At 37.9% G+C, this 72,089-nt stretch overlaps 1 protein-coding gene and 1 long non-coding RNA gene across 3 annotated transcripts; one reads left to right on the top strand and one right to left on the bottom strand.

The window, feature by feature from the left end:
- Positions 1-14,764: 14,764 nt before the first annotated feature.
- Positions 14,765-17,829, top strand: LOC120007943 (protein ASYMMETRIC LEAVES 2-like). 2 transcript variants are annotated; one of them, XM_038858436.1, is made up of 3 exons: positions 14,765-15,179; positions 16,251-16,921; positions 17,625-17,829. In XM_038858436.1, the coding sequence occupies exon 2, from the start codon at positions 16,259-16,261 to the stop codon at positions 16,910-16,912; it is 654 nt and encodes a 217-aa protein (XP_038714364.1). In that variant the 5' UTR covers positions 14,765-15,179; positions 16,251-16,258; the 3' UTR covers positions 16,913-16,921; positions 17,625-17,829. The 2 variants fall into 2 exon arrangements, with proteins under 2 accessions (XP_038714364.1, XP_038714363.1); XM_038858435.1 differs by having other exon boundaries at positions 16,248-16,921.
- A 14,686-nt stretch (positions 17,830-32,515) lies between these two features.
- LOC120008116 lies at positions 32,516-34,029 on the bottom strand. Its single transcript, XR_005470295.1, has 3 exons — positions 33,849-34,029; positions 33,746-33,771; positions 32,516-33,594 (listed from the first exon to the last, which is right to left on the bottom strand). It is a non-coding gene; the product is annotated as an uncharacterized LOC120008116 (long non-coding RNA).
- Positions 34,030-72,089: the final 38,060 nt, after the last annotated feature.

Raw genomic sequence — 72,089 nt, 5'->3', positions numbered from 1 at the left:
ATTTTGAAAGTTCTCATCACATATGCTTTCTTTTCAAAGTCATTCAACCCTTTAGGCACCCAAACCTTTTTCACATAAACTTTTCTCTTCCTAGGTGTAGTTCCCTTAGGAACATTAGCCTTACCCTTGGGGTAGGTATCATTTTTGTTCACATTGACCGTGGCGTCCTTAGCCTCTAGGGTGTCCTTAAGTTTCATAGGATCATATCCTAATCCACTCTTGTCAAGATAATGTCTTTGAGATGCAAGAAGTTCATCCAATTTAGAAGAACTCATAGAAAATTTTGAAAATTGTTTTTCAAGCATATTGTATTTCTCGTTGGCCATATCAAGCTCTTTTTGTAGAGAAGAAGAGTTAGGCATAATAATGCACTCATGATCATCCCATGTATCCAACTCACCTTCTAGCTCATGAATCCTAGCATGCAAAGCATCTAAGTCATGTGAATTGCTAGATGATGCAATGTCACTAGAATTAACACATGTTTTCAATTGATCTTTTAAATCCTCATTTTCTTGAACTAATGCATCAAGTGAAAAACATACATCATCATATTTAGATTTCAAATCACAACACTCATTTAGATGCATTTTTTCTACTTTAGAAAGTCTACTAACTTCTTTCTTAGTATGCTTGTGTTTATGCATTAATTTCTCATAAGCAATATAAAGTTCATCATAAACACAAGAGAGCTCATCATAAGAAGGTTTAGAAGATGTTACCATCTCATCCGAATTTGATGAGGACACTTCCTCTTCCTCATTTGCCATGAGACACAAGTTGGCTTGGAGTTCCTCTTCACTATCACTTGAAGATGATGATGAAGAATCATCCCAAGTGACCTTGAATGCCTTTTTCTCCTTCTTCCCTTTGTCCTTCTTCTTCTCTTTGTCTCTATATTCCTTATGCTTCTTCTTTTGAAGCTTAGGGCAATCGGCCATAAAGTGACCTACTTTGCCACACTTAAAGCAAGTACTCTTTTTCTTTCTCTTTCTCCTCTCTCTTTTCTTTAAAAGCCTTTCTATTCTTGAATCCTCCACGTTTGTTCATCTTCAAGAACTTCTTGAAATGCTTAGCTAATAGGGCTGCCCCTATTTCACTATCATCATCACTAGAATCCGAACTAGTGTCACTATTGATCCTAAGAGCTAAGCCATTTTTCTTAGGTGGTGCATCTTCCTCATCTAATCTTGACATCTCCAACTCATGTGTCATTAGACTTCCTATTAATTCCTCTATCTTAAGCTTCCTAAGGTCTTTAGCCTCTTTAATGGCTACTACCTTATCTTTCCAAATCCTAGGTAAACTCCTAAGGATCTTTTGGACCTTATCAACTTCCTCATATGGTTTGTTCAAAGCTTCTAATTCATTACATATGCAAGTAAGTCTAGAAAACATCTCCCTAATGCTCTCACCCTTCTTCATTCTAAAGGTCTCAAACTCGGTGACTAGCATGTTTATCTTAGAGTCCTTCACTTGACTTGTTCCTTCATGCTTCAACTCTAACATATCCCAAATCTCCTTTGCACTCTTACATTGAGCTATGTAATCAAATTCACTCCTAATAAGTGCAATGTGCAAAGTGTTGATTGCCTTATTATTTAGGCTAAGTAATCTCTTATCTTCCTTAGTAAACTCACTCTTTTCCTTATCTACCATCTCATCACCCAAAAGTTTCCTAGGAACATAAGGACCATTCTCTACAACTTCCCACAAATCATAATCAATGGAATTTATAAAAATTTTCATCCTATTTTTCCAAAAACCGTATTGCAAGCCATTGAAAAATGGTGGTCTATTCATGGATACGCCTTCGGCCTCACCATAAGAATTTATATTTGCCATAAATATGCCAAATAGGATATAACTCCTAGTTTTAGCTAACCTGCTCCGATACCAATTGACGGATCGAGTTTAACACAAGAGGGGGGGTGAATTGTGTCCCCAAATTCCAATTGGAATCCCTTTTTCAATTTAAACAAATTAATGGCAATTAACAAGTAGCACACAAATTTGGACTCTAATGATTTTCCTAATCAATATTCAATCCAATGCAAGATGTGATACAATAAAGTGAATGACCAAATATCAAATAATCAAGAATTGCACAAAACAGTTTTTCAAGCAACACACTGCACACAGATTTTTCAACTCAGATTTTACCTATCAAATGATGTCAAAATGCAACGAAATTTTATATGCAATGTCACAACACCTTAATAAACACTATATCAAAATTTCAGATCAAAATTCAAAGTTTAAGGCAGTCTGCTAATCTCGGACAGATTAGGGTTTTGAAAATCCTGCAGTTTGAAACAAGTAGTAAATATAAACAAGTAAACAAAGAAATCAACACAGCGATTTATAGTAGTTCGGAGACCCTTCTCCTACGTCTACTACCTAGATTCACCAACCTAGGATTTTCCCAACTCCACTAAGGTGTGGTTTTAAGAGACCCACAAAACTCCTTACACCAAGGGTTTCTAAGAACTCCCTCAAACTTCAATGTTTACAATTTCCCCTAACAAAGGGAATTTCTCAATGGGATTTTCAGCCAAGGTTCTCACAGGTTACCTCAAAGGTATTTGGTATGGAACTCTCAAGATTACAGCAACACTCTCAAAGATAGGATTTTAAGAACAAGAGAGGTTTAGATTGTAAGTAAACAAAGCCTAAAGGATATAGGAACTTCCCTTTTGCAAAAGCAAGAGTAGTGAGAAGTCCTTGATTGTAGAGGCTTGTATTGGAGAAGATTGTTGTAGCAAATAGCAAGAAGGCTTGATGATTGATGAACTTGATAGCAAGAGGTTTCTCTCAAGGATAATTTTTCAATTTGCTTCTCCAAGTTGTATGAAAGGGAAGATCTTCTTTTAAAGGCAATTCTCTCCTATGCTTGCAGCCATTGGATCAAATTTCAAGAGTTGATCTCTACCATCCATTGCAGCTCCTAATCTTGATCATTGATGATTTGAGCAAACAGATCTCCACCATAGAGCATATAGACGTTGCACATGCTCCCTTTTTTAAGTCAAAAATTGCAAGCAAGAAAGTTGTCTTATGCACAACCATTTGATCAATGTATGTCTTCAAATCTTGACCATTCAAACTCTCTTTAATTCTCAGCCATGGATGTAGATTGTACTATGCCATCTTGTCCCTTCATTTTGAATCAAAGACTTCAAAAGTGATCCCTTAGTCAAGGATCTTGTTTGATTGCACCAACATAACTTTCTTGATAGCACATGTCTTGAGTGAAAATGTCAAGGATCTTGTTTGATTGCACCAACCTAACTTTCTTGGTAGCACATGTCTTGAGTGAAAATGTCAAACAAGAATATATCACTAATGATAGAGAGGACAAGGTTTGTCTCATATGATTGAAAAGAGTTGTATCTCCATGAAGACCACAACCAATAGCCTCAATGTTTGATTCATTCAACTTGATTAAGTGCCTTAGTGGAAAGTTGGCAAATATAGGATTTTTCATAGTTTCCTAGAGCTCCAAGCTCATTCTTAGAAACTGGACTTCGATTACTCTTGAACATACTGAATTCTGAGCCATATGAGACCACAATGATGATTAACCTACAAGGAAATATGAGGTAGAACTCCCCAATTGCATGTAAGCTCAAAGAGCTTCATATAGAGCGCATAGGTTAATTATATTAGAAAAACAACCCAGAAAATTCATATTACTGCATGATAAATCATTTTATATGTATTAGAATGTCCATGTAAAATTTCATAACAATCGGAAATCGTTTGGTCACTCAACCAAGCAATTTGATCACTAATAGTGAAACCGATAAATTCTAAGTGTAAATTCAAAGTCATTTTGCTAACTCAGTGTAAATGACCTTTTCTCTTGAACTTTAATAAATCATTTTATATGTATTAGAATGTCCATGTAAAATTTCATAACAATCGGAAATCGTTTGGTCACTCAACCAAGCAATTTGATCACTAATAGTGAAACCGATAAATTCTAAGTGTAAATTCAAAGTCATTTTGATAACTCAGTGTAAATGACCTTTTCTCTTGAACTTTAATAAATCAAATATGTTCATAGTGATGAAACTAAGATGCACACGAAATTTCATTTAAATCGGAGTTCATTTGGTTCACCACGTTCACAAAGAACACATATGCACAAAATTAGGTAAAACCTAGTTTTGGCGGAATTTAAGCATATGACCAAATATATATGTGATGCACCTAATTTCTCATGATTATAGTCCTAGAACATATATTAAACCTTCATGTATATGTGATTCAAGTTTCAAGTCATTTGGATCTAAGTTGGTTAAGATATGATAATTGGAAAATTGATGCTCTAACTTAGTCCATGTATGTTTGTTTTCAAAACTTAATTTCCAGCACTATCTAAAAAATATATAGTCATTTAAATTCAATTCATATAAATCAAATATTGCTTTAATGTTTCATTATGATTTATAAATGATTTAATATCATCAAAATTAGACATATAGGACCATAGGTCCAACAATCTCCCCCTTTTTGATGATTACAAAACATGCATGATATAAATATCTATTTGATTGTAATTGAATTTAATATCAATTCAAAGTGCATTAAAAAGTTTAATGATATCAATTTAAAACAATTTTGAAACTCATATACAACTTTAGTTAAGTAAGCTTAGCTCCCCCTTACTTTAACATCTATTCTCTCCCAATCATGGCATATACACTCCCCCTTAAGTTATGCCTATATATGCATTTTGGCAAATGATTTTAATGCAATTTATCATCATGTCTCTCCCCCTTTTTGTAATAAATCAAAAAGTGGAGAACTAAGGGGTTGATGCAAGTTTTGTAAAAGATTTATAAGCATTTTTGAGATTTTATCACAAAAGTGATTTAAGATCATAAACATTCTTCAAATAATATCAAAACTTGTTCTGATCAACAAATAATCATGACTACACACCAATTGAACTAATAGAACCTAAGTGACCTAATTTGGAGCCTATCACACTAAGTGACCCATGGCCTCCTAATGACACTAGGTTACTCCCCCTTCAATCATGCATACCAATTTATACATTTAGCTTATAAGCACATATCACCAAGAAAATATAATAAGCATTCAAGTTCAATCTTGGGATATCAATCAAACAAGGATATGCATTCAAGTAATATGCTCTCAAGGTGCTTCACACAAACCCAATGCATTTCTTAGTTTTATGAATCTATCCTTAACTAAAGGTTTAGTGAACAAATCGGCAATATTATGTTCCTCTTCTACATGTTCAAGCACAATGTTCTTTTTAGCAACATGATCTCTAATGAAATGATGTCTAATGTCTATATGCTTAGCTTTACCATGATATCTAGGATTCTTAGACAAATGTATGGCACTTATGTTATCACAAAGAATTGGAATGTTTGAAAATTCCATATTAAAATCAAGCATTTGTTGTTTAATCCAAAGCAATTGGCAAGTACAACTACCAATAGCCATATATTCGGCTTCGGTAGTGCTCAAAGCAACACATGTTTGCTTCTTGGAGAACCAAGATATGAGCATATTTCCTAGGTATTGACAAGTACCACTAGTACTTTTCCTATTTATTTTACAACCCGCAAAGTCGGCATCTACAAATGAATGCAAGTCAAATGAAGATTTCTTATCATACCACAACCCTAGGGAAGGTGTGTCTTTTAAGTACCTAAGAATCTTCTTTATGGCCATGAGATGTGTTTGCTTAGGATTAGATTGAAATCTTGCACACATGCAAACACTAAACATAATATCGGGCCTAGATGCGGTCAAGTAAAGTAAACTACCAATCATTGACCTATATCTCTTTTGATCAACATCATTACCATCTAGGTCGGGTTCTAATTTGGTTCCCACTCCCATAGGTGTGGATGAACCTTTAGAAATATCCATGCCAAACCTTTTTAATATCTCATTTGTATACTTAGTTTGACTAATGTGAGTGCCAAGTGGGGTTTGTTTAATTTGTAAACCTAGAAAGTAAGTCAACTCACCCATCATACTCATTTCAAATTCATTCTTCATGCATAATGCAAAATCTTCACACATAGATTCTAATGTAGCACCAAACACAATATCATCAACATATATTTGCACAATTAGCATATCAAGACCTTTGTATTTAATAAACAAAGTATCATCAATACTACCACATTGAAAACCATTTTCAAGCAAGAACATAGACAATCTTTCATACCAACCTCTAGGAGCTTGTTTTAAACCATATAAAGTCTTGTCTAGTTTGTAAACATGGTTTGGAAATTTCTTACTTTCAAATCCGGGAGGTTGTTTAACATAAACTTCCTCATTTATCACACCATTTAAAAATGCACTTTTCACATCCATTTGAAAAAGTTTGATACTTTTGTAACATGCAAACGCAAGCAATAATCTAATAGCCTCTAACCTTGCAACCGGTGCAAAGGTTTCATCAAAGTCAATGCCCTCTTCTTGGCAATATCCTTGGGCCACTAATCTAGCTTTGTTCCTAGTTACATTACCATTTTCATCCATCTTATTCCTATAGACCCATTTTGTTCCTATAATGGTGTGGTCTTTAGGTTTAGGACAAAGAGTCCAAACCTTACTTCTCTCAAATTGTTCTAACTCCTCTTGCATGGCATACACCCAATCATCATCATGCAAAGCATCACGTACATTTTTAGGCTCTACTAAAGAAAGCATGGCAAAAGAGTTTAAAGGATTAGAATTGACCGTAGAGTCCCTTTTGGCTCTTAGTTGTCTTCCTTGATGCAAGTCTCCAATAATTAGTTCTTTTGGATGAGACTTCATCACCTTGTATTTGTGAACACCCGGTTGTTCCATAGCATTTTCAGCTTCTTTTGGTTCTTCATTTCCATTGGGTTCACCTTCACTTTCTTCATTTGGTGGTGTTTCTTCATTTGAGATATTCATCTCCCTTAAGTTCTCCACCAAAGGGACATCATCTTCATCTTCTTCTAGCAATTGTACTCCATGTGTACCTTCATTTTTGTGCTTCAAAGGATGTTCCAAATCTGAAAATTTATTTTCTACACGCACATTTGGAGCAAGTGTGGTCATATCATCGAATTTAACATTTACACTTTCTTCCACAATTTTAGTTCTAGAGTTAAATACTCTATATGCTTTAGATGATGATGAATATCCTAAAAATATTCCAATGTCACTCTTTGCATCAAATTTATCCAAATTGTCTTTGGTATTTAAAATAAAACATTTAGCACCAAAAACCTTAAAGTAATCTACTTTAGGTTTCTTGCCATACAAGAGTTCATAAGGAGTTTTCTTTAATCCTTTTCTAATGCTAAGTCTATTACTCACATAACATGCATTACTAGTAGCTTCGGCCCAAAAATATTTAGGAAGATTATATTCTAGAAGCATGGTTCTTCCTAGTTCTTGTAAAGTTCTATTCTTCCTTTCTACAACCCCATTTTGTTGAGGTGTCCTAGGAGCACTAAACTCATGTTTAATACCAAAAGAAGCACACAAAGAATCAAAATTAGCATTTTCAAATTCACCTCCATGGTCACTTCTAATTTTTGAAACTTTTAAGTTATGCTCATTTTGCAATCTCCTAAGTAAGTTTTCAAAAGCATGCAATGCATCACTTTTATGCACAAGAAACAAACACCATGTAAATCTAGTATAATCATCCACAATAACAAATGCATAGTATTTTCCACCTAGACTCCTAACTCTACTAGGACCAAATAAATCCATATGTAACAATTCTAGAGGCCTAGAAGTACTAATATCAAGTTTAGGCTTAAAAGACTCTTTAGTTTGTTTACCCCTAACACAAACATCACAAACATGTTCAACATTGAAATTTAACTTAGGCAATCCTCTAATAAGTTCATTGGCACACAACTTTTTCAATGTAGACATTCCGATGTGACCTAATCTTCTATGCCAATGCAAAGCATCATCATTCGTAGCAAGCAAGCAAGATATTTTAGAATTTTTCATAGCATCAAAATGCATTACATACATATCACCACTTCTACTTCCTAATTTCACAACATTACCATAAACATCAAACACATAACATTTATCATTTTTGAAAAGAATATCAAAGCCTTTATCGGCTAAATGACTAATACTCAATAAATTAAAAGATAAATTTTCAACCAATCTTACTTCACTAAGGGAGAAAGAAGAGTTACCTATGGATCCCAAGCCTAGGATCTTACCTTTGACCTTGTCTCCAAAGGTCACAAATCCTCCATTCTTCTTTGCTTCAAAGGATGTGAATAATGAAGCATCTCCCGTCATGTGTCTAGAACAACCACTATCCAAATACCATTTGCATGATTCGGATTTGGATTTTAAGCACACCTAGATAAACACATGTTTAATATACCTTAGGTATCCAAACTTTGGATCCTTTGGGGTTAGTAGCAATAAAGGCATATGCATCAATTTTGAAAGTTCTCATCACATATGCTTTCTTTTCAAAGTCATTCAACCCTTTAGGCACCCAAACCTTTTTCACATAAACTTTTCTCTTCCTAGGTGTAGTTCCCTTAGGAACATTAGCCTTACCCTTGGGGTAGGTACCATTTTTGTTCACATTGACCGTGGCGTCCTTAGCCTCTATGGTGTCCTTAAGTTTCATAGGATCATATCCTAATCCACTCTTGTCAAGATAATGTCTTTGAGATGCAAGAAGTTCATCCAATTTAGAAGAACTCATAGAAAATTTTGAAAATTGTTTTTCAAGCATATTGTATTTCTCGTTGGCCATATCAAGCTCTTTTTGTAGAGAAGAAGAGTTAGGCATAATAATGCACTCATGATCATCCCATGTATCCAACTCACCTTCTAGCTCATGAATTCTAGCATGCAAAGCATCTAAGTCATGTGAATTGCTAGATGATGCAATGTCACTAGAATTAACACATGTTTTCAATTGATCTTTTAAATCCTCATTTTCTTGAACTAATGCATCAAGTGAAAAACATACATCATCATATTTAGATTTCAAATCACAACACTCATTTAGATGCATTTTTTCTACTTTAGAAAGTCTACTAACTTCTTTCTTAGTATGCTTGTGTTTATGCATTAATTTCACATAAGCAATATAAAGTTCATCATAAACACAAGAGAGCTCATCATAAGAAGGTTTAGAAGATGTTACCATCTCATCCGAATTTGATGAGGACACTTCCTCTTCCTCATTTGCCATGAGACACAAGTTGGCTTGGAGTTCCTCTTCACTATCACTTGAAGATGATGATGAAGAATCATCCCAAGTGGCCTTGAATGCCTTTTTCTCCTTCTTCCCTTTGTCCTTCTTCTTCTCTTTGTCTCTATATTCCTTATGCTTCTTCTTTTGAAGCTTAGGGCAATCGGCCATAAAGTGACCTACTTTCCCACACTTAAAGCAAGTACTATTTTTCTTTCTCTTTCTCCTCTCTCTTTTCTTTAAAAGTCTTTCTATTCTTGAATCCTCCACGTTTGTTCATCTTCAAGAACTTCTTGAAATGCTTAGCTAATAGGGCTGCCCCTATTTCACTATCATCATCACTAGAATCCGAACTAGTGTCACTATTGATCCTAAGAGCTAAGCCATTTTTCTTAGGTGGTGCATCTTCCTCATCTAATCTTGACATCTCCAACTCATGTGTCATTAGACTTCCTATTAATTCCTCTATCTTAAGCTTCCTAAGGTCTTTAGCCTCTTTAATGGCTACTACCTTATCTTTCCAAATCCTAGGTAAACTCCTAAGGATCTTTTGGACCTTATCAACTTCCTCATATGGTTTGTTCAAAGCTTCTAATTCATTACATATGCAAGTAAGTCTAGAAAACATCTCCCTAATGCTCTCACCCTTCTTCATTCTAAAGGTCTCAAACTCGGTGACTAGCATGTTTATCTTAGAGTCCTTCACTTGACTTGTTCCTTCATGCTTCAACTCTAACATATCCCAAATCTCCTTTGCACTCTTACATTGAGCTATGTAATCAAATTCACTCCTAATAAGTGCAATGTGCAAAGTGTTGATTGCCTTATTATTTAGGCTAAGTAATATCTTATCTTCCTTAGTAAACTCACTCTTTTCCTTATCTACCATCTCATCACCCAAAAGTTTCCTAGGAACATAAGGACCATTCTCTACAACTTCCCACAAATCATAATCAATGGAATTTATAAAAATTTTCATCCTATTTTTCCAAAAACCGTATTGCAAGCCATTGAAAAATGGTGGTCTATTCATGAATAGGCCTTCGGCCTCACCATAAGAATTTATATTTGCCATAAATATGCCAAATAGGATATAACTCCTAGTTTTAGCTAACCTGCTCCGATACCAATTGACGGATCGAGTTTAACACAAGAGGGGGGGTGAATTGTGTCCCCAAATTCCAATTGGAATCCCTTTTTCAATTTAAACAAATTAATGGCAATTAACAAGTAGCACACAAATTTGGACTCTAATGATTTTCCTAATCAATATTCAATCCAATGCAAGATGTGATACAATAAAGTGAATGACCAAATATCAAATAATCAAGAATTGCACAAAACAGTTTTTCAAGCAACACACTGCACACAGATTTTTCAACTCAGATTTTACCTATCAAATGATGTCAAAATGCAACGAAATTTTATATGCAATGTCACAACACCTTAATAAACACTATATCAAAATTTCAGATCAAAATTCAAAGTTTAAGGCAGTCTGCTAATCTCGGACAGATTAGGGTTTTGAAAATCCTGCAGTTTGAAACAAGTAGTAAATATAAACAAGTAAACAAAGAAATCAACACAGCGATTTATAGTAGTTCGGAGACCCTTCTCCTACGTCTACTACCTAGATTCACCAACCTAGGATTTTCCCAACTCCACTAAGGTGTGGTTTTAAGAGACCCCACAAAACTCCTTACACCAAGGGTTTCTAAGAACTCCCTCAAACTTCAATGTTTACAATTTCCCCTAACAAAGGGAATTTCTCAATGGGATTTTCAGCCAAGGTTCTCACAGGTTACCTCAAAGGTATTTGGTATGGAACTCTCAAGATTACAGCAACACTCTCAAAGATAGGATTTTAAGAACAAGAGAGGTTTAGATTGTAAGTAAACAAAGCCTAAAGGATATAGGAACTTCCCTTTTGCAAAAGCAAGAGTAGTGAGAAGTCCTTGATTGTAGAGGCTTGTATTGGAGAAGATTGTTGTAGCAAATAGCAAGAAGGCTTGATGATTGATGAACTTGATAGCAAGAGGTTTCTCTCAAGGATAATTTTTCAATTTGCTTCTCCAAGTTGTATGAAAGGGAAGATCTTCTTTTAAAGGCAATTCTCTCCTATGCTTGCAGCCATTGGATCAAATTTCAAGAGTTGATCTCTACCATCCATTGCAGCTCCTAATCTTGATCATTGATGATTTGAGCAAACAGATCTCCACCATAGAGCATATAGACGTTGCACATGCTCCCTTTTTTAAGTCAAAAATTGCAAGCAAGAAAGTTGTCTTATGCACAACCATTTGATCAATGTATGTCTTCAAATCTTGACCATTCAAACTCTCTTTAATTCTCAGCCATGGATGTAGATTGTACTATGCCATCTTGTCCATTCATTTTGAATCAAAGACTTCAAAAGTGATCCCTTAGTCAAGGATCTTGTTTGATTGCACCAACATAACTTTCTTGATAGCACATGTCTTGAGTGAAAATGTCAAGGATCTTGTTTGATTGCACCAACCTAACTTTCTTGGTAGCACATGTCTTGAGTGAAAATGTCAAACAAGAATATATCACTAATGATAGAGAGGACAAGGTTTGTCTCATATGATTGAAAAGAGTTGTATCTCCATGAAGACCACAACCAATAGCCTCAATGTTTGATTCATTCAACTTGATTAAGTGCCTTAGTGGAAAGTTGGCAAATATAGGATTTTTCATAGTTTCCTAGAGCTCCAAGCTCATTCTTAGAAACTGGACTTCGACTACTCTTGAACATACTGAATTCTGAGCCATATGAGACCACAATGATGATTAACCTACAAGGAAATATGAGGTAGAACTCCCCAATTGCATGTAAGCTCAAAGAGCTTCATATAGAGCGCATAGGTTAATTATATTAGAAAAACAACCCAGAAAATTCATATTACTGCATGATAAATCATTTTATATGTATTAGAATGTCCATGTAAAATTTCATAACAATCGGAAATCGTTTGGTCACTCAACCAAGCAATTTGATCACTAATAGTGAAACCGATAAATTCTAAGTGTAAATTCAAAGTCATTTTGCTAACTCAGTGTAAATGACCTTTTCTCTTGAACTTTAATAAATCATTTTATATGTATTAGAATGTCCATGTAAAATTTCATAACAATCGGAAATCGTTTGGTCACTCAACCAAGCAATTTGATCACTAATAGTGAAACCGATAAATTCTAAGTGTAAATTCAAAGTCATTTTGCTAACTCAGTGTAAATGACCTTTTCTCTTGAACTTTAATAAATCAAATATGTTCATAGTGATGAAACTAAGATGCACACGAAATTTCATTTAAATCGGAGTTCATTTGGTTCACCACGTTCACAAAGAACACATATGCACAAAATTAGGTAAAACCTAGTTTTGGCGGAATTTAAGCATATGACCAAATATATATGTGATGCACCTAATTTCTCATGATTATAGTCCTAGAACATATATTAAACCTTCATGTATATGTGATTCAAGTTTCAAGTCATTTGGATCTAAGTTGGTTAAGATATGATAATTGGAAAATTGATGCTCTAACTTAGTCCATGTATGTTTGTTTTCAAAACTTAATTTCCAGCACTATCTAAAAAATATATAGTCATTTAAATTCAATTCATATAAATCAAATATTGCTTTAATGTTTCATTATGATTTATAAATGATTTAATATCATCAAAATTAGACATATAGGACCATAGGTCCAACACAAGCATTTGAAAGCAATAAGTATATCCATAGAAAATCAACAACATAAATGGAGATTCAAGAACAGTAAATCGATTTTATTCAATCCTTAAAGAAGGGTTCCATTAGAGAACAATAAATCGATTTCATTCAATCCTTAAAGAAGGGTTCCATTAGGACCCCTAGTTAGAGGATTAGTTCCTCATAACTAAGGAATATAGCACAAAATACAAAATAGCAAACATTAAATACAAGATCAAAGAAGAAAAGAAGGAAAACCCCTTAACCCCCTTGCGCTTGAGCCAATGGTTGCTGTAGAGAAGTTCCCAAAACCCTTCGTTTTGCTCCCAAAAGTGAAAAATCCTTAAAACCCACCCTAAAAATCTAAGCTTATATACTCCTAAACCCTAAAAATCTAAGCTTATATACTCCTAACAACCCTTCCGTCGTTCTTTCTAATAAGTCTGTGTCGTTTTGAATGAGACCCTTTTGGTTTAGGGGCAAGCTCGGGCGTTTTACAAATCTTCAGATTCGTCTCACGACTCTGACCGATCGATCGGATTATGGTCCGATTGATCGGGCTTTCTTCTCTGGATGGTCTGTTTTATGGATGTCTGATCGTCGGGCATTAAGCCGATCGATCGGATTTCCTTTCTGGATGCACTTTTGGTTCTTTCTTTCCAATTCGCTTCTTTTCCTCCATATTGGCATTTACACCTGAAATACACAATGAAACGCCCCTTAGGCAGAATTAATTCCAAAATAACTCTAAACAATGCAAGATTTCATGCAAATGGATGCACAATTATATGAATATAATTGGCATATCAGTATTGCAGCGAAGGAAAACCTTGCGAGGCATCATCCACCAATATATTCTTTCCGGCCACTATAGAAACCCTTTGTCAGTGTCCACATGGTTCTTACTTGCCACAACAGCGTTGCCTTATTCACATTCAGTATCGCAATTGCTTCGTAGGGCTCAATACCAAATTGTTTGTAAAGAGCTAGATGCTCCTCCGTTAGGGTAATTTCCACGGTTTTGTTCTTACTTGCCAAGAACGAGTTCATTTCCTTAATTCCCTAGCCTTCCTGCACTAGTTTCACAACCCATATGGTATGTCACACTCCCTCTGACAAATTAGAAAATAGAGAGAAGAGCTTGAGCTTAGTTTGAAGTAGAAAGATTTCAAACAACTAAGGTAAAATCGAGACTTTGTGTGCACAATTGGATGGAGGACAGGAAGGCAACTGTCATTGTCATCGAATTGTTGGCTGAGGACCTGTCACACGCTCCCATGCGCTTGTCATGCGAGTGCTAGATATTCTAGAGTGAGAAGTCTGAATTCAAAAAAATCCCCATAAACCCTAAACCCTTTGATATATAGAAGTATTTGTAATTAAAATATTTTAGCTAGGACTATATATATATATAATTACAATATCGCTCTTATATTTACCCCAGTCCATGTGTCATAAGTTTCACAGTATCTAATATTTCATGCCTTGGGAACAAAAATTTAAGTTCATAAACGGGGGCAAATTAATACCGTAATGAATGCATTCACTATTAAAAAAAATTTCTTAAAAGAAAAACAAAAAGACAAAAAGAAAGGGAGAGTGAGAGATTGTATTATATACCGGTGGGGTTGGGTGGGGTGTGGCAGAGGAAAAGATGAATGAAAGGTCATGTCAAAGTAACACAACATGCTCCAAATCTCTGAAAGGGTCTGAGCAGATAGTAAATAAGAATGAGAACAAACACAGCTACTACTCCTAGCTTTGGCCTTTTAGCTATGACAATAAAACAAAACTCTGTCTCTCTCTCTCTCTCTCTCGTACACACTCACACACACACCATACAAATTAAACAGAGAAAGAGTTTGCATCTCCTCCGCGTCTCCTTCGCCTCTTCTTGTGGGGGTCTTAGCCTCTCTCTCTGTGTGTCTGTGATCTCCCCCTACACCTTAGCCGCGCCTATTCATCACCATCTTTATATGCACGTTGCATGCCATTTGTTTTCCGGCGAAGAAATAGAGAGAGAGAGAATAAACTTTGCACACACTTTTGTTAGATCTCTTTGACATTCCCAACGACATAAAAGGGATCAGAAAAGTTATAGCAGTCAAGGCAGAAAGAGCGAGTTTGAGGTGGTCAAAAGGAAGCTTTTGCTCACTAGCTACCTCTTTTCAACGGGGGAGAGGCTTGATTTCCACTGCAGAAAAATCTCACCAGCTCCTGCAGGTCACACCAAACTTGTATCTAATCTCTCTTCTATTTTTCAAAATTTTATTCAACTGATCTAGTGTCACACCAAACTCTTGTATCTGATCTCTCTTTCATTTTTCAAAATCTTATGCAAGTTATCTTTAAGTTCTTACATGACAGAAAAAAAATTATTTCAATTAACTTCCAAAGGCAAAAGGAAGGGATCAGCTATATACAATAACCATTCATTCTTCTCAGCATATCTTCTCCTCGCAGTTTGAACTGAGTATACGTACATACATACATATATATATATATATATATATATATATATGCCGTCTCTCTTTCCTTAAAAATTAAATTCCACCATTGCCTATATTGATATCTTTCAACCAGCTAGTTGCTCCTTTTCAAGCATATAAATATTATAAAATAACAAGTTTATTCATCCCAAGATCTTTCGTACTTCATCTCCAAAGTTAGTTTCAACCTATAATCTACTATGATAAAATATAATATTTTTGTGAATTTCAAGCAAGATCTGCTCTGTGAAACCTTTCAAAGCATTGAAAACTAAGAAGAGAGAGAGAGAGAGAGAGAGAGAGAGAGAGACGTCTTCACGAGATCCAATCCACTCCCAAAAATAAACCTTTCATTCCGTTTGCTTTCATTTTCAGCTAATTAAGCTGTCTCATCATCATATATGATTTCTGGGTTTAGTTAGTTTATGCACATATATATACATACATACATATATATATATATATATCTATATATATACACACACACACACATGTATAGGATTTCTAAAACCTCCATTCAAGATTAATCCATCAATTCCATGCTAGGAATTTCGATCATTTCAGAGAATATATCCCAAGATTCTTCTGTGCACAAGTCTTCTTTTGAATTTATTATTAATTTCATATAAATTAATTATCGATTTGCAATTCATACATCATACTCCACTGACTAATTTCTTAGATCTCATAAGTCGAAAATACTTCCTTTTATGTGAAACCCTAAATATGAGATTGTAAATTATTTTGTTTCTCTCTATTCTTCTTCTCACTAAAATTAATACATGTAATATTTGATGATCAGTAGTTAATTTGATGGCATCTTCATCCAACTCTCCGTGCGCTGCTTGCAAGTTCCTCAGACGGAAGTGCCAACCGGAGTGCGTGTTCGCTCCATACTTCCCTCCGGATCAGCCCCAAAAGTTTGCCAACGTCCACAAAGTCTTCGGGGCAAGCAACGTCACCAAGCTGCTAAACGAGTTGCACCCTTGCCAGCGTGAAGATGCTGTCAACTCCCTGGCCTACGAGGCAGACATGCGCCTCCGCGACCCTGTCTATGGCTGTGTGGGGGTCATTTCTCTGCTCCAGCACCAGCTCCGCCAACTCCAGATGGATCTCACCTGCGCCAAGTCCGAACTCTCCAAGTATCAGAGTTTAGGCATCACAGGCCAGGCTGGCCTCATCGCCGCAGCTGCAGCAGCCGCATCTAATCACAACCACAACCACCAGATCAGCAACCTCATTGGTGGTGGAGGCGGTGGTGGAGGGGGCCATCACTATCACCACCAGTTCTTCCCAAGGGAACACGCGCATCAACATAATCAGCAGCAACACCAGATAATGGGCAACAATAACGGCGCCTACGATGCAAGCCTTCTAGCTATGAATGTCTCCGCAAACATCGGCCCATTTCACCAACCCAGAGCTGCTGCAGGAGATGATCGCTGCAGCACCATTAATCCTTCCTAGCACCAGCAGGTTTTTTTTCCCTGTCCTTTTAATTTCCTCCCTTTTAATTGTTTCCGTTTCGTTAATTGTCATCTATTTAATTAATTTATACAATTAGATAAATAAATGAAGAGAAAGATTTTAAAAAAAACAAACAAACAAGAGGATGGATGACGTCCAAGCAAATATTGCCGATAAATAGTTAATTAAAATTTGAAAATCTTGTGATCTTTTTCTTCCTTTTGAGGGAATGTAATTACTCAAGTTTAGAAGCACCATCGACTATTAACAAAATTATATATATATATATATATATATATCACTAATTATGATGTATTAGTATTGTTTAAAGAGAGAATTTTTTTTTAAAAATACCAAAAAGTAAAAAATTTCGACAATTGGGATCTCAAATATCGTAACTGTTGAGTTAAATGTTGTTAAGTTGGATGCAGAGGATTCAAGTGAATTCATGGACGTCACATGTCTCATACGATTAACATAAATTCAAAACTAGAAAGGACACAAATTCCCAGTAGTACTGTTGAGTGTTGACTCTGTTGTGTCTTTATATACCAATTCTACGCTTTAGTCTGGTCATGATGACCGCCAGCTTCTGAATTTGCCTTATAGCTGTTTTTTTTTATCCCAGTTAGTGTTGGTTTGTCTACACGCTCAGTACTCATTATTTTCTGAAGCCTTTATCATCTTGATGTAATGTTTGATCGATCTGCAGGGTTATGAACTTCGAAGGGAAGGGATTCCCCGTTAAGAAAAGAAAGGAAGAGAGATATGTACTTGAAGAAATTTTTATTTAAAGAGTCCGGATCATATATATGCATGGATATATATATATAGCTTTTGTTTTCTTACGGACCATTTTTGTTATATCCACCTCCATGTCTCTTTCCATTAGTTTTTACCATTTATGTCCATCTTAACATCTAGTGATTGGGTCTTGAGAAATAAAACGTGTTTCTAGTCATAGACACTCACAACAATGCCGTTAGCTGGTGTGGTTTTGCGTCTTCAAATTTTCCAAACCTTTTGGTTTAACCAGTAATAAAAAAAAAATTATTACTCCGTGATGCAGTTTGTATTGGTTAAATAATTAATACCAGTATGATGATCACTGACGAACGTCCTAGTTGACCATATATAATATGGAATCTTCTCCTAGGATCCATGATTTTATTTTAGGGCACAAAGGCATACCCAAACAAATTTTTGGGTACCAACGAAAGATGACTCGATTGATAATCGATTGGATTAGACATATGTGTGTTCAATATTCAATTGCAACGAGAAACATATTTCTTAGCGGTATTTGTTAAAAAAAATTAAAGAGAGACAACCATATCTCTCTCTCGCCTCTGTGTGTATGAAAGGCCGTTCGAAGAGGAAAATGCTTTTTAAATTTGGGTTGTGCCGCAATTACAGTGATACTATTTAAATGATCATGATATAGCTCTTTCTCGTGCATTAAAAATCTTAGTTACTCGCAAGAAATACAAGAAAAAATTGACAGAGAGAAAAAAAATTGCAGTATTTTTTTTGCATGACAATGATGACGTACTTTGCAATGATGACTTCGGCTTTGAATGCATAGTCCCAGTATTCCTGTCCCCCTCTCTCTCTCATATTCAACACATGACGCATGGATACGTGAATACATATACACAGCGGTATCATCCATGCCATGCATACGTATAAGATAATAATCCAAAAGCACCTACTGCTCACATTAAACCAAATTGGGGGGGGGGGGGGGGGGGGGGGGGGGGGGGGGGTCTGCAGTAGATTTTCTACCTCCTGCATTAGGCTCATTTGAGCCATCAATTTTTTTTAAAGAAAATGCCTAAAAATAATAAATGTAATATTTTTATTGTTTAGATCATCATCACATGGTTTTTTTGGGGACAAAAAATTGAATTTGTTGACAAAAGATTGATATAAATGTGAAGCACTTTCTACCATTGATTCAGACACCTATTTAATTTTTTATCATTTCTCACTGAATTTAGTTTTTTCGCCTTGAAAAAAATATATGACGTTAATCTATACACTAAATACTTTACATTTACAATTTTTTGATAATTTATTAAAAATTATTAGAGTCACTAATGGCTCTAATGCAGGCCCTGCAGTAGATGACCTACTGGAGGGCCTCGGAACTCACATTAAACACACCAGACTCTACTGGCAATGATCTAATTATAATTTTTATTTCACATTATATTTTGGTTGATTCTACATTATTAAGGGTCTTTGGACAATTTTCACAGTAGCATTTACGCTAGATTAAGGCTAGTAGTTTAAATGTTGGAGTTTAAATGGTGCCTAATTGCTAATAGTGTTTGGTTGTATTTTTACTTGTAGCATATATCCTATTAAAATTATTGTGACAAATTACGTGCAGAATATTATCTATTTTTATTTAAAATAGTTTAACATATTTTATAAAAAAATTCTCATGTATATTTTAACATTTGGCATAAATCACAACAAATAAATAAAAATTAAATATTTTTAAAAGAAAACAAAACAAAAACAATACAAGTCAATTACTTGTATTATTAAAGGAGAAAGGGAGAATGATATAGAGAAGTTGTGGTTATTATGGCCATTTTAATGAAAAGCGGAGAATATAAATGCTATCTAAACCAAAATGGTCCCAAAATTATCCATTGTACAACAATTCTGAAACGGTAATAAAATTGTTCAAAAATTATCTTAGAATTCTAATAAAAAAAATGTTGTTTGGTGCACCAACAACACTTTTGCTACTATGTTGTTGGTGCAAAATGGTGCACCAAAAACGCAAAAGGGTGCAAGTATTATTCTTCGTAGAATCCAAGTATTTTCTCTGTCTGGAATTTAATTTATCGGGTTGGAAGTGCACTGATACTATAGAGAAATAGAGAAAGAAGGAGGAGAAATAGAGGGAGAGAGAGAGAGAGAGAGAGAGAGAGAATAGAACTAGTATTGCATAGCATGGTATTGGGATGGGTGAGGTGACATGAGATGAAAGGGAACGGTTTTAAAGGTAGGGAGATATCCCGACAGTTGCACGCATTACGACAAACCAAAGAAGAGAAGAAACAAGGCTTGGCATTTATTTCGGGTTGTCCCTCCCTCCTCCTCCAGTCCTTCTATTACTATTACTATCACTGTAGATCCCAATAAATATACATATATATACACCACACCGGTTCTTGTATAATATCCTGTCCTTGAATGCATTGATTGCATAATATGAGGGATTTAGCCTACTCGATGTCATGGCATTTATGGGACACTGCCAACACCATGAGCATGACTTGACGCATCACTACACTACTACTTGACTATTCTTTCTTTCTTTCTTTCTCTCTTCTATAATTCCTTCCTCCTCTCCTTGGAGTTTGTCACCACACGCTTTCCGACCTCTCATATATAAATAAAACATATGAAAGAGAAGGGGGAGAAGGAGATGGAGAGAGAGCATGAAGGAGAAGGAGAGAGACCAAAAGAACATTTCAGCGTTTTTTTAGATATACATGTGATACATTTCTTTCGCCTCCTTTAATTACGTGCCTTTTGTCTCCCCCTCCCTTCCCTCCCTCCCCCATCTTTCCTTCAACCAATGATTCACTGTAAAGAAATGACTCACTGTATTAATTAATATTTATTTCCTGCACAGCACAAAGCCACATACCCAGCGTCCCTCTCAGTCAGTTTATTATCAAGATGCTAGTCTCTTCCTTACTTTGACCATACAAAACCCGCATCTACCAAGGCCATACTTTTGAATAATGAGTTCACTAACCCCCTTAATTCTCCTTCTCGATCAACTTGGGTTTATAAGGGATTATGTCCTTATTGATAATTGCCCCTAAAAATTAAGAATCATATTAAATTTAATAAAATAAAATTAACAAGTCAGGAAGAACCGAAGAGTTCAACTGATCTTTTTTTCTAAAGATATGTCTGAGATTTTATTAAGATTAAGGCTTTGTTGGGATTGCAAAATAAAGAATATAGTAGAGTTAATAAAAGGAGAGTTAAGTGAGAGGGAGTTATGGGAGGGTGATTACCTTGACTCACCCTTACTTAGATATATAGGAGGTAGAGTTAAAGAGAGTTAAGTTGAAATGAATGAAAAAACTTTATGCATGATTATGGAAATTATAAACAAAATTTTTTCTCACCTCACAAACCCTCCAAATTGAGGGGTTACAAAATATAGAGTGTGAGAGTTAAATGAGAGGGAAAGTTCCTCTACTTAACGCTCTTTCTTACAATCCAAATAAGGTAGAGTTACTCCACCATTCTTAACCCTCCTTACTTAACTCTCTAAAACATCAATCCAAACAAACCCTAAAGCAAACATACAAGAAAAAAGACAGCCTTCTAGCCGAACACCGATACATGAAAAAAAGGAGCAAGAAGACAAGGCCCAGCCTACTACAAAGTCCAAGAACTAGACCAACACTAAAGAGAATGAAGCAGAGAACCCTTGAAAATTAACATGAAAACAAAGCAAAATTCCTCCACAAGACAACCCACCATAAGAATCATAGAGAGTTGAAAGGACCCAAACTCCAAATCAAGTTTGGGCCCTTGGAACCTTTAATAATAAAGGTCCATTGATTAATAGGCCCACACCTTCAAAAATATTAGGTTTTCATTATAAACAAAAAAAAAAAAAGAGAAGCAAGAGAGGAGCGCTAGAGAAGGGGAAAATAAGAGTGCTATTTTGAGAGAAAATTGATCTTATGCTCTTTTTCATCTTCATTCAAGCAAAGGTAAGTGCATGGATCCTATTGTGTTTAAAAATAAGAGATAAAATAAAGTCTGGTGAAGAATTGCAAAGAATTTTTGGAAGGTTTAGGTGAATGATTTCAAGGATTTTTGTTTTGTTTTATGATTTCAAATAATATTTTGTTGAATCAGATGTGAATAGGTGTTGCCCAACAAGGTAACTAACAGTACACACAAATGGAACCAAGACTGATTCTAGCAGAAGACTTGTAAATAGATTACCGAATATAAACGATCCATAGTTACAATAGCAGAATCCAGGATAACAACTATGGAAATAACAAATAAGGATTGCCTATTCGAGAGAGGTGGCTCTCCAAGTTCAACATAACAATCCAAATATTCAACGACTCCCCTAAGGACAAAACACTATATAAATAGTAGGACAAACAACCATCAATTTCCCTTCATCATCCAACGGTTCTCCCTACGACAATAAAAGTACGACCAAAATAGATTATTAGTTGATGCATGTGACAATTGTTGGACCAAGACTTAGTGTCTAGGTCAAATTGTGTTTTTCATGATTGTGTGTCAAAATATGTGTGAATATGCTTGACTTGAATATGTCTTAGAATGTGAAAAAGCATGTTTTGATGGTTGTTTTTCAAAATACATGTTTAATGTTTCGACTATGATTACATCTTGATTCAACAATTCATTTGCTAAATGTTTATGCTTATAATGCTCTATGTACAAAGATAGATTATTTGAATTATATTAACATATGTTTCAAGCATAAAGTTCAAACGAGTTTATAAGCATTTTTGAGATTATTTCAAGTTTAGATTTTAATAAATCTTTCCGGCAATTCAGGAACTGTCTTGGAAGACCTAGGACGTGCTAAGAAATATCTAAGCACCTTGCTAAATCCACTAGAAAAGGTTGTTCTAAAATTAGAAAGTTCAACCTATTTATGGAAAGTGCCAAGTTAGCTAAGTAGAAGTAGAGTTGCATTCATTGAAGTGGAGTTCAACAAAGTTCAACTAATAATCAAGCATTGCAAAGATAAAAGCTACAAGTTTATTCCTTATCAAGCTAGGCGTGAGATTATATTACAAGGAGAAGATTCAATTCCCAAATGGATACTAGTTGACCTGGAAATATTATGAGAATAAAGGAGGAGGTACGCTTTCCAAAATGTGCAGCCAAAATTTAAGGGATTGAATTAGTGCTAGGCGTGTGAATTTAAAAGGAGGAAAGAAGACTTTTTGGAGCTGAATTGAAGGAGCTGGATTTGTACATTAAGGGAAACAAATTAAGTCTTGAACAGAGGAGATTTTGCGGCTGATTCTTCTATAAATAAAGAAGGTCCGAATTCAAGGAGGTTTCCAAATTTGGAGAGAAGACTTTGTCCATTTGAAGTTGATTGTGTTATCATAATTACAAGTGCAAAATTCAAAGCTGAATTCCTACTTTAAAGTGTCAAATTTGTGTCTAATTGAGAGAAGATTGCGGAGCTTTCTTTCCATACAAGTCAAGAGAAGCTGATTTTGTCACATGTTCCAAAGATATTTGCAAGGAAAAAGTTCAGAATTTGAAGAGATGAATCAAGACATTATTGCCGACTTGATTTGGAGTTATTTTGAATTCAAATGGAAGATCCTCTCAAGAGCTAAATATGGGACATATTGCAAATTTCTTGGAAGTGAAATATATGCTCATTATGGAGCTATCAAAGTCAAAATTGGAGATGCTTAGTTCCTATTTTGGACAGTCAAAAAACGTGTGAGAATCAAAGAGGAGCAAATTCTGGAAATCAAGAAGAGAAGATTAAGGGTTCAAAATCCTAGCTGCCATATCAAGCTTGACCTATAGAGCAACCCGTGGAGACCTTGAGAGGACTTGGAAGAGCTAGCTAAATTTCTTACACTTACAATACTCTAAACTAAAACATCAAGCTTTCTTTCTCTCTTCCCGTGAAGCCTTACACTATATACTATTCTGAGAGTTCCCAAACACTTTGAGTGGAAACTTGTGCTTCATTGTAAACTCTTTGTGGGTGTTCATGTGAGAAAGTTTTGTGGTTTACCTTTAAAACCACGTGTGTAAAAGTTAAGAGGGTTAACTTATGAAAACCTCTAAGTTTCGGTGGTGAACTCCGGAAAATCACCGTTTCAATAGTAGATTGAACTCATAAGAAATGGGGCTTAGGGAGTAAATGTAGGAGGATTTGATGAAGTTTTCGAACCACTATAAATCGTTGTTTGCTTTTCTCTATGTAGTACCCGGTTTTCGTCCGGCCCAAAAAAAATAGAAAAATAGAAAAACTAAAAAATATAATAATAATAATAATTTAAAAGCCCGTTCTTGAGCCCGTAAACTTACAAAAAAAAATCAAAACCTATTTCTTGGACCCACAAACATGCAAAAATCCTAAAGCCCATTTCTTGGGTCATAAGCTCATAAAAATTCAAATCCAAACCCAATACAACAAAACCCTAGAAAATATCTAAAAAATAGGAGAATTAAATAAAATAATAAATAAAACCTTTTAAAAAGGAAAGGTGACACCTTTAAGGTTTTTGCAAAAACATTGGAAAATACCAAAATATTAGTTTCTTAGGAAAAAATAAATAGGGTTTGGGGGGACATTTTGGTAAAAGGATGAAATAGGGTTTTATAGGGATATGGTATAAAAGAAAGAGAGATTGTGGGAGAGAGGGGGCAGCCACATAACTAAGAAAAGGGGGCCAACAATAGGGAGAGCGGTACAACACAATTGAAGGGGAAAAAGAGAGCTGGGAGAAAGGGAGACACCACGCAGAGAAGAAAAGAAAAAAGAAGAAGGTTTCGGGAGGATTGAGATAAAAAAAGTTGGAGAGAGCAAAAGGAGAGGGAAGCAGCCTCACAAGCACACTCACCGGACAGAGAACAAGAAAAGAGAAACAGAGGTGATTGATTCTGTTTTGCTTAGGATTCTGCCTTGATCTATGTGGTTCACTGATTAGTTTAGTTGATCTATGTGGTTATTCTACGCTTTGATGAAATCGGATCTGCTCCCTATTTTTGTTTAGGATTCTGCCTCGATCTATGTGGTTCGTGCTGTTTGATCGATTAGAATAAAACATGAACCTATGCTCGCTGATTTTGAAATCTGGTTTTTATGTCCATGTTTATTCGATGTCCATGTTCACGATTGTTTACTCTGGTTTCATTACCGGTTTGCCTCTAACGTTGTTCTCCCCAAATGCAATGATGTAAATGCTTGGTTTGCTCCCAGTATTAGCTAAATGTTTTGGTACAGGTTTCTAGTTTTACATTTGGTTTGCTCTCGGTTTAGGTTGATAAAAGGTTTTGGTCTCCATGTATATATGTATATATGGCCCGAGTATATATATATATATATATATATATATATATGTATAAGGGTATGCATGTATATGAGTTTATATGTTTATGTGTGTATATAAGAATATTGCTTGGGTGTTTATTGGCAAGTGTATATGGCACGGTTTGGGTTTACATGTGGTTATGTGTATATATGAGTTTATGTGTGTATGTGAATATGTAAATTTAATTTGAACTTGATATCATGTTTGGACACCCATGTGACCCATTTTTGTGTTTGCTTGTTGGGTTTGGATCGGGCTCGACTTTATATGGGCCGGACTTGATTGGACTTGGGTCGGAGAGTTCATTTGGAGATTGGACCGGGCTTGAGCAGTTAATGGGCTCCATAGGCCATATTTATATGTGTATTTTTACCTTTATATTTTATTATTTGTATATTTTCTTGTCTTATTTATGTTTGGCATGTATATCCTTGTAAATGTAAGCCATGTAATAGGATAGTAAAAAATAATGAAAGTAGTTTAGAGTAGTGTAATTTATATTTATGCATATTTAAATTGATTAGTATGCATGTTAGGGATTATTAGTTTAGGATGCATGTTTAGAATGGATATTAGAATTGTATGCATAGATCATTTTCCACAAATCCGTCAATTCAACAACCGCGTCTTTACCAAATTTTCACATAAACAAATTAATGGATACTACATTAAAGTCAATTAGGAGGAGCACTTGATGACATTCAGCTCCTGCCTAGACTTTAATTGTGCTATCCTTATTTAAACAAAATGTAAATGGTAATTTAATTTACTAGATACTTAAATTAAAGTTCATTAGGAGGAGGACTTGATGACATTCAGCTCCTGCCTAGGCTTTAATTATGTTATCTCTTCAAATTAAGGTATCATTTGTACTCGTAAAAATAATAGATACCTAAATTAAAGTTAATTAGGAGGAGGACTTGATGACATTTAGCTCCTACCTATTCTTTAATTAATGTTATCTTTTCAAATCAAAACACCATATATATTGGACAAACAACTTTTCAAGAAAAAGTACATAGATCAATCTAGGTAATCTTTTAGGGAGTTGTGGGGTGCCTAACACCTTCCCCACACTCAATAGACCCCCTTACCCATTTTCTGGTTCGTAGACCATTTTTTAGTGTCCAATTGCACTTAAATCAATTGGTGGCGACTCTAAATCATTTTTCATCCTTTCATCGCCGGTCCGCGTCGTGATCCCGGTTGCGACACTCTAACCCTACTCCTTTATTGTTTTTGTTATTTGTCTATTGCATTGATTTTGACTTGTTTGGTGCAATCCGTGCATAAAATAAGTTGTACTCAAATCTGTAAAGTTTAACTATAGTTTACAATTGATTTACCAAGTTGCATTGGTTCCACATTATATGATCTACATCATCTAGGTGATTTATAAGACTTAATTCATGTTTAGACAACTCTGATTATTTGACAAAATCTGTCCATATATATAAATGTATATCATTGTTTATAAACTTGTAAAATAGAGTTGAGTCCGTGTGCTTCATATTGGCTTTTGTTCATGTATATAACTTGTGTCCGTTTAAACCGATTTACCTGTTTTATATACTAATCATTGTTATTACCTGGTATTCAATTCAATATTTCTGTTTCTCTAGCTGTTGGAATTTGACTTGTCATACTTGTAATACAAGTGATTCGGTTGATTTGCTTGAATTTTTTATTAAGATTTGTTTGAATTGGTTTAGAATATCCTACTATAGACCAAGCCTTTGTGTGTGTTGTGTTTTGTGTGTCGAGATTTATTAAAGAGGATTCTTAATAAGAATTTGGGAACACAATTCACCCCCCTCTTGTGTGGCCTTGATCCTTCAACAATGCCCTCCTCATCAGAAGACCTTGCCCACAAGGTCGGGAAATTGCTCCACCAAGGTACTGTATGCAATCCAAGTTGCCTCCGAGGCATCCATGCCCTTCCTATTTGATCAACAATTCAACTGCTAGAGTGTTGCCTTTCTTCACCAAACGTCTATCTAAGACTAGCTCAGCCACAGCCGCACAGGAAGTGTTTGACCATCATTATTCACGGGTGGAAGAGTCATAGATAGAATAGGAGAGTCAGCCAGGTGCTTCTTCAATTGAGAGACGTGGAAGACAGGGTGAATAAGAGAAGTGGGTTGAAGATCTAATTTGTAAGTTATCGAACCAACTTTCTGGAGAATAGCAAATGGGCCATAGTAACGAGGAGCCAGCTTCAAATTTCGTCTTCGCACCACTGAGAGTTGTCTGTAAGGCTGTAGTTTCAGGTATACAAAGTCCTCAACGTTGAAGGTTATAGGTGTTCTCTTTTTGTTAGCAAATGCCTTCATACTATTTTGACTTTTGAGGAGATTACAGTACTTGTATGATCTCTTATCTAGATTTAAGGTAAGAGTCAATTGAAGCAATTGCCGTGGTGCGGGAACATAATCACACAAACGAGGTAGGGGCCTTCCATACACCACCTCAAATGGAGTAAGCTTAGTGCTGGAATGAGGTGTAGTATTATAACAATATTCTGCTAGGGGCAACCATTTCAGCCAAAACTTGGTTGACTTCCTATAAAGCACCTCAAATATTGCTCAATAGCCTTATTTACCGTCTCTATTTGGCCATCACTTTGTGGGTGGTAGCTAGTGGTAAAATTCAGATTGGTTCCCTGCAAGTCAAAAAAATTTTTACAGGAAGAACTAGTAAAAAATGTTTCACGATTAGTTACCATAGACTTTGGAATGCCTTGTAATCTAAAGATATTATCTAGGAAGACTTGTGCTACTGAAGCTGTTGTTTATGGGTGGAAAAGTGCCAAAAAGTGGGCGTATTTAGAGAGCTTGTCAACAGAAACCAAAAGAACCGACTTCCCTGAAGAAATAGGAAGACCTTCGACAAAGTTCAAACTGATACCTACCCATATTTTAGAAGGGATGGGCAGTGATTGTTGATGTGCATATATTTTACCACACTTTTATACTTAATTTCATTACGTTCTCGATAATTTTTGATGGAATTGGGTCAATACTATTTAAATCCTTATTTTTTTTATTGCAGGAAGAGTTCGAACAAAGATACGGGTCAAAGAGCCTGAGAAACAATTGAATCGGGCTAAAAAATACTTAGATGACTGCTTCAGTGCTCATGCCCTCTCCAGCGCTCATGGGAGCTCCAGTTGAGGCAAATACACATTCAGATGGCAGAAGGATGATTTTTGGGTGCTCCGGCGCTCCAGTGGTGGAAAACTGCATAATTTCACTAGAACACTTATTTTTGGTTGCTTCTAGCGCTCCAACATGACCTAACAGGAAAAACCTCTTTAGAAACCCTAGTATATAAAGAGAGGCCATGAAATTTAGAAACACACATTCGTTTCCTAGGTTTTTGGGCAGCAATTCTTATCCTCTTCATGCTTTTGCAAGGATTCTAAGGATTCAAGGCTTCCTTCCCAATAACAATTTCATCAATTTCAAGGGCTTTTCTTCATCTCTCTTCCACGCTTTCTCTTTCTAAATTTTTTTTTTGCTTCCTGGATGATGAGTTGTAACTAAACCTCTTTACTAGGGCTTGATGTAGCCAAGTATGAATATTGGAAGTATTTTAATTTAATGAATGCATAATTTTGTTTCAATGCATGATTCATGTCTTTATTTCTCATGCTATAAGTCTATTGTTTATTTGATTGCTTGATCACCAATTGAATGCTCAATTAGGCTCATCTAGCTAAAACTAAGGAACAAACCAGATTCATGTATCTTAGTGGAACCAGAATTAAGGAAAATCAATTGTCGACTGCCGTGAGCAAGGATTAATCTGTTGTTAATAATATTTGGTGGCACCGCGAACGAACGAACAAACATATCTAAGAAAGAATCAACATTTGATTTGGAACAATGATTATGTGCTTGTTAATTGAGTGCTTGTGATAGGATTGCTAGGTGAAGTCATTGCCCTAGTACTATTCTCATATTGATATGTCAAAAGTTTGAATTTCTCTTCCTTGCGTATTTATTTTATTTACATCAATCGTTCTTCCATTCTCTTACCTTTTCTCATTAATTTCTAAGTTAAGTAATATAATTAGATTAAACTAGTCTCTGTGGGATTGACCTTGTTGCATACACTATCGTACACTTGTAAGAATTATTACATCAAGTTTTTGGCGCCATTGCCATGGACTAGTTTTTTTTCCATTTTTTTTTAAAGTTTTATGCAAGGTAGACACTCTTTGAAAGGAGAGATACAATGTTACATAGACGACATTGAAGGTTTACCGAGGAACAAGAATCAAGGAAGCAAAAGTGAAGAAGAAACCTTAACAAACAACAAAAATATGGCAGAAATAGTGGAAGCTGAAAGGATGGGTGATATATATTGACATCCCCACCATTCTGAAATCTCCTTCAGCATCACACTTCCAACAACAGCTAGAAACTATGAGCTTAAAACCATTCACTTCAATATGATGCATTCTTTCCACGCCGGATTCACTGACTACATGGACTAAGGTACAAAATAAAGTCTAAGAAAAGTTTTTCTCAACTCATAAACTAATGCTTTTGGGGACAAAATCATGCAATTTGATTAACAACTTGATGAGTCATTTTCTGAGGCATGTGAAAGGTTCACTAATATGTTCACTCAATGCCCCCATCATGCTTTACCTTTACTAGTGTTGATGCATATTTTCTATAAGGCACTGACAGTTCCTTGTAAGACTGCAGTCAATAACTATGTAGGGGGATCCATCAAGAACAAGACTCCAGCAGATATTTAGCGGTTGAAACTTGACATTCGAAAGTGCGAGGTAAGTGAGCTAATGTTTATGAACTGAGTAATTCTGACTCTTTTTCACCATGATCCTAGGTTGATGCCATTGCAAGTAAGTTAGACATGCTTCTAGCAATGAATGTGCATACAATTAAATAAGAGCTATGTGCCATATGCCATGTTCATGGCCATGCTACCATTACATGCCCCTAAGGAGTGGATTTCTCGAAGTTTGTGCAAGAGCAAGCGAACATGATGAACTCCTACGATCGGAATCCAAGGTTTGATCCCTATTCTAATTCTTATAATCCAAGTTTCCGAGCACATCCAAACTTTTCTTGGAAGAACACTCAAAATCAAGCCAATCCACCTACCACCACATAGAAGGACATGGTGCAACAGTTGGCAACTAGTCAACAGAACCTGGAGGCACAAGTTGGTCAAATCATGGAGGCATTGAGTCGAAGGGAGGTTGAAAAGTTTTCTGGCCAAACTGAGATCAATCCGAATAATAAGGAGCATCAATTAATTTAATATCTCTTTCTGTCTTTGAATCCTTAAATGTAAGTACGCTAAAAAAGACCTCTTGGGCATCCAATTAGCTGATAGATCAATTTGATATCCGAAGGGAGTACCAGACATTTTCGTTGAGGTACATGGACTAATTTTTCCAATTGATTTTCTAGTACTTGATATGCAAGATTACCAAGGTCATGGAGAAGAACTTCCATTGATTTTGGGGTGACCATTCATGAAGACTACAAGGATGACAATTGATGCGTATGAAGGCACACTAACAATGAAAAATAATGAAGATAAAGTGACCTTCAAGCCTGAACCTGCACGAGGTAAGAGATCATTGGAGAATATGCTCACCATTAAAGATGAGATTGTGGAGAAAGGAGGACGTCCAACTAAAGTTGAGTATATGAATCTACTTAGAGTCACGTTGTATGAGAGAGGTAAACATACTCCCGCCTTTGAGTCATTGCCATTATCCACTAATTAATAAGTTGTTCCCCTCCATTGTGAAAGCACTACAAGATAAAATTATCCAACAATCGACTTTTGGAAAAAATAAAAAAGGATATTCTGATCTTTTAGAGAATCCAATATCTCGGTCAATTATGAGGGCAATGCACTTAAAGTGGGCTTCCAAGTTCACTAACTTAAAGTGGATGTTTGCAAGGCAAATTTTGCGGAAGCCGTTGAAATTCTGAATATTCTCTCTTGCCATGAAAGGATCTCGGGGCAATGTATTAATTCGGAGAAATCCTCTATTTCCTTTAGCCGTAACGTCTCTTTTAATGACCAGATTGGTCTTTGGGCACAACTGCAAATGTATGGTCTTTCAGAGGATACTAAATATTTGGGCCTTCCGGCACAAGTGACTTGCTCCCGAAGTGCGATGTGTAGCTATATTAAGGAAAGAGTTTGGAGGAAAATCTCTGGTTGGAAAGAATTTTTTTTTATCTCAAGCAGGGAGGGGAGTTCTTTTTAAGGCCGTGGTTCAAGCGATTCCGTGCTATGCAATGAGCCTCTACAAATTTCCAGAATCTCTTTGCACTGATTTAAATAGATTGGCTCTTAATATCTGGGGGCGTAAGAGAGAGGAAGAGAGGAAAATCGCTTGGGTAGTATGGAACACTTTATGCAATCATCAATCTTCTAGCGGTTTGGGTTTCAGGGACATGAAAACCTTTAATTTGGCACTTCTAGCCATACAAGGATTGAGACTTATTAAAAATCCAAACTTATTGTCAAGTCTGCTTAGTGGATAGCCAAAGGTCCCCCAACCCTTTGACATGGCCAGCCTAATGTGATGGTCTGGAGTCACTTATGGAAGCTTGAGATGCCTTCTAAAATTAAATATTTTGCTTGGCGACTTTGCCATGATAGCCTCTCTACCAAATCAAAGTTGATCCAAAGAGGTCTTGATATTAACTGTCAATGCTATTTGTGTGGTGTAGAGGATGAAAGTTCTTTGCATTTGTTTAGTGACTGTGAAGTTTTGAATGAAATTTGGAATTTCTGCACTTTTGCTATCAATGACCGATCCCTCCCTGTGCTATCCATTGGCTCCTAGATCAGCAATTTGATGGAAGTTGTTCAATCGAATGATTTAGCCAAGCGATTATATCTGGCTTTCAAGGAATGACATTGCTTTTAAAGAGTCCTCTTGGCAGCCAAGACAAGTTGTTTGTCAAGCATCAAAAATCCTTTCTGACCCCCTACAATTGAGATCACCAGCCATCCTCCTCGTAGTCTTTGCCCCGCGGATGGTATAAAATTAATGAAGATGGCTCTTGGAAGATTGAGGAGAGTCGTGCAGGAATAGGATTTTGTTATACGAGACTCTTGTGGTATTGTTCATGTAACGCCCCAACTCGGGAGGCGCTACTATTGGTACCATCTTATGTCACCAATCATGGTGACCATTCCATAGACATGAATGTCTACATCAATTGTATCAAGCCTAGGCATACTACGATTTAATCAATCACCAATTCACCAGATAATCCGACAACATCTCCCCGTATTTCGGAGAATGCCAACGTGGAGTACAAGCGCATCAATATCACAAATAAATTCTCAAACCTAGGTAGGGCCTCAGGCCATCTAACAATTCATATCATCATATTTCTCCACACACAATGACATATATAATCAAGCAACCAACGCAATGGGGTAACCCTACAACCATAATCAGCATCAGAACATGAAGTCCACAAACCGAATGGGTGTATCAAATAACAAATCTCAACCTGATAATGCAAATACAAATAGTACTAATAACATAACTATAGTATGCAACCATCTAGGTCCTATCACTCTTCAGGGCCTATCCATGTCACGTCCGCCCTCCTGGTCCGCAACCCTGGTACTGGAACTAGACTCACCTGTGGAGGAACATAAAAGGAAAAGGGTGAGCAAAAGGCCTAGTAGGAAATAATAGAGGATGAATAATCGATATTAGAGCTGAATTATCAAAGAAAACACAAATGCAACAATATGATATCTAACATCATGTACGCCAAAACATAAGTAAATAACAACACCATACAGGATCCTAACTTGACCCATTGGCATCCCTGTTCTCAACGGGACCTTAAACAGCCCAACGACATCACCGTATGGTGCGCCAAGTACATATGGAATCCTGACCCGATCCACCGGCATTCCTGTACTCATCGGAACCCTGAACGGCCCAACGACATTCCACATTCACACCAACCATACCTAGGAGATGTACTGGTCCTTACCCAACATCCACCATGTAACTACAATGCATGTCTAACATGATTATGCAATACTGTATACATACAATCCTACATATATACTACTACATGATGCATGTTCGAGAATAACTCATGTTCAATAGAAGATTGAACATGTAGGCTAAACAATATCACTCATTTCATACAACAAAGTAATCGCACTATAGGGTTGTTCTCCCTTAGGCACAATTAAGGCGAGAATGGAATAATAATGACCAATGAGGAAAATAAACGCTCTCAATAGAAGGAATATAGTCATTGGAAATGGAAAGGGTGGAATTTCGCTACCTCGTACTCCAAAAACTAGCTATGTAAAGCTAATATTCAACCTTGAATTCTCCGGTCTCAATCTACCTATTATTCGGTAAGCTCATTCTCAAATCAATATACTAATAACTTTAATTTCACATATCTAACACAAGGCAACTCAATAAATCAAGAAATTCTTACCTTTTTCTTAACCCAAGACTTCCCAAGTTCTTGAACCTCACCTAACCAAGCTTGCAACTCCAATCAACAATAGAATCTAGAGATACAATCATAAATAAGTCTAAGTCAACTTATTTAATCACTAATTTCATCATATTCAAATATTATCCTCAAACCCATAAAACCCTAAGATTAATCGTCACCAAATCTGGCCCCAAAATTCAAATACAAGATTGTAGATATCTTACCCAAGTGTAGATTCCTTCAATTGAACCTAAATAACAATATTTTGATGTGTCAAAACCCAATTTTCAGCAACTAAAGAAAGTAGAAAGAGTTTGACTTAAATACCTTGATTTGGAGCTAAATGGGTGAACTAAAGTCTTGAACAAATGTTGGCCAGAAATGGTGGCTAGCCGGCGACCAGAACTGGCCTAAAAAGTGGTTGCTAGGAGGTGACAGCTGTTGGTTGGTGGAGAGTAGATGGAAGTGAGAGCAAAATAAAGAAAGAAGAAAGAAGAAAAGAGAGATGGGGTGTGATTCCCTTTTTTCTCTTTTTTTTTTATTTATTTATTAGATGACTAATGTGTCATCTAAATTTCCAGAATTATAATTTTGCCCTTACGCTTGAATTAACCATTTCTTTTACTTATTTATTTATTTTAAGTTTAGCCAATCTTTGATATTTTCGGGTCAAGGTATTACAGTTCACCTCTTTGGTTATCAAAATGTACACGCGGCTGGTGGTTCGACGATGATTGAGGCTGTAACGCCCCGTACATTTAGAGTCCTAGTACGAATGTCACGTGTCGAGTATATATCCATTTGTGTCGAGTAAACATGTTTGAAGTCAATTTAAGGGTAAAAATCATTAGAAATTTATACTGAGTGAATCGGGGGGTATACGAAGGGTTTAAGCTGAGAATATGTGAAATGTAGTATAGGTGTACCGTTCTGATCGATCGAAATTGGGCTCTGATCGATCGAAAACTGAATCTGGAAAAATGGCTAGTGGGAAATTCTGATCGATCAGACAATGTCCTGCACGAGTGACTGGATTTTAAAACAACCATTTTCGCAATTGTTCTAAAAAATACCCGACCTAAACAAACCCTAAACTCTATTTTCTCTCAAATCTCTCATTTCCATCACCCAAGATCATCAACCAAGGTAAGATTCTTCTCTTTCAAGTGATTCAAGTTGGGTTATGAATTTTCTCTCTCTAGATTTCATATTCTTCAACCCTCTTTTGTTCCAATTTTCAAGGTTTGAACCCAAACACAAATCCATGCGTTCCTACATCATTTGAGGCCTAAAGGAAGCTTGAATCCCTTCCTTTTACTTGTTTCTACAATCTTGGTAAGTCTCTTTAAACCTAAAAGCTAGTATTTATAAATTGGGTGATTTGGGATTCTAGGGTTTATGAGTTTTGTAGATTTGGGGGAAAATCTTTAAATTAGATGAAATTAGTGATTTAATAGGTTGATTTAGACTTGTTTATGGTTTGTATTTCTAGATTCTATTGTTGATTGGAGTAGGAAGCTTGAGTAGGTGAAGTTCAAGAACTTGGAAAGTTTTGGGTAAGAGAAGGTAAGGGTTTGTTGATTTATTGGGTTAATTTGTGTTAGATATGTGAAATTAAAGTTGTTTGTATAGTGATTGGAGGATGAGCTTACCGAATAATAGGTTGTTGAGGCCGAAGAATTCAATGTTGAGTATTGGTTTACATAACAAATTTTTGGAGTGCGAGGTAGGGAAGTTTCACCCTTTTGCTATTTCCTTTGAATATGTCCTCCTATTAAGAATGTCTATCTTTTCCCATTGTTCAATATAATTTCGTTCTCGTCTTAATTACACCTAAGGGAGAGCAACCCCACTTTGTGATTTCTTCGCTGTATGACTTGAGTGATATTGCATACCCTACTTGTTCAATCTTCTATTGAGCATGAATTATTCTTGAACATGCATCATATAGTTGTTATATATGTAGGTTGTATGCATACCTTATTGCGTAGCCATGTTGGACGTGCATTGTAGTTGCATGATAGATGTCGGGTATGGACCCGTACATCTCCTAGGTTTGTTTGATGTTAAATGTGCTTGAATGCCATGTGGATTGTTGTTGGGCTATTCAGGGTTACGATGAGTACGGGAACGCCGGTGGGCCGGATCAAGATTCCATATATATTTGGAACACCATACGGTTTGCCGTTGGGCTATTCAGGGTCCCGTTGAGTACAGGGACGGTCGGTGGGCCGAATCAGGTTCTCGTATGGTGTTGTTATCTATTTGTGTATTGTTGTTCATGATGTTAGCTATGATATTGTTGCATCTATACCTTTCATTGATATTTCAACCTTAATATTGGTTATTCATCCTTTATTATTCCCTACTGGGTTTTTCGCTCACCCTTTCTTTTCTTATTCCATCCTCGTAGGTGAGTCTAGTTTTGGTACCCGAGTTACGGATCAGGAAGAGCGTGCGTGATATGGATAGGTCCCTGAAGAATATTAGAATCTAGATGGTTTGAGAAATTGACTATCATATTAGTATTTCTTGTATTCGAACCTCCATGTTTGAGACCTGTTAATTGATACACCAAGTCGATGGATGGTTGGACGATTGGGAGGGTGCTCTGTGTAATCGGGTTGTGGACCATTTGTCCTGATTTTGATTATACTTGCAGGGTTACTCCCTTGCGTTGGTGGTATCGACTATATGATATTCTGTGTGGATTTTATGTGATTATTGATGTGTTTTTTAGGTGGCCTGAGGCCCTGCTTAGATTTGAGAATTTTTTTGTGTGATATGAATTGTTAGATGGTCTGAGGCCCTGCCTAGAGTTGAGGATGTAGTTGTGATATTTGCTGCGCATTGACTCCAGATTGACATTCTCCTTAATAGGGGGTGTTGTCGAAATTTTTGGTGATATAATAATTAAATTAATTAGTAGATTGATTAAGATGATACCAAAAGTAATGCATTCCGGATAAGGGCGTTACAGAGGCCCTTGCTCTCTTTGTTGGTGTTCAAATGGCGAGAGATCATCATCTAGTTCCTTTCCAATTGGAAAGTGATGCTTCTGAAATTGTTGCCACTCTTTATAGGGCGATTGTGTCTCTAACTCCCCATGGATTCGTGTTGGAAGACACTCGGGGTATCCCGAATGTGTTGGAACATCATCTCAAACACATACCTCGAAAACAAAACAAGCTGGCGGATGCTCTAGCAACTTGTGGTCGTCATCACACTTCTTGTATTCTGTTAGATGATATACCTTCTATGATTAACTCTATCTATATCTCTGAATGTATTCCTGGGTTGTTTTAATGAAATTCCTATTTCCCTTCAAAAAAAAAGTTCACTAACTTAGGTAGTTGAAGAGCTACGTCTCCCCTAGACGTTAAATAAAGCACTTGGTGGGAGACAACCCACCCCGATAACTTCGTTCTTTTTATTATATATTATTTTTAGTTCATTATAGAAAAAGAAATGTATCCCCTATTGAATTGAATTTGATTAATTGTGCATCAAATGCTGAAAAAAAAATATATGCAGAAGTGTTGAATTGAAAATTTTCCTGGGAGAAGCTCAGGATGAACCAAAATGTGAGCCACATATTTGTGGAAAGATACAGATGTCTAGTTTCTGTAGAATTTTATGATTTGTCACCATGACCTCAAATGAAGGAGAAATTGACAGTTTTGCGACGACTGTGTAGCATTGAAATCTATGTCGGAATTTCTTCCTAAATGTCTTCGTTTCAGGTTGTGTTCCCCAAACTTAGCATATTTTCTTGATTCTATACACTGAGAGCATTGCATAATTCAAGTGTAGGGGTGGGGTTTCATGCCTTTATTTTCAATAAAAAATAAAAAAATTGTGATGTTTGTGGGTATCGTCCTGGTGAGCCCTCATGAGGACACCTAAGGGTTTAAAGACTTGTGGAACATGTTAAGTATCATCGTGATTCCCTACGACAATGGGCTGTTAGGTTAGTTAGTGTTTTGTTTTTGTGTTTATGAGTTTTCCAACTCATTCACAATGATGAAATTAATTTGTGCTACCTAATTACTCCGAAGATGATTTGCTTAAATTCTTGATTTGGGGATTGAATATTTTATGAATCATTAACTTGCATGTGAAGTCAGAAAATTGCTTGGTGTCATTCATCACATACATAATTGTAGAGCCTTGTACCCGGTGAGATTTTGAGCATTTCATTCTTTGTGAGTGGGATATATTTTGATTCTATAACTTCTTTCGTGCTTAATTTCTTCTTGAAATAGATATCATATTCCTTGTTTTGATCGGTTACCACGAATATGTCTTTGAGAATTTTGTGTCTTGATGAACTTTTCTTATGATGATCATGTTGATCTTGAGAGATGAAAGTAGGTCTTTTTTGACTCGTTTGTTTTTCCTTTCTAGCCTACCCTTATATGTTTCTATTGCTAGTACCCTTTTTGATCCTAAACACAAACCTTTTTGTTCATAACCAATCAACTTTATCCTATTTGATTTGAGGATTCTTTTTACTCAATGACAACTTAATTTTCTATCTTCTCTTGAGAACTATTGGGGTACGTGGAGAATTAAATGGGATTGTTTGTTTGTTGTACTTTGATAAGTTTAATGGAGTTGTGCTTTGGGTACACGATGAAAGGGCATTGTATTTCGGGTAGTGCAAGAAAGAAGAAGAAAAAATACAAAAAATTATGAAAAGTAAAAAAAAATCGAAAGAAAGAAAAAAAGAAAAAAAGAAAAAAAGAATCAAAGAAAACAAAAAGAGAGAGCATGTATTAAAGATTCAAGAAAAAAAATTATTTTGCTCTATTGTTGTTGTTAATGTAAGGTGTTGAGCTCAAAAGATGGAAAGCTTGGGTGTATTATGCATTGGTTGGGATGTAAAATTTTGAGAATAGTTGAATTTCTTAATTGAAACATTGATGATTCTCTTGGATTTTATGTTTCATTTACCCTTATTTTACCTATACAATACCCTTAGCCTTACGTTATAAGTCTAAAAAGCCCTACTTGATCTTGAGAATGACTTGGTTTGATTTTGAAAAGTGAGTTGAGATATTGTTCACAATTCTTGGTAAGTGATATCCTTTGACGAGATCAAATTCTTAAGTTCTTCATAGTGTACTTCATGACTTGTATGTGGGATTTTGCTATTTTGTTTACATTACTCTGTCCACATGCGCTTGAGAGAATATTTTAGCCAACTTTAGTGTGACTTTTATTCTGAGTGAAATACTTGTGAGGTTTGAAATTGAAGCTAAGTGTTATGTGGTGAATGATTACTTGTGTGAATTTTAAGATGGATATGCCGGTTTTCGATTCCAACTATATTGAAGTCTTTGAATTGAGATTTAAGTAGGTTTTTTTGGTTTTTATTTTGGCGGTGTAAATTTCTAAGATAAACGAGGGACTAGGAACCTATGTGTGTTTTCTTTCTTTCCCTTGTTTTACTCGAGGGCGAGCAAAAGATAAGTGTAGGGGTATTTGATGTGCATATATTTTATCACATTTTCTTTGTGTCAAACTCCATCACGAACCTGCGTTCGCGACTTCCAGAGGCTGTCCAAGGGTGTCCCTAGTCCAGAAAATATTTTGGTTACCCAAAAAATTGAGTCACAAACCGAAATACCCCTTAGGAACACTCCAAGCACAAATCTGAAAAATCTGTCGCGCACGCAGCTTGTCTTGGCTGCTGCAATTTTTCAGCTGTGTTTCTTCACGATTTCTTCATGCTTTTCCATTCTTAACATCACTAAGTACTAGTACAAAAAATCCTATGTCTTGGGGAAGGCTTACAAGTGATTCTAATGAATTTACAAAGCAATGAAACTACAAATCTGAAAAAACAACTTTACAAAAAATATCCCATAGACTCTAAACGCGAGCCTATGGGTTACAACCCCAAACAATAAATTTAAATAAATTAATACCAGCTTAGTACAGTATCTCAAGGCTGCAAAACAAGTGTTAGTGGCATCCAAAAATTCACAAAATCAATCGCACACCCTAGGCACCAATCTAGCGCGCAATTATTTTTCTAATGAATCTTTGTGTTAATCTTGACTTAATACATACTAAGTTTCCTCTGTTACCACTTGTTGGTTGCTAAAACTAATTTTAGTTATGCACAGCGGAAGCTAACTAGGATCGTCTTAGTATATGTATAAATCAAAATTTAACGAATGATGCCCTATGGCCATAGCGTGTTTTTGCCTAACATGCTTCTAAAAATTTATTTGATCTCAAATCTTATTTTAACATGTTAATCGAACACATAAGATCAAGTTTTAATCTTTGTAAATAATCCTATCATGCTTTTAGGCTTATATCCTAACAATCATTAAAACAAGATCAAGCACACACAACATGTCATCAAGAAAGTTAGAGATTAACCAACCTCTTCAAAATCGAGGTCTTAAGCTTTCTTCTTTTCTTGAACGCACGAACCACCGTCTTGATCTCTACCTTCTTGGAACACCTACATCGTTTCCTTGGTATTCCCCTTAATATCCTTGCGAACAAGCAAAGCAAAGAATCACCGATTGATGGTGAACCAAAATCACACACACGGCTATCACTTGGGAACTCAATACTTTGTTTTCTTTGTATTTAATTGGACACGGTAGTGCCACAATTGTGCTGCATGAGAATTAGGTAAATCGTGGAGCACATGTTGTATTTATATAAAAAATAAAAGAGTCCCTATTAGGTTTAGTTTTACTAATCCAATGGGAAATAGGAAAACCAATAAAGGAGGCCTTGTGAACTACTTATAATTGGCGCCTCTTTTATTTCTCATTGGGCCGTCCATGTTTTTGCAATGCAAACCATGCTTGGCCTAATACTTCAAGAATTCAAGGCTCAAATATTATTTTGATCCTTAGTCCATTCTTGACTTTAATTTTGATTATGTAAAATATTTATTTTACAATCCAAATCAAAATTCCGAGACTTATTATTTTATCAAAAATACACTTACAAGAATTTTATATATCTTAACAAAAATAATTTCATCTTAGGGTTATCTTTGGAAATTCAAAACCCAATAAAATTATATCTATTTGTTATACAAATTCTATTCTTGTAAATATCCCAATGACCGTTGTGATATGGTGAAATTTGCCGATCTTCCTTTAATAGGACGAGAGACTAAAATGAGGCTACCAAGGGGACTCCGCAGGACATACATTTCTAGGCTCCCTAAATATTATTCTTTACCGTCAAGCCCTATGACTAGGAATAATATTTCAATCCAATGTTCGTCTGACACCACCTGAGCTCTCAGTTCCTTTATATCTATCCACTAAGCGTATTAGATTGACCCATCGATCAATCTAAATACTAATGCTTGATCCATAAGGATCAATCTGCAGAGCTTCTGGGTAGATTAATTTTAACCTCTCAGGTGGGTGCTTACACTTCCGTATCCCGAAAGTACATGAATGACTATGTTGTAGGTATGCTCCCAGACCTTAGTGGCATACATCCAATTCATCGAGTATATTGACAATAGTGTGTGTCTCACTCATTGATGAATCAAAACGCATACGCTATAAGTATGAAAGTATTGACCTACTCAAGCTTAAGAGATATTGTACTCTCACAGCTATAGGATGAACAACTCATTGATAGTGCTTTTCTGGTTGTTATTTCCTATGTAAGTCCGTCAATGTATGTTTCCTTACATACACTAGCGCACCAATCCGAGACTTCTCTCGAGTGATCAAGACAACCCACTCCCCTATTTGGAGATGTCCATGCACTACAACCTATATCAACAAAGTGCTTAGCTTTGTTAATCTGGTTGTGACTAATTTATTTTGGATGTAATAGTGAATTGTGTGTCTGTCTATACTCACACATAAAGTGTATCTGAGTATCCAAGATTACTATAAATAACATCCCTAGACGTTGATGGAACATTCATACATAAATGAAAAGGCATCTAATGCACATAATGCAATATTAAATATTTATCAATAAATCTCAGAACTGTCATACATGGTATGTTTTTAGGACATAATCCCAACAGAAACAATTGAATCAGGCTAAAAAATGCATTAGATCGCTGCTCCAATGCTCATGGGCGCTCCACCAGAGCCAAACACACATTCAGATGGCAGAAGGATGATTCTTGGATGCTCCAATGCTCACAGGCACTCTAGTGATGGAAAACTATATAATTTCCTTAGAACACTGATTTTTGGCCACTTTAACGCTCTTGAGCGCTCTAGCGGGACTTGACGGGAAAAACTGTAGTTTTTATATTTCTTTTAGGTTTCTTAGTTTCCAAACCCTAGTATATAAAGAGGCCCATAAAATTTAGAAAAACACATTCTTTTCCTGGGTTTTTGGGCAGCTACTCTGATCCTCTTCAAGCTTTTGTAAGGATTGTAAGGATTCAAGGCTCTTTCCCAACAACAATTTCATCAATTTCGATCAAGGGCTTTTCTTCATCTCTCTTCCATGCTTTCTCTTTCTAAATTTTTTTTTGCCTTCTTGGATGATGAGTTGTAACTAAACCTCTTTGTTAGGGCTTGATGTAGCCTAGTATGAATATTGCAAGTATTTAAAGTTAATGAATGCATAATTTTGTTTCAATGATTCATGTATTTAATTGTCATGCTATAAGTCTATTATTTATTTGATTGCTTGATCACCAATTGAATGCTCAACTAGGCTCATCTAGCTAAGACTAAGGAACGAACCAAATTCGTGTGTCTTAGTCGAATCATAATTAAGGAAATCAATTGTCGACTGCTGTGAACAAGGTTTAGGGGATTGGTTGGTTGTTATAGTTCTTTAGATCTGTTGTCACCAAAAAGTGGCCCAAGGTGGTGATGATTTGCAGGTGTGCCAAGGCTTATAGTTTCCTACACTAATTTGAATGAAATGCACCGAATGTAAATAAGACTTTTATCTAGATAATTGAACGAACTGTCTTGGGACCTCAATAGTTCTAGGTTCCCCAACTCCACTGAAGTGCGCTTTGTTGAGATTGGAATGAAGAAAAATAGATAGACATCAAGAACAATTTACACAACGATAGTTGGCATTGAAACTTGACAAGGAATAAATACAAGAGATTTTGGATTGAACGACATAATATTTGCTTAAAATTGACAAGGATTGGAAAAGTAATTGAACGACATAGTTGTCTGTTTGACTGATTTTTTTTTTATCTCTGTCTGTCTACTAGCTTTTATACTCTTTGTCTTGCACGAAATTCTCCCCCATAACCATGATCCTACTACAGTTATCCTTCATTTGTGCCATTTTCTGTCAGTTAAAAGCCATTATCACCTCTTCATGTCAGTTTTCCCTTAAATCTCTCATGTGCTTCCACCTGGACCACCTTGTTGTAACTGCCACAACCTCCTCCACTTTACATGGGCCATTTCTAGCACAAATCCACCTGGGCAGTTACTCATCAACTGGGCTTTCTTCTTCAATGATATGGGCTTATGGGCCATAACAATCCAAATCACAATAGGTAGCACAATGGGCCTTGCACATGTTCTAAGCCTATTAGGCCCAACATATTTTTGGTGCCAACAATTGCCCCCCCCCCAGCTTGAACTTCAACTGTTCAAAGTTGGATTTCAAGCTGATTTTTCTGCCCTTCTTCAAATCCTTCTATCCAATAAAATCCATTTAAAATTCAAACTCTTCACTTACCTCATTTAATTTGAGCTGCTGCTTCTTAATCCCTCACGCCTTTTTACATCTTCATTTATTTGATAAAACCCTGACCTCTTCCTCTCTTCTTCTTCAATCGATGGCTTCCTTCCTCCCAAATACTGCTCCCATTGACTTCCATCTTTCCACCGAGAAGATGACAAGGTTTTCACCACTCTCTAGTAAAGAACTCCTTGCCAACCGTGCAAATGAATTACTGCTGTGGAACGACATCGTTCTTGGCCCAAACCACCTCTGGGATGGAGAGACAGGGTCAATCGACTTCGAACTACCTTCGTTGTACAATGGATGAAGCAAGGACGCCATCGATTTATTGACATGACTCTTGAGCCAATTCCCTTCGACCCAGTTTTGATTTCAATCGACCTACTGTTTTTGGTCCCGTTCGACAAATTCTTTTATTGTAGGTCCAGATGCTCCCAGCCTCTTTACTTCTGTCAGAATCGTCGACGTAGGAGTAATGGAGGAAAAGAAAACCTTTTCTTATTAGGGTTTAAGCTCCACAAAACACCTTGGAGAGCCTACCTTCAAAGAGCATGATCTGTTCTTGTGGTGTCTACTCTGCAGGTATGTTTTTGGTACCTTTGCCAATCAACCTGCCAAAGATTATCTTCCCCTTGCATGCACACTAGCTGAAGGTCAGAATGTAGCTTTAGGTAGTAAGCTAGGCCGTATTTATCACTGTCTCTCTTTGCTCACCTTTGAGAAACCCTACTACCATCGTTTTTCTGGTAGCCTTTGGATTCTTCAGCCTTGGTTGTTTACTTATTTCCCTGCTTTACATGCTTCTGGCTATCGACTACCTGCCAAATTCACTTCTTATGGGCAGTCTGTTTTAGCTTGCACCAGTGATAGGTATTTTGTAGAAATCTTCAATTTCTTCTTGTCCTTGCCTTCAGATCGACCTGATTCTGAATATTTCTCGTTTATTGATACTTTGCTTGGTGGTCCTTCGATGCCATTGTTATCTTCCAAAGTTACCATATCTATAGTAATGGACCATATCCTTCATGATTTCTGGGCCAATCTTGTTACACCCCGATACCTCCATGAAGGTGCCAATATTGATAACCCCATAAACCCTACTCGTGGCTTTGAGGCCTACAATCCTCAACTCTGTGCTAGGCAGTTGGGTTATACCCAAAATGTACCTCTTAACCCCCTTTCTCATTACAACCCCCTGGAGAAGATAGGACCAGTATTCAGTCCAGAGAAAGGATTGAGAACCAGGTGGTTGCAAATAATAATGCTTTGAGAAGATTTGTATTTTAGCTGCTACCATCATTTAGTCCTGGTTGTACTTCTGACTTTCTATCTTGCAGGGAAAGGTATTACACAGGTCTGCTTCCACTTGATCCACTTCCTCCTCTCAATACTGAATCTGAGGCAAACATTGCGGATGTTACACCCGGTATGCTTTCTTCACTTCTTTTTCTATTTGCTTTCCTGTCTATGAGATTCTGATCTGGTAACATACTGTATAACTATTCCTGCTATTCCAATTTCCTCTAGAAAATTAAACATTAAAAGTGATCCAATTTCCCCCAAGAAAAAGCCAAAAATCAATAGGAAGGTGGTGGCTGTGAGAAGATCTCAACGATCTTCTACTAGAATTAAAAAGACCACCCAATCCAGTTCAGAGCCTATAACAATTTCAGGAGATGATGATAGTGAAGGTTCTGGAGATAAGAGTGAAAAGATTTCCACCAGCTATACAGGAGTTCCTTCATCAGATGCGCCAATTGTCACTGCCAAAATTTCTAACCAACCTTCTAGCTCAGTTACTCCTCTCTCTTCTCAGGTTGACGTCTTTCATTTTCTTTATTTTGCTACCATAAATAATTCTCTGATACTTATGACAGTGCTTTATGTATGCAGGCAGCAACATCATTTAAAGTGCTTACCTTCATCATTCCAACCAGCGTGATAAATCCATTGGCAGGTCTGGACTTCTCCTTCTTGACTCCATCTCCTCTTGCTAGTAAAGTGCCAACTGAGGAAGAACTACAGCATGCTACCAATAGGTTGGTTCAGCTTTTTGAGAAAAATCTTCCAGATGTTCAAGAAGTAGATGGTAAGGAAGCTTTAAAGCATGTGAAGACTCCACTTACAGATCCTCATGTAGCTCCCGAGAGTAAAAGTAGGCTCAATCATCTAGAGCATGATTTGCATCATCTACCAACTGCCTTTCATCAAGATTATTCTCTAGAGCAAACTTTATCTAGCAAGTTGGAAGGTTTATTTAATGATCGAGCTGCTTATTGATAGTTATGATAATACCTATTGTTTTTGGTAGAAATATCCCCCTCTTAAGCTTTCTTTTGATAAATAATGAGTGTATTTATGTGTTGATTTGTATTTTGATAGGTTGATTGCGGTTTGGATGAAAAGCGACGGAAAAAGGGCTGAATTGAAGAAAATGTCCACCGACCTTCGTGTGTTCAAATAGTCATAACTTTCTGTCACGTTATTGGAATTGAGCGCAACAAAAGGCATTGGAAACTAGACATCTCAAGCTTTCCGTAGAATCTAAAATCATGCAAATCGGAGGTCATATGGAGAAGTTATGGTCATTTGAATCATGTGCCTAGGGGTAACACGCCTAGGCGCGCGCCTAGGCGTGGCGCGCCTAGGCGCACAAATTGTGCACGCCCAGGATCACTCCTGCACGCCCAGTCCAGAGAGTTGGACTTGAATTTTAAGTTGTGCACGCCTAGGATCACGCCTAGGCGTGAAAACAACGCGCCTAGGCGTGAAAAGCAATTTTCTGAGGTGTTTTAAGTCGCGATTTGTCCGAGCTACGGGGGATTTTGAGACCTAGAACAGATTTCTGGAGAGCGAAAACAGAGGGGGAAGGTGATTCTTGGAGCTAGGAGGAGAGATTCTTCAACTCCACTTGGATCTACTCAACTCATTGGGTTTATTCATGCCTTTCTCATCTATTCTCTTGTGTTTTCCTCTCATTATGTGTAACTAAATCTCTTGTGCCAAGGCTAGGATGAAGCCTTGGGTTTGATGACTTTGTTTATGACTTGATTTACATACATATGAGTTGATTTGGGGTATAAATCTTGTGTTTCTATGTTTGATTGCAATTTCTTCATGCTTGTGGTGTTTGGCCAACACTTTAGGTTTTTGGATGAAATTGTTTGGAGAATTTGCTTAGACAATAATATGTCAAGTAGATTATGCTTCTTGAAACACTTGATTATGAATGTGTCTCCCTTTAATTAGGTGACAATTTGTATGAATCCTAATCTCCATAGAACTCCATGAATTCCTATGCATGTTTAGACCAATAAGATGGCTAGAATGTACTTAGGAATATCCGACCTAGACCAATAAGATGGCTAGTAATCGATTTTAGGGAGATTTGGCTTAGGTGCGCTAAAACCGACTTAGGTACGGATTCGTTATGCCCGAATTAGCAAATGTGTGTGTGAATTTGTGTCATCGCAAGTTATTTCCCAAGGGGGATTCCAAAGCCTTGGTGTTTATCTCATTTGCATTAGTTACATCCTTATTCAAAGAAAATACCAAAAATACTTTACTATTAGCTTGTTTTAGTTTAATTACCCAACCCAAACAATCTTGAGTTGAACTTTACTTTTGTTTGCATTGTCCATATATACATACAAATATACATTTGGATTAAACATAACACCGTCCCTGTGGATTCGACCCTTGCTTATCATTGTGCTGTAGTCGCCGACTAGTACACTTGCTAGTAAGGTTAATTTAGACCCAACACTTATGAAATTTTACTTGCCAACTCTGAAAATCTGGCTGCTGAAGACCTTGGGATTCAGAAAGATATCATTGCTGCTCAAGAAGAAATTGAGGCTTTAGAACTCAAGATCCAAGGTTTTGGAAGATAAGATTTTACAGTAATATGATGCAAGAAACCAGGTGCATGAGAAATTCCAAGATGCTCAGCAAAATCTCAATACTCTGGCGCTTCCATCAAGTCACAACTATCAGATGCACAAGCTTGGTCTTCAGATTTACAGCTAACTTAAGCATGCCTTCAAGCACATCAGAATACCTGGTTGGCTCTGAAACATATGTTGACTTGATTTTTGGATTTTGGCCTTTTTGACCTTGGTTAGAAATAATTTTACTGCCATCTGTATTGGCTTCTTTTATTCAACTAGTAATTGACTTTGGACATTATTTGGCCTTAATTTCGGATATTTTCTTTTATAATTGCTAATCATTTATCTACCATTTCTTTTGTGTGGCCTGTGGCCATCTACTATTTTTATTCATAATATGCGGTCGCTAAGGCCAGCTCATGATTGCGGCTAAATAGCATGCTTTTACATCCTTTATATCATTACAGATGTAGTTTCTCAAATGCTTGGGAAATATGGTTTTAAGTATTTACCATTGATAAATCTCTTATGTGGCTGACCATCTAGGTCTGCCAGCTAATATGCATTACCTTTGAGAATTTTGTGGACTTTGAAGGGTCCTTCCCAGTTTGGAGACCATTTGCCTAGCTCTCTGCCCTTGATTCCTGATGGTAGGATCACCTTCCACACCATTTGGCCTTCATGGAACACTTTCTTCTTCACTTTCTTGTTGTAGGCCTTTGCTATCTTCTTCTTTTGGACTATCATCCTGTTCAAAGCCTCCATCCTGCTTTCATCCAATTGTTCCAGCTCCATGTTCATAGCTTCTGAATATTCTTCAGCAGATAGATCATGTTGCTTCATGATCCTCAAAGATGGGACCACCAGTTCCATAGGTAGCACTGCATCATGCTCATAAGTGAGAGTAAAAGGGCTAGTTATAGTGTTTGTTCTCTTGGGTATGCGGTAGGCCCATAATGTCTCTGGTAGTATCTTGTGTCATACTCTGGGATTATCCTCGATGGTTTTCTGCAAGATATAGATGATCACCTTATTTGAAGCCTCTGCTTGTCCGTTGGCCTGAGCATAGTATGGAGTAGATGTGAGCAATTTAACTCCATAATCTTCTAGAAATGCTTTGACCTCGCCTCCAGTGAACATTGTCCCTTGGTCAGTTGTGATGGTTTCTGGAATGCCAAATCTGAAAATCAAGTGTTCTTTGATGAAATCTACCACCTCTGCTTGTTCAACTTTTTGTAGGGGCATTGCCTCTACCCATTTTGTAAAATAGTCAGTAGCCACCAGGATAAAATGATGGCCTTTAGATGAGGCATGAAAGATTTTTCCAATAATATCGAGTGCCCACCCTCTGAATGGCCATGGTTTAATGATAGGCTGCATGTCAGCCGCTGGTGCTTTTTGAATGTTGCCAAATTTCTGACATTGTTGACAGCCTTTTGCATATTTAATGCAATCTTTCAGGATGGTCGACCAATAATAGACGTGTCTCTTGATCAACCATCTCAAGTTTGGACGGGCTTCATGTGCGCCACAGATACCTTCATGACCTTGTTGCATTATTTTCATACTTTCAATAAAACTAGGGCAATGAAGTAACAAACCATCAGTTCCTTTTCTGAAAAGTTCACCCTCGAACATTACATAGCTCTGTGCTAACACTTTGACCTTTTTGGATGCTGGATCATTGGGATATGTTAGATGGTTAATGATATCTCTCCTCCAATCTTCCATCTGATCGTCAAGAGCTAGGCATTCAACCGCCATCCTCTTTCTCTGATAGATGGATGAGATCGTCTTTCCACCGTGATGATTTGTTGTACCAAAATTTCTGGAAGTATTAAACCAGAAGCTAGTTAGGCCAATCCATTGGCTTCCTGATTTTGTTCTCGTGGAATGTACTTCAACTCCACCTCCTAGAAGTCATCAAGCAATTGCAAGGCTGTACTGTAGTATGGAGCCAATGTAAAACTAGCGCATTTGTATTCTCCAGCCAGTTGTTTTAGCACCAATTGAGAATCTCCAACCACCAAAATGTTTTTGGCTTTTAATTCAAGTAAGATCTCCAAGCCAATGATTAACGCTTCATATTTTGCCTGGTTGTTAGTACAATCAAAATCCAAACTAAAAGCTAAGGTGGTTTTTGTACCTCTTGGGGATTGAATGACTACCCCAGCTCCAACAGCCATCTCAGTGCTAGACCCATAGAATTTTAGCACCCATTTACCTTCATCTTCAAATATTGGTGTAGTGTGCACATCTATCATGCCTTGTAAGGTTTTAGGAATTTCCAGACATGGGTGGTCAATAAGGAAATCAGTAAGTGCTTGCCCTTTGACTGCCTGTTGTGGTCTCCATTTGAGGTTGAATTCTGTCAAAGCCAATGACCATCGACCTATTCTTCCTGTCAACAATGGCTTGGTCAGTATGTGCTTGATCAAATCCATCTTTGAGATCACGTACACCTTAGTTTGAAGTAAGTAGTGCCTCAACTTGGTACATGCAAAATATAATGCAAGGCAGAGTTTTTCCACCACGAAATATCGCCCTTCAGTATCTGTCAGCAATCTACTCAGGTAGTAGACTGTTTTTGCTCTTCCAACATCATCATCTTGGGCTAGTAGGCACCCAATGGAATCATCAGTAGCTGATATATACAACTTTAATGGTTTATGCCTGGTAGATGGCATGAGAACTAGAGGTTTTCTTAGGTAAGCCCTGATGGTTTGAAAGGCCTTTTCGTGTTTTGGCTCCCATCTGAATGCATCCTCCTTCTTTAACTTCAATAATTATGAGAATACCTTGGTCTTATCTGCAAGATTAGAAATAAATCTTCTAAGGTAATTTACCTGACCAAGGAAGCTTTGGAGTTGTTGTTTGTTCTTTGGTGGTTGAGCTAGACATATGACTTTAACTTTCTTTTGTTCAACCTCCATGCCTCTTTGATGGACCAAATATCCCAGGAAGGTTCCAGCTTTAACTCCAAATGCACGTTTCAAAGGATTAAGCTTTAGTTGGTACGGCCTCATCCTTTCAAATGCAAGTTTGAGATCAGCCACATAGTCATTGGCCTTGATTAACTTGACAATGATATCATCAATATAAACTTACAGTTTCCTGCCTATAATGTCATGGAAGATAGCATTCATTGCCCGTTGGTAGGTGGCTCCGGCACTTTTTAGGTCAAAGGGCATCATTACCCATTCATAGGTACCCAATGCTCCTGGACATCTAAATGCCGTTTTTGAAAGATCTTCTTCTGCAATAAATATCTAGTTGTATCTAGAATAACCATCCATCATAGATAGCAGCTCATGTTGAGACACACTATCTATTAACATATCAGCAATTGGTGTAACATACATATCTTTAGGTGTAGCAGTGTTTAAATCACAAAAATCAACACAGATATGAATTTTGCCATTTTTCTTAACTACCGGTATAATATTGGATAACCATTCAGCATACCTAGTTGGCCATATGAAGCCTGCCTTAACCAACTTCTGTATTTCTTCTTTGACATGCAACTCCACTTCTGAAGACATTCTTCTAGATGGTTACTGGTATGGTTTGTATCCTGGCTTGATAGGCAGTCTATGTTCTACCACATTTTTATTCAATCCTGGCATTTCTTGGTAATCCCAAGCAAAACAATCATGAAACTCGTGAAGTAAAGCTATTAGTTTTACCTTGATAGATGGATCCAAGGTAGAACTTATGTAAGTGACTTTTGACTCTTCTTGCCCCCCCAAGTTCACTTCTTCCAAAAGATCTTGGGTTTCGGCCCTCAAATCATCTAATTTGGCCGGTGCTATCTTCAAATTATTTCAGTTCAACTTTTCTTCTTTACTAGTGGCTAAACAACCATCATCTTCTACTATCATTTCTTTTTCAATAATTTCTTTTGTTACAATTCTATCAATGGCAGCTTATACTATAATCTTATTTATTGCAGTCGCCACTATCTTCTCTTCTTCCTTCGACCACATCATGGGACTTCTTCGATAATTGGTTCTGACCTCCTCGGCCTATAAGGAACAATGGTCGTTGGTTGCAATAATTGTCTTGCAATTTTCTGCATCTCTTCCTTCTTGTGTGCAAACTGAATTGGTCCACATTGGGCATGGTAGTAGCGAGCTTCCACCAGATCTGATGTAGTCTTGAATGGCTGGTTGTCTTCCCAAATGATTTCTACATCATTTACTTTCCAGCACACCAAGAGCTGATGTAGTGAAGATGGAATGCACCAATTGGAATGAATCCAATCCCTTCCCAACAAAGCTTGGTATTTGGCCTGGCTGTCAATGACAAAGAAGGCTGTCATGGAAGATTTTTGCCCGATAGTCAGCTCCACTGGTAGTATAATACCAACTGCCTTAGTAACTTCTCCTGTAAAACCTGCCATAGTCACGTCAATTGGAATTAAATCATCTTCTTTCTTACCTAGCAGCCTGAGAACTGATCGTGGAATGGTATTGACTATAGATCCATTGTCCACCAAGACTCTGTCAATGGGTTTGCCATTCATTTGTGCTCTGACATACACTGGCTTAATGTGCTGTGACATTTGGATTGATGGTTTCTCCAAGATCACCAATTTGGGGGTCTCTTAATCCATTATCTACACTGTCATTGAACTGAAAGGTTGATCACCTTTCCCTAGCCGGTCAAGCTTTGGCATTTGATTTTCTTTTATATGCTTCTTAGCCTATCAAGCAGCTGCAAAACTAAAGTAGTAGTAGAACATTCATATGGTACTTGGATTGCTCCCACCATGAACTCCTTTGTAGGTGGTTGATCCTTTCTCACTTGATGGTTATCCTCTTGCTTCTTTTCTTTGCGAACCCATGTCCAGCTCCTGCGTTGAATCACTGGAGGTTTGTAATAACTCCTCATATAGGCAGCATACTGCCTCTGCTTTCTCCTCAATTGAGTTCTGGTTAGAGGTGTTGGAAACTTCTTATGTTTCACCAACTGCCATCTGTTGGTAATGGTGCTTGCTGGTGGTTGCACATAGCGTGGTTTCTGTTCCTTCTTCTCTTTGTTGACCTGAGAATTTTGAGAATTATGAGCTTTTGGTTCCCATACCTGAGATTTTTCCTTCAGTTTCCTTTTAAGCTCTAGGTAGTCACGAAGATCTACATCAATTGCATGCATTGTGGTTGCCATTGGAGGAAATGGATCTTCATCTACCAGCATCGACTCCTTATCAGGGAATCGCAGGACACCCTTGTTTATTTTCTCCTAAATCATGTTCTTCGAAGTCCAGCAGTTGTTGGTTGTATGGGACCATAGGTCATGGTATTTGCAATACTCCTTTCCTTTCGTATCCTCCTAAGATGGTATTTTGTGTCCAGCTGGAAATGTAACAAACTTTTTCTGCCATAAAAAATTGAAAATCTCCTCCGTTTTGGTCACATCAAAAGTGTAATTGATGTTACCACTCATGGGTTGTTTCTTTGCTGGCTCAGTTGCTTTCGGTTTGGATAATGTGGGACAAACCCACACTTTCTTTTCTGGAGTCACCTCCGCAGCAGCTATCTCCATCTCCTGGTAGTAAGTTCCCATAGAAGATTTCTTCCTCCTATTTTTTTCTTTTAATAATTCTTCATACTCTGCTACCTTTGCTGCCATTTCATAAAAGTCATAAAATTCCATACCTTGGAACTTTTTGCGCAATTTAATATCCAATCCTCGCTGGGCCATTTTGACAAATTCTGATTCAGGTAGATAGATGCGGCATCTATTCCTCAGCCTCTTAAAATGAGCAGTATAAGCATCGGTGGTTTCTCCTATCTTCTGCACCAATTTGGATAGCTCAGCCACAAACACCTCTGGTTCAACTCTAAAGAACTGAGTATGAAATGACCGTTCCATCTCCCACCATGTATTGATGGAATTTCTGGGTAATGTGGAACACCAAGTAAAAGCAGCTCCTGTCAAAGAGTTTGGAAATAACCTGAGACGAAGGTTGTCAAAGTTGTCATAGTTTGCCAATTCACCACATTGCACAGTGAAACGACCGATATACTCCACGGTGGACAGCCCTTCTTCTCCAGAGAATAAAGTGAAATCAGGCACTCTAAATCCTCATGGATAAGGATTCTCCCTATCCACAATAGCTGAATAGGGTTTGTGATACTCTGGCCGACCAACCTGTCTAAAGGCCGTGGCCATATAAATCTTGAACTAACTGTCTGAGAGTCTCCAGATCAACAGGTGGTATTTGTGTTGGAATATTAGGTTGAACCCTACGAGCAGTACCCACTGCAGCAGCAACGTTGCCTCCTAGTCCAGCAAGTTCAATGGTTGCATAGCCAGTTGGATTGTTCATAGGATTAGTATTTCCATATGCAACAGGCCTGAAATTCTAGCATTACCAGATGGAGAGCGCATTGGAGGAGGAGTGTACTTGCTGTAACCACCATCAGCCTGGTAGTTTGTTCCTTTCTGTGATGGGAATTGCCCCCCCTTAGTCATATCTTCAAACTTCTGCTCCAACTTTCGCTCAACCTGTTTCATGGCATCTTCAATTGTTTGGTTAGAACGTACCTCCAGATTTTTGATGGTTTTGACCAAATGTTCAAACAAAATGGCAGCTTCATCAGATAAGCCAGCTGGTCATTCAATGAGCTCTTGCTTTTCTTCAGTGCTACCATCATTGGCAGCCTCTTCCATTTCTACCAGTGGGTTTTCCTCCTGTGGATTCTCCCTAAAAATGCACCTAATGTAAATAAGACTTCTATCTAGACAATTGAACGAACTATCTTGGGACCTTAATAGTTCTAGGTTCCCTAAATCCACTGAAGTGCACGTTGTTGAGATTGGAATGAAGAAAAATAGATAGACACCTAGAATAATTTACACAACGATAGTTGGCATTGAAACTTGACAAGGAATAAATACAAGAGAATTTGGATTGAATGACATAATATTTGCTTAAAATTGACAAGGATTGGAAAAGTAATTGGAATGCTAGAATGCTAGGAAGCTTGAAAGTGTCTTTGGGCTTGAGTTTTTGTTGTATGTTTGACTGATTGTTTTTTTTTTTTTTATCTTTGTCTGTCTACCAGCTTTTATACTCTTTGTCTTGCACGAAATTCTCCCCCATAAACCATGATCCTACTGCAGTTATCCTTCATTTGTGTCATTTTCTGTCAGTTAGAAGTCATTACCACCTCTTCATGTCAGTTTTCCCTTAAATCTCTCATGTGTTGTTACCTGGACCACCTTATTGTAACTGCCACAACCTCCTCCACTTTACATGGGCTATTTGTAGCTAGCACAACTCCACTTGGGCAATTACTCATCAACTGGGCTTTCTTCTTCAATAATATGGGCTTATGGGCCATAACAATCCAAATCATAATAGGTAACACAATGGGCCTTGCACATGTTCTAAGCCTATTAGGCCCAACATATTTTTGGTGCCAACAAGATCTTAATGAGTTATTAGCTTTGTGTTAATGACTACGAACGAACAAGATTAATCTATTTTTAATAATATTTATTGTCATCATGAACGAATGAACCAACATATCTAAGAAAGAATCAGCCCTTGAATTGGAACTATAATTATGTGCTTGTTAATTAAGTGCTTGTGATAGGATTGCTAGGAGAAGTCATTGCTCTAGTACTCTTCTCACATTGACATCTCAAAAATCTGAATTTTTCTTCCTTGCGTATTTATTTTATTTACGTCAATCATTCTTCAATTCTCTTACCTTTTCTCATTAATTTCTAAGTTAGGTACACTAATTAGATTAAACTAGTCTCTATGGGATCGACCTTGTACTTGCATACACTGTATTATTCATAGTCAATCGTGCACTTGCGAAAATTATTACATCAATTGTAAGAGACCATAAGGCTGAACATTGAGGTGCTTAGTAGTTTGGCATATGTCATAATTTTTTAACAAATTCCTTAACAGCTGTTTTCATACCCGGCCAGTAGAAATCACCTTGGCTTTCTTCAACGTTTTCGTATAACCAGGATGACCCGAGAGAGGATAATTGTGCACATGTTCAAGTGCTTTTACTTGTACACTAGCTTGTGCTCCCACTGCTAGTCTATTCTTATAAGACAACACACCATTACGTAGGCTGAAGTTTGGCTAGAAGATGGGTTTGCAGACAGATTGGTGATAAGCTCTTGGACCCAATCATCCCCCACATAAGATTGTGTTGCATCAAGACCGCACCAATTCCACGTCCGAAGGCGTCACACTTAATGACAAAAGGTTGGTTGAAATCTGATAATGCTTGAATAGGGGGCTGGTGACCGCATTCCAAAGTGCCTGAAAGGCCATAGCCATGGTATCATTCCAAATAAAAGCATCCTAGGCCAGCAACCCATATAGACGTGCAGGAATGGAACCGTAATGCTTGATAAATTTATGGTAGTACCCAGTCAAGCCTAAGAACTCGCGAAAGGCTTTAACTGATTTAGGAGTTGGTGTGAACTCCATCTTTGTCAATATGATGCCCAAGATATCCAACTTCTAATACCTCAAAATTGCACTTGGATGGCTTGGTAAATAACTTATGTTGATGCAAAGGGTCAAGAACTATGGATAAGTGGAGCAAGTGTTACTCCCTGGACTGACTGTACACCAATATGTCGTCAAGAACACCAAAACAAATTTCTGAAGGTAAGCTTTGAAAACTAAATTCATAAGATTCTGAAACATGGAGGGGCATTGGTTAACCCGAATGGCAAGATGAGAAACTCGTAATGGCCCTCGTGTGTCCTGAACGTAGTTTTTGGTATGTCTTCCTCTACCACCCTGATTTGGTGATATCCAAAGCATAAATTCAGCTTTGAGAAAATGCTGGCTCCACTCAATTCATCAAAAAGTTCATCAATCAATGGCATATGAAATCGATCTTTAATGATCTCCTTATTTAGCGCCTGATAGTCGAGACACATACGCAATGTACCATTCGTCTTGCCCATTAAGAGCATCGGGGAGGAAAATGAGCTAACACTATTTCGAATGACTCTTGTTCAGAGCAATTCTTGTACAATCTTCTCAATCTCAGCCTTTTGATAATGCGGCTATTAATTGGTTCTAAAATTTATTGGTGAAGTGCTTTCTTTCCGTATAATTCGGTGATTATTTGCTCGCATAGGGCCAAGCCACTGGGTTTAGCAAAGACTCCCTTGTAAGACAACAACAACTGTTTGATATCCTCCCCTATGTCTGATCCCTAGTTATCGAATTAACTTCAATTAGCTGGAGTAGTACCCTATGCCCCTCCAACTCTTGGAATCCATCCGAACTGTCGAAGAAATCAACGACTCAGACTGTGGCTGCAATCCCACCAACTGACATTTATTACCCTGATACATAAACTCCATAGTGATAGTCCAAAAGTTCCACTGAACAACTTCAAAGTTCCTAAGCCACTGAATGCCCAACACCATGTCACAGCCACCTAAAGGCAACACCCAAAAATTCACGTGGAACACCAACTTTGAAGGCTGAATACTACCCCATAATGTCTGCCCTGGCACTATAACTCATCCCCATTTGCTATCTTGAAGGGTATTGTAGGATGCGGATGGAGTACTAATTGAGTCTTTTTAGAGATGGTAGGGTCGATGAAATTGTGTGTGGATCAAAAACACGAACTTATGGTTGCCAATCCTGCCTATTACCCTCATCGTGCGAGGCCCCCAAGACCCAGAGAGAGTATGTAAGGAGATTTCTGACTCTAAGTTTTGTGGACCAGCTACCCCAATTAGGTCCCCTGAATTGTCACCTTATTTTTCCTCTGAACTTCTACCTACACTGTTGACCAATTCATCAAACCTATAAGTCTGCTCCTGTGCCTAAATAAGGAAGAGTTTAGGATTTGGACATTTATGAGTAGGTGTCCATTTGGCATCTCAACTATAACACAATCCTTTTTGCCTCTTGTCTCGCACCCCGAATTTCATTAGTTCCAGGCTCAATTGATCTGTCATCCAATGGGTGGCCACCCTTTTTGGTGAAAAGTTACCCTTAGACTGTTCAAGGAAAGTAGATGGGGCAACTGCTTGTTGCGGCATATTGGCACTACTGGTTGGATGTGTAGTCATTCCATACCCTGAGTAAGGCAGAGAAATTATTGATGGTGGGGCAGGTAAAGGTGGAGAAGGGGAATAAGACATGAGTTGGTTGGTAATGGTTTGTAGATGGTGTTGGGTGAAACCCAACTACGGACTACGAAACTGTCTTCAAGTCACCAGCAATGTGTCTTCTTGCATTTTTGCTATGGCATGGGCCGTTGTAATAGATTGAGGCATGAGCATCTTGACCATGAGGTGAATCTCCTTTTTCAGTCCACCGAAGAAACAACTGAGTTTGTAGTTTGTGAGCCTCTGTTAACTCAGGCGCACCACAATTTCTTCAAACTAAATTTTATATTCCTCCACAGTCCCGGTTTGCCAGAATCTCATCAATTCTTCCAAGGATCTTCAAACAAGCTGCGACTAAACCGTTGCTAAATCGCATCGATGAAATCAATCCAATAGGGAAGTTGGCCAGAAGTTTGCAACTAGCAAGACCACACTAGTAGTATGTGAAATATTGGTTAGCTCAGTGGAGCCACATCGCCGGATCAGTACCAGAAAACTTAGGGAAATCCAACTGTGGATTGTGATTCTGTCATTCCATATGGCCAACGGGATTATCGCGTCCCCGTTCAAGAGCTTGGGCGGCTGGAGGTGGATCTGGTGGTGGGGCTGGAGCACGATCAAAGTGGTCAAGACGATCTATCAAGGCTTGAAACTGGCATCAAAGCGGGCAGTAAGAGCAGCTATGGTGTCAATGAGAGAAGCTTCCGTGTCATCAGTAGCCATTGTTTTGGTTTTCCCTACGACAATAAAAATAAGACCAAAATAGATTAGTAGTTGAGGCACGTGACAATAGAATTTTTATTACTATGTCTTCTGAAGTAGGTATAATTTTAATGGTGATTGTCGCAACCAAAATCACGACGTTGACGGACTTACGAAAAAAAATGAAGTCGCCACCACCAATTGATTTGGAGGTGCAATTGGTCACCTTTTAAAATACTGGTATACAATTAGAAAATTAGGTTCATGGGTCGATTGAGTGTGGGGAAGGTGTCAGCACCCCACAACACCCGCTCACGCGATTACCAACATTTGGACAAGGGCAAATGTATTTTTTTTTTATTTTTCTTAAAAATTGATTTCTGAAAATTTCTCTCATACGGGTACAGATACCACGAGAGAGAAGCTTACAAAAATTCAACCAAAGGTATCTTTGAAATTGATTTCTGAAGACTTCTCCCGTACGGGTACATAATACCACGAGAGAGAAGCTCACAAAAATTCAACTAATGATATCTTTGAAATTTTATTTTTTGAAAAATTCCTCCTATACGAATACAGGATACCACGAGGAAGGAACCTGTGAGAGGAAACCTATTTAGTTTCTATACCCAGGAAGTGGAAGAGTAAAGATAATATAAAAGGATGGAATACTTGTGAGAGGAAAAGTAAGAATGTCTAAACCAAAAAAAAGTGTAAGAGAGAGACCTTCAAAATCTCTTTGTGCAAGAAAAAATTATAGGAAAATCAAGCATACACTCTCTCTCTTTTCCTTCTTTTTCCTCCCAAAAACCTCTCCCTTTTCTCTTCTCCTTTCTTCTCTGTCTCTCACGCAACCCACCCTTTTACTTCTTTTCTTTCCAAAACTTCTCTTTCCTCCTTGGTTTTGGCCTTCTCTCCTCTACTGTTACAGCAAACATCCCCTTTCTATCTCTTTTTCTCACACCAAGCTGCACCTCCCTGCCCTTTTGGCTTCTCCTGTCACTTTTTCACTCCCACCTTACACCCAACTTTCCTCTCTTTTTCTCCCGTGATTCCACTGTACCCGCCCTTCCCTCTCTTTCTTTTACCCCCCAAAAATCCCAGCTCCCTTCCCCTTTTATTTGATCAAAACTAATTTTAGGGTTATGTGTGTGTTATGGACTTGGGCTTTGGGGCAATGGGTCATTGGCTTGTAGGTTTTATTTGTTGGCATTCATTTGGATAGGACGACATTGGTTGGGCTTAAAATTAATTGAACTTTGGATTGGACTTATTTGAGAATGGGGTTTGCTTATAATTAATTGGGCTTTCGATTTGGATTTTTAGTTGGATTGGTATTGAAATTGATTAAGAGAAATTGAAAGGGGAAATTGAATCAAACACACCAAATACATCATGGAAAAAAATACTCGATAGTAAAATAAAATTAAAAAAATGACCCGAACAAAATTCGAGTATGATAGCTGCCCCCTTTGTTTGTCTTTTACATAGTAAATGACAGACAAAGGTGTAATAAACTAATTTTGTCCGGTGAGCATGCATGTGTTTCAAAATTTTCTTGAAAAAGTGAAGTCACCTTATTGGTATATGTGAAAGTGACTTTGCCATCTTGGTAGGAAAAGAACAGTGTTTTAAAATACCGGTTCAACCGGTTGAACCGGAAACCGGAGGGGTCACCGATACGATTTTATAAAATATCGGTAAAATACCGGTTTGGTCAAATACCGGTTCAACCGACCGGTTTTTGGTATAAATACCGGTTCTCCGGTTTGAAAAATTCAAAATTGAGAATTTTTTGATAAAAAAAAATAAAAATGTATAAAAAAATAAGTAATTTTTTTTAGAGAGAGTAAAAGTTGAACCCAATTGAGATTTAAATGATTATGTTAGACTTGAACTTTTATAATTTATATAGTTATGTTGTATTTTTTATAAGAATGTTTGTTAATTGAAAATTACATTTGATAATATTATGTTTAATTTGAGATTGAGAGTGTTATTATGTGGTTATCATTTATTTGGATACATTTTAATTTATAGCATTTTCCTAATTTTTCTAGTATTTTTACAGCTTTTTTATAATTTTTTATTAATTATTAAAAATTTAATTAATCAAATAAAACCGGTCAACCGGTCAAACCGGTTGAACCGGTAAACCGGTTTTCGGTGGCCAATCGGCACGATCCGAAATCCGGTTTTTAAAACATTGGAAAAGAATATCTTGCCATCTCAACGGGAAACTCGATATGTAAAACAATTTTTTTTTGCCATCTCAGCGTGGGAAATAACTTCTTCTATCTTGGTATGTAGAAAATAAATTTAGTCATCTCGGTATCGCTATCTCAGTGAGAAAAATTAGTTTTCCATTTTGGCATGCAGAAAAAATATATTTCACCATTTCGGTGTGGACTAGAAAGTTTTACCATCTTGACAATCAGAAAAGTAAATTTCGCCATCTTGGCGTCGCCATCTCAACGAAGAAAAGTAAATTTTGCAATCTCGGCATCGCCATCTCACGGGAAAAAATAAATTTCGTCGTCTTGACGTCGCCATCCTAGCGGGAAAAGTTAATTTTGTCATCTTGGCATCGCCATCTTAGCGAGTAATGTAATTTCGCCATCTCAAGCATGGACTTGTGTGTTTTGCCATCTCGGCATGTAGACAAGAAAATTTTGCCATCTCGGTGTCGCCATCTTAGTGAGAAAGCAAACTTCGCCATCTCAACGAGAAAAGTAAATTTCGTCATCTCAACGAGAAAAGTAAATTTCGCCATCTCAACGAGAAAAGTAAATTTCGCCATCTCGGCATCACCATCTCAGGGTGGACTTCTGTGTTTTACCATCTGGACTTCGCCATCTCGGCATGGACTTGTGAGTACTATGAATGTTGATTGTGCGTTAGTTTGAGCTTTGTTTGTGGTGTCATCTTCCAAGACAAGTGAAGGAAAGGGTCGATAAATATAGAAATGCATGATTTTGAAAATGCTATTGGATCTGTCCTAGTGTCTATGAATGCTTGGTTGGTGACATTGCTAGTGAACGAAGAGTCATGGATCTTTGTGAACTTCGACCGTTTGAATTTGTTAATCTTCTTGTTCCGCCTTGCTTCAACCTTTCTTTTTTTGCTTTCACTATTGTCTATCAACTATGAACTTGTGTCTGCACACCTCACTAATTTTTCGTGTCCCTTTTCTCTCATTCTCTTTCTTCTTTTCCTTCTTCTCTTTTTATTTTTTTGCTTTTCTTTCTTTTGTCCTTTTTCTTTCTGCTTTCTTTCTTTTTTGTATCATAATCAAATGTTGCCTTGGAAAGAACATTTTGTTATGGCTTCCATACATGAATTTTTGATATCTGCGAAGAGTACCTGCTACTAGCTACACCTAAACAAATGCTAAGGATAAGCATCATACCAGCACCCAAATCTTCATAATACTTTTTTTTTGTAAAAATTTGTTTGTACGGAAAAAACGAGTATGTTCATGTTGTGATAAAAATAGGAATGATGCTGAACCAAACGATGAAGAAATGTGCCAAATGCGGTGAATCATGATTTGCATAAGAAATAAGAAATTCACAAGTTGATGGAGTTTTGACTGGAGGCCAAAATTGCCCCAGTTTAGCATGTATAATCAGGACGAAAGACAAACTAGCAAAATATAGATGATTCTAGAAGATCGAGAAATGAAAACGCGAGAGAATCATCACATTGCCCCAATTCTGTGACCACATTTAGCACATGCCGAACTTGACATGACCATGATGAATAACTTGACCTAACCACTAACAGAGCCACTTTGTGAGGATTCTTCAATATTTGATCACTTTTTGGCTCGCTTGATCTTATTGCTGACCCCAAAGATGATATTTGTTGTCACTGTTGAGGTACACCGCCCTTTTGGGTTTTCAAAGCACCTAGGTTTCCCTAACTTTTGTCGGAAGCGCCTTGTCAGGTTTTCACTTCTGTGGGATTTTTTTTGTTTCCCTAACTTTTTCCAAAGACGTCCTTTCAGGTTTCACCTCTGCGGGGTTTTCTTTTCTTTTCTCTCTCTTTTCTTTTTTTCTTCTTCATTGCTTTCCCCTACATTTCGAAGACAATTTCTTGTCACTTGCTCTCACCATACATTTATGATGTAATTGACCTTTGCAATGTTTCCATTCTCCGTTCATTGCTTTTCCCGATATTTCGGGGATAATTTCTTGTCACTTGCTCTCATCATTCGTTTATGATGTAATTGACCTTTGCAAGTGTTTCCATTCTCCGTTCTTCAATCAAGTTCAATTGCTCGTATCATGCATTGACAACCAGCTTTTATGACAACCCGGAGAGATGAGATTTCAACCTTGTTAAGATCGTGGTAGTCGACGTATACTCTGATCTTTATGTCTTTCTTTGGAACTGGTATGACACACATTTCCTTTTTCTTTCTTTTCTTTTTTTCCTTTCTCTTTTTTTTTTGAGTAACGGGGCAATGCCAAAAACCCAGCATCAAATTATTTGTTATGATCAAACCTTACTTTCAACAACCCTGGCTTCATTCTCTTCGATTTCTAATTTTTTGAAGTATATTCTAGTCTTAACGGCAAATGGTGGACCGTTTTATCCTTATCGAGACTCGACATATCATTGGTAAAACCATGCAAACACCAACTTTGTATTTTTGTAGCAATTCAACCTTTCTTTCTCATTTGTCTCCACGAAAAGTAGCTCCTATTTTGGCTTCACTCATATCAGTTTCATCTCCCAAATTAATAGGTTCCTTGACTTCAGTTGGTATAATTATCTTTCCTTCTTGATTGATTTGCTTTTGTAATTATGGTGCAATGCCATATTCTTCATCAGTGTCATGGTTAGGCTCGACATGGCTAATAAGTGTGTCAAAATCTGGTTCGTTAAGTTCATCACTCTTGTTATCATCAATTTGAGTCCTGAGAAGAAAAAGATGAGATCAATTGAGAAATAAAATGGGAACTGGATGAATTTTCAATGCGTGCAAAAGATTTGTTCTCAAACGCAAAGCATACACATCATCCCATACAACATAGATTTAAACACAAAACAAAGTACCGCCCATTACAAAAGTCCAATCGGAGGCCTTGGGTAGGGCCAATGGTGGTGGTGCAGTTGTGATGATTATTTTGACATATTATTGATCAGTGTAACCAGCTTCTGCACGGTCCAATTGCTCAATCTTAATCCTACTGGACGCCGCGCCACAAAAAGGAATCTGCTAAGTGAACTCTCCTCGCCTTCGACCATGGCTATCTAAAGGTCATTGAATTGATAGCTTATATCTCCAACAACTGCCCCAATTACACTAGTGTCTTCTTCTTCTAACATCCTACCAGATACCAAAATGTCATATAACCAAGGAATTGACACTCTGCCACAGTTGAATGTTCCTTTCACTTTTTTCTCTCTTTTTTTTTTGCCTTTTTTTTTCTTTTTGCCAGACCTGTAATCTAGGCCCATGCTCTCTTTATATGGTACAAGTTAAATAGGACTCCTGATTCCTTGCCAAATCAAAGATTCTATCTGACCCTTTATCTCAGCTGCCAATCCATCATGTTCCATTTGTTCCTTCATTCGTATCATTTTCTAATTCATCTTCTCCATGATCTTAGTTCGTAGGCATGTATTGTGTGAGTGATGAGGGTTGTGATGCTCAAATGAGGTATGTAGTTTTTCAGCAAGAACAAAGTGTTTCTTAGTTGGTTATCTCCCACCATTATTATTATTTTCCCCCTTTTTTCTATGAATGTATGTATAGATATGTGCATGTATATGGTATGAATTTTTTTTATTGGACTTTGTGTTTTGGAAATAGTATTATAACAAACATCCTTCTGTTAACATTAATTTTCAAATACAATCTCTTTTTTTCTCTCCTTTTTTGGCTTTTTTTAAAAAAAGAAATGATGTCAATAATACTAATGCCAAACCACAAGTTCGTGTGTATATGTATAAATGAATAAGATGGAAAAGTAATGAAAAAAGAAGAAACACCAAGAAACAAATGTGGTTAGTAATACTCATCAAGCGTAACATCATATCAATAAATAAAATGTGCCAAAAAGAAAATGGAAAGAGTAACAAGTAAGGGTAAGAGATATCCTTTCAATGTCCTAACCCTAAACTGTATGGTCATGGTTCTATCTATCGCGTAAGGTTCTGGACAAGGTGCCCCTGTAGTCCCATAAGGTAACAGGGTTCCTCCCTCAACTCATTGGGGGAGTTTAGTCCAATGAGGATATACCTACTACCCGTACGTTGACAGAATCTCACGAAGGAAATGGTCCATCCTTTCCTATCCAAAGTGAAGCCAGGGTGGGGGGTTATTGTGTGTAAGTGTGGTAGAAAGGTGCACAGCGTGTGCGAGAGGTTTTACCAACCAAACCCTTGTTGTACTCTTGCCTGGATCTGCATACAACAACTATCCATGAAATGCTACAAAATGAACAAACCATTAAACTCCAAAATCGTGAGTGATATTACCAAATTATCCCTACCAATAAGGGTTGTACACATGGCACCAATGTGACATCTATGCTAGACACAATCAGTAGTTGAAGTCCCCCTTCGGTGGAATTGAAGGGCACACCGAAGTGACTACTTCGCGTAGTAGGAAGGTCATGGCCGACCTTCCTAGTACACTCCTTCCTACCAATACGGTTCTTCCCATATGATGTAGGTAGTAAGGTTCAACCATACATTACTAGGGCCAGATCTACCAAGGTAGAGTCCGATCATGACACTAACCCCCAAGTAGAGTCCAACTCCCCTTTGGAGAGGGATATAGAGGGTATTTTTCCTCCGAGAAACCCTCTAATAAACCAATGAGAGAGAGTCTGACTCCTACTACAACTCAAACTGCTCATGCACATATCAAGGGGACCTCCACTCTCAGGTAAGCATTGTAACTCCTACACTCAAATTTACTTACTAAGCAAGAGGCAAAGCTTCGAACAGTGAGCCATCCTCCCAAGTTTAGTACTGAACTGACTTGAGCGTCGGAGAGGTTCCCCCGAGCACACCCTCGGGGCCCTACCGCAGCTTACGTTTACTGCCTGTGCAGGAAGGAAGGAAGTAAGCGTGCACTCATCAGGAAGGAGTTCATTTATTCCAGCTCGATCTGACTTGACTGATTTGCCGGATAGGGAGGACCTATTCCGGACATCATCAGTTTGGCGTCGTCTGTGGGAAGGAAGTACACTTCCCTAAAGAAACTCACAATGGTCAGATCGAGAAGGAACGTAGCTTCTACTTCGGAAACAAGCCGTCGAGTTACTGACCCTAATGATCCCAATCGGGAACAGGGTGATCATCCCCATCATGATGAAGCAGAACACCATAGGGATGTTGCTGACCGAACCAACCTACAAGCCGAACAATCCCAAGTACCCTGCACTCAGGAACAGTTCCTACAACTCTCCTAGCAGGTACAAATGTTGACTGAACTAATCATGAACCAGCAGTCACAAGCGAATCAGCCTGTAGGTTGGCAGGAAGTTCCCCCACCGAATAGAGAAATCCAGAATGATGAAGACGTGAGAAGTTCCTGCTCTGGTCAATCTAAGGAGACGACCCAAAGAGGGAATCCAGATGGACCGGTGGGAGAAAGTACTAGGAGGGGCACCAAAACCACCTACAATGAGGATGTAGGTCGGCATTTGGAAGAAATGAACAAGAAGATTGCTGCCTTACAAGGAGTGTCACCAATGGAGGGAGTGTGGGACAGTACATTAACTCCCTTAGCTCCTAAAGTTCTTGAGGTTGAAATGCCCCGTCACCTAGTTCTTCCAAAATTGGAGAAGTATGAAGGACTAACTGACCCTTGTGATCACATCCAGGGTTTCAAATCAATGATGGAATGTCGGGGGGCAACTGACCTGATTATGTGTAAGATCTTCCCGTCAACTCTATTTGGACCAGCAAGAACTTGGTTCAATTAGTTGCCCAGGCATAGTGTGACCAGTTTGGAGATTTGTCTGAAAAGATTGTATTACACTTCTCCGCAGCAAGAAGGACTGCAAAGACCAGTCTTGACTTGATGAATCTTGATCATGAGTCAGGAGAATCACTTCGGTCATTCCTTGCAAGATTCAACAGAGCGTGTTTGGAAATACCACATGTCCAAGTAGAAGTAGTCATTTCAGCCTTGGTAAGGACGGTTAGGGACGAAGCATACGTACGGTCATTAACCAAAAAGCGTCCCAAGAACATGGGAGAACTATATGCCAGGGGGGATAAGTTCATGCAATTTGAGGACATGATGAAAATTTCTCAGTTCTCTTCTTCCTCGGCCCTTGCCAAAAAAGGCTCGAGCGCCTCGGGAAGAACGGAGAAAGACTTACCTCCCTCAAGCAAGAAACAAGGAAGGTCTGAGGGAAGAAGTGATCAGAGGAAGGATAATCAATCTGGAAGGAAGACTGACCAAGGCCTTCCGCCGCGGTATAGTTTCTACACTCCTCTTAATAACACATTGCATAACATTCTCTTGGAAGTACAGAATAGGGACATCGTGAAGTGGCCCAAGAAAATGAGAGCTCCAGTTGGGAAGCGTACATCGGACAAGTATTGCATGTTCCATAGGGACCATGGGCATGACACCGAGGAATGCAGGTAACTGAAGGATGAGATCGAAAGCCTTATTAGGAGAGGCTATCTCAAGCAGTTCACTTCGGATCAGGAAGAGAAGAGAAAGAGAACTGATGACGAGAGGGACAACGACAAGAGAAGACAAAGGTGGAGGGATGGTTCTCCTCGTCACCAAAGAGGAACTGCCAGGACTATCGGAATGATTGTTGGAGGCCTAGTAGCATGAGGGAAAAGCTCCTCAATAGAAAGGGCTTACGCCCGAATAAATGAAGTAGCTGTGAAAAATAAGAAGCCCAGAAGGGAGGAAGAAAGAACAACCTTCTCGGAGAAGGATGCTGAGAACGTCCAAGACCCCCATGACGATGCACTTGTCATAGAAACAGTTATTACAAACTTCACAGTAAAGAAGGTCTTGGTAAACAATGGTAGTGCGGCGGACATCCTGTTTTACCATGCCTTTAAGGAGATGAAAATCTCAAATGATAAGTTGAAGAGTTTTTCTAAACCTTTGTACGGATTTGCTAGAGAGTCAATAATTCCCAAAGGAGTTATATCCCTACCAATCACCTTGGGAACTTACCCTCGGACGTTTATGCATATGATTGACTTACTAGTGGTGGATGTAAAGACTCCCTACAATGCAATCATTGGGAGACCGCTTCTTCACAAAATCCGGGCTGTTGTCTGTACTTACCACCTCAAGATGAAGTTCCCAACTTCCTATGGGGTAGGGGAAGTAAAAGGAGACCAAAAGCTAGCAAGGATGATGTACTATACCGACCTGAAAGATAAGAAAAAGGCCACCATCTCGGTCGGTAGTCTGGACGTTCGGGAGGAAGAAAAGATAGTTAAACCTACTCCAGCTGAAGATCTCCTTCATGTCCAGGTAGAGGAAGGAACTGAGAAGAAACTGTTCATTGGATCACAGATGGATAAAGAGTTAGTTGACGAGGTAACTAAACTCCTCCTCACTAACATTGAAAATTTCGCATGGAGTGCGGATGAAATGCCAGGGATTAGCAGGAAGGTCATTTCCCATAGTCTCAGCATTGTACCAGGAGCTAAGCCAGTCAAACAAAGAAAGCGAAACTTCACCTTGGAGAGGCAAAACGCTATTAAGGAGGAAGTAAGGAAATTACTTGATGCAGGCTTCATACGTGAAGTTCAATACTCGGAATGGTTGGCCAATGTGGTAATGGTCAAAAAGGCTAATGGAAAATGGCGCATGTGTGTTGACTTCACAGATTTGAATAAGGCTTGCCCGAAGGACAGTTATCCCCTTCCTAAAATTGATCAATTGGTAGATGCCACTTCCGGACAGGAATTACTTAGCTTCCTAGACGCATACTTAGGCTACCATCAGATTAAGATAGACCCAAAAGATGAGAAGAGTACTTCGTTCATCACTCCAGAAGGGACGTACTGCTACAAAGTTATGCCCTTCGAACTGAAGAATGCTGGTGCCACTTATCAGAGGTTAGTCAATCACGTTTTCGCTGATCAGCTAGGAAGGACAGTTGAAGCCTATGTGGATGATATGGTTGTAAAGAGTGCTAAGGCTGAAGATCACCATTCTGACCTACAGAAAGTGTTTGATATTTTATCAAAATTTCAGATGAAGTTGAACCCCGACAAGTGTGCCTTTGGAGTAAGCTCTGGAAAATTAAAAGGATTCCTCGTCACTCGTAGGGGAATTGAAGCGAATCTAGAGAAGGTTGAGGTCATACTTCAAATGGAGCGTCCTAAAACACCCAAGGAAGTACAAAGGTTGACTGGCCGAGCAGCAGCACTAGGAAAGTTTCTTGCAAGGTCGGGCGACAAGTGTAGACCTTTCTTTCAAGCATTGAAAAAGGCTAAGGAGTTTCAGTGGACAGAGGAATGTCAAAAGGCGTTTGAAGGACGAAAAGATTATCTCGGACAACCTCCCTTGCTAACGTGTCCTAAGGAGGGGGAAATCTTGTATTTATACCTTGCCACGTCGGAACACGCAGTAAGTGCAGTTCTTATTAGAGAAGAAGAAAAGGTGCAAAAGCCAGTTTACTATGTCAGTAAGGTCATGGTGGATGCTGAAATCCGCTATACTGGAGCAGAGAAATTAGCACCCGCCTTACTTACTGCGGCTCAGAAATTGCGACCTTACTTCCAAGCTCATACAATTGTGGTCCTTATTGATCAACCACTAAAGAATACACTACAAAAGCCAGATATCGGGAAGATTGATAAAATGGTCCATAGAATTGAGTGAGTTTGACATTCAGTACAAACCAAGGCAGGCAATCAAAGCTCAAGCCTTAGCAGATTTTGTGGTGGAGTGTCTCCGACCGACCCTAATGGAATCGACCGAAGAGGACTACCCACAGTGGAGCTTTTTTATGAATGGCTCCTCCAATTAGGAAGGTAGTGGAGCTGGAATACTCCTCATCGGCCCGGGGGGCATATGTGTGGAACATGCCTTGCATTTTCACTTTAAAGCATCAAACGATAAGGCGGAATATGAAGCAATGTTGGCTGGGTTGAAGGTTACAGAAGAACTTGAAATCAAAAACTTATTGATCAATAGTGACTCGCAGCTTATAACTGAACAGATGAAGGGCGACTATGAGGCTAAAAGCCCCAACATGGTCAAATATTTAGCTGCAGTAAGGAAGCCCTTGGCTAAGATTCCCAAGGTAGAGATCAACCGTATACCTAGGGAGGAAAATACAAAGGCAGATGTGCTTGCTCAATTGGCTTCAGCTTGCTCAGTAAAGGGACCCACTTCGGTCAGGATTGAGATACTTCCTCAACCAAGTATCTCAACTGATATAGTAGTAGCCCAGGTGGATACTGAGCCAAGTTGGATGGATTCAATCAAAGAATTCTTGTTGGAAAGAAAACTTCCTGAGGACAAAAATGAAGCCAGGAGCCTTAGGAAAAGATCAGCAAAGTATTCCATAATCAATGCTGAGCTGTACAGGAGATCCTTCACACTGCCATATCTACGGTGTTTAGCACCTAGAGATGCTGATTTTGCCTTGAGGGAAGTACATGAAGGGGTCTATGGAAGTCACATAAGAGGGCGGACTCTGAGCTATAAAGTACTACGTTGTGGGTACTACTGGCCTACTATGATGGCAGATGCAAATAAGTTAGTACAAAGATGTGATAAGTGTCAGAGGCATTCCAACATATCTCACCTCCCTCCTACTCAACTAGTCCCCATCAAAAATCCTCGCCCATTTGCTCAGTGGGGTATGGACCTTCTTGGACCGTTCCCTCCAGCATCAACCCAAAGGACATTTCTGGTAGTAGCTGTGGATTACTTTACTAAATGGATAGAAGTTGAACCACTTGCAACTATTTCAGAAAACAAAGTGATAGACTTCATCTGGAGGACTATTGTCTACAGATATGGACTACCAAGGGCCCTAATTGTTGATAATGGAAGGCAGTTCGTAGGAAAGAAGATAAACAAACTCTGTGAAGATTTGGGGATTGAACTCAGAGTCACTTCGGTCAGTCATCCACAGGCAAATGGACAGGCTGAAGTGACAAACCGAGTAATACTCCAAGGGCTGAAGACTAGGTTGGACAGTGCTAAAGGAAGATGGGTGGAAGAGCTCCCAAGTGTATTATGGTCCTATCGAACCACAACAAGGACTTCTACAGGCGAAATACCTTTCTCACTTGCATTTGGTTCCGAAGTCGTGATACCAATAGAGATTGGAATCCCTACTACAAGAATAATTAACTTTGATGTTCAAGGAAATAATGAAGCACTCCTGAACAATCTTGATCTTGTGGAAGAAGCTAGGGAAGACACAAGAGTCCGTATTGCGGCTTACAAATAAAGAACGGCTTGGTATTACAACCGTAGAGTCAAAGAAAGGAAGTTCTTCCCAGGAAATTTGGTCCTAAGGAATAAGGAAGCAGCAGGGAAACACCCTGGAAAGCTGGGAGAAACTTGGGATGGACCATACAAGGTTATTGAGGCATTCAAGGAAGGAACTTACTGTATTGAAGACCCAGAAAACTCTGGGAAGAAGATGCGACCTTGGAATGCCGATAATTTACGCAAATATTATGTTTAGTTGAACAATTCTTTAAGAATATATGTTCCATTTCTAGTAAGTTCAATAAAAATTGCCATTTATTAGTTACCACATAAACTTTTCCAGGACCGAAGTGTCCCCTTAGGCCAGTTCGGCCCATCAGGACCAAAGCGTCCCATTTAGGCCAGTTTGGTCCAAATTACATGGAAATTTCCAAAGCCTAAATAAGACCAAAGCGTCCTAATTTAAAACTTCGGCCGGCCTTTGAGACTTAACGAGAATCATAGACCAGGACAAGCGACTGACCCTCCTAATGACAACATCAGGTTCGGCCAAGACACTGAAATAATAACAACACAGATGCAGATAAAGATAGAAAATATTATTACAAAATAAGAGTGTTCATACATAATTCAATAGAAGAAAAAAAGATTAAGTATCCCCAATCGAAAGGTTTGCCTCTGTCTCCTCAGTAGGAACAACCGTTGTAACTTCGATAGGAGGAATTTCAGGTTGATTGGCCAAAGGCACTTCATCCCGACTGGTCGGAGGATCAGAGGAAGGGACTAAGAGTTGATCATCTGAAGGGAGAACAGTAATGTCAATAGTGGCTGAAGGTTCATCTATTTCTGGATATCCCTTAAATTCTGCTTCAGAATCCTCCTCCTCAACATCCTCTTCATTGGCAGCCCTTGCAGCCTCTTCAGCACGGACAAGTTCAGCATAAATCTCATCCTTCAACTCCTCGATGTCGTCTTTTCCTACGAGAACAGCGCAAAAGTTGTCTAATATGCTTGGATCCTGACCCGCCTGAATCAGAGCTCGCAGAGCCATTTTAAAAGCTCCTCAGCCGGCAAAATACCCCTCCTGACGAAGAGTCAACTTAAACTCTTCAGAAGCTTTGAAGGCTTCAACCCCCAAAGATTTGCCTTCCTCTAATGCTTTCACCCTCTCAACTTCGACCATCTTGGAGATACGGGAAACCTCAACCTCCAACTTTGATTTTTCTTTCCGATATTTTACCTCCCTAGCACCAGAGGCAGACAATACTTTCTTCATGCTCTCCAGCTCCTCCCGAAGGGCGTCCAAGTCTGATTCAGCCTTTGCCCTCGCTAAAGCAGCTGCTTCGGCCTTCTCCAAAGCAGCATGCTCGCTATGGGCAACACTCGCGATTCCACCCGGAAGAGTTGCCAAGACCGAAGCAACCTGCAAACAGTTGACCGAAGTTACAGGAAAAGTTTGTTACAGAAAAAAAAAAGAAGATGATGACCGACTATTTATGTCCGTCAGAGACAAAGCCTCATACAGACAGAAAAAAAAAAGATGATGACCGACTATTTATGTCCGTCAGAGACAAGGCCTCATACCGACGGAAGTCTGCTGGAGTAGGAAGCTTGGCCACCATCCGACCTGTGACGTTTGGATTATTGGCTGAGTCAATAACTAGTACGTCCCAGCCTTGTTGATGAATAGAAAAATCTTCAGCAAGTTGAGTCACTGGCAAAGGAATGTTGATGTAATCTGATTGCCTTGCCGACGTA

This window comes from Tripterygium wilfordii, chromosome 10, assembly GCF_013401445.1.
Source record: "Tripterygium wilfordii isolate XIE 37 chromosome 10, ASM1340144v1, whole genome shotgun sequence".
Lineage (NCBI taxonomy): Eukaryota > Viridiplantae > Streptophyta > Magnoliopsida > Celastrales > Celastraceae > Tripterygium > Tripterygium wilfordii.
Note: the sequence above shows the minus strand (reverse complement) of the source record. Positions and strands in the feature narration are given on the sequence as shown.

Coding starts and splice junctions, on each gene's coding strand:
- LOC120007943 (XM_038858436.1), top strand. CDS start 16,259: ATGGCATCTTCATCCAACTCTCCGTGCGCTGCTTGCAAGTTCCTCAGA.